General features: G+C 47.3%; 1 protein-coding gene and 1 pseudogene across 1 annotated transcript; both read left to right on the top strand.

Annotated features, from left to right (window-relative positions):
* The first annotated feature begins 12,630 nt into the window (after window positions 1–12,630).
* On the top strand, window positions 12,631–30,800 carry LOC149334045 (BTB/POZ domain-containing protein 2-like). Its single transcript, XM_089556179.1, has 5 exons — window positions 12,631–13,844; window positions 19,339–19,377; window positions 26,960–27,180; window positions 28,288–28,599; window positions 29,969–30,800. The coding sequence occupies exons 1-5, from the start codon at window positions 13,833–13,835 to the stop codon at window positions 30,252–30,254; spliced, it is 870 nt and encodes a 289-aa protein (XP_089412305.1). The 5' UTR covers window positions 12,631–13,832; the 3' UTR covers window positions 30,255–30,800.
* A 5,055-nt stretch (window positions 30,801–35,855) lies between these two features.
* LOC149334044 (uncharacterized) lies at window positions 35,856–42,208 on the top strand (annotated as a pseudogene).
* The last annotated feature ends 29,881 nt before the right edge of the window (window positions 42,209–72,089 follow it).

Here is a 72,089-nt window from a genome sequence, read left to right as displayed (position 1 = left end):
TGGATGGATGGATGGATGGATGGATGGATGGATGGATGGATGGATGGATGGATGGATGGATGGATGGATGGATGGATGGATGGATGGATGGATGGATGGATGGATGGATGGATGGATGGATGGATGGATGGATGGATGGATGGATGGATGGATGGATGGATGGATGGATGGATGGATGGATGGATGGATGGATGGATGGATGGATGGATGGATGGATGGATGGATGGATGGATGGATGGATGGATGGATGGATGGATGGATGGATGGATGGATGGATGGATGGATGGATGGATGGATGGATGGATGGATGGATGGATGGATGGATGGATGGATGGATGGATGGATGGATGGATGGATGGATGGATGGATGGATGGATGGATGGATGGATGGATGGATGGATGGATGGATGGATGGATGGATGGATGGATGGATGGATGGATGGATGGATGGATGGATGGATGGATGGATGGATGGATGGATGGATGGATGGATGGATGGATGGATGGATGGATGGATGGATGGATGGATGGATGGATGGATGGATGGATGGATGGATGGATGGATGGATGGATGGATGGATGGATGGATGGATGGATGGATGGATGGATGGATGGATGGATGGATGGATGGATGGATGGATGGATGGATGGATGGATGGATGGATGGATGGATGGATGGATGGATGGATGGATGGATGGATGGATGGATGGATGGATGGATGGATGGATGGATGGATGGATGGATGGATGGATGGATGGATGGATGGATGGATGGATGGATGGATGGATGGATGGATGGATGGATGGATGGATGGATGGATGGATGGATGGATGGATGGATGGATGGATGGATGGATGGATGGATGGATGGATGGATGGATGGATGGATGGATGGATGGATGGATGGATGGATGGATGGATGGATGGATGGATGGATGGATGGATGGATGGATGGATGGATGGATGGATGGATGGATGGATGGATGGATGGATGGATGGATGGATGGATGGATGGATGGATGGATGGATGGATGGATGGATGGATGGATGGATGGATGGATGGATGGATGGATGGATGGATGGATGGATGGATGGATGGATGGATGGATGGATGGATGGATGGATGGATGGATGGATGGATGGATGGATGGATGGATGGATGGATGGATGGATGGATGGATGGATGGATGGATGGATGGATGGATGGATGGATGGATGGATGGATGGATGGATGGATGGATGGATGGATGGATGGATGGATGGATGGATGGATGGATGGATGGATGGATGGATGGATGGATGGATGGATGGATGGATGGATGGATGGATGGATGGATGGATGGATGGATGGATGGATGGATGGATGGATGGATGGATGGATGGATGGATGGATGGATGGATGGATGGATGGATGGATGGATGGATGGATGGATGGATGGATGGATGGATGGATGGATGGATGGATGGATGGATGGATGGATGGATGGATGGATGGATGGATGGATGGATGGATGGATGGATGGATGGATGGATGGATGGATGGATGGATGGATGGATGGATGGATGGATGGATGGATGGATGGATGGATGGATGGATGGATGGATGGATGGATGGATGGATGGATGGATGGATGGATGGATGGATGGATGGATGGATGGATGGATGGATGGATGGATGGATGGATGGATGGATGGATGGATGGATGGATGGATGGATGGATGGATGGATGGATGGATGGATGGATGGATGGATGGATGGATGGATGGATGGATGGATGGATGGATGGATGGATGGATGGATGGATGGATGGATGGATGGATGGATGGATGGATGGATGGATGGATGGATGGATGGATGGATGGATGGATGGATGGATGGATGGATGGATGGATGGATGGATGGATGGATGGATGGATGGATGGATGGATGGATGGATGGATGGATGGATGGATGGATGGATGGATGGATGGATGGATGGATGGATGGATGGATGGATGGATGGATGGATGGATGGATGGATGGATGGATGGATGGATGGATGGATGGATGGATGGATGGATGGATGGATGGATGGATGGATGGATGGATGGATGGATGGATGGATGGATGGATGGATGGATGGATGGATGGATGGATGGATGGATGGATGGATGGATGGATGGATGGATGGATGGATGGATGGATGGATGGATGGATGGATGGATGGATGGATGGATGGATGGATGGATGGATGGATGGATGGATGGATGGATGGATGGATGGATGGATGGATGGATGGATGGATGGATGGATGGATGGATGGATGGATGGATGGATGGATGGATGGATGGATGGATGGATGGATGGATGGATGGATGGATGGATGGATGGATGGATGGATGGATGGATGGATGGATGGATGGATGGATGGATGGATGGATGGATGGATGGATGGATGGATGGATGGATGGATGGATGGATGGATGGATGGATGGATGGATGGATGGATGGATGGATGGATGGATGGATGGATGGATGGATGGATGGATGGATGGATGGATGGATGGATGGATGGATGGATGGATGGATGGATGGATGGATGGATGGATGGATGGATGGATGGATGGATGGATGGATGGATGGATGGATGGATGGATGGATGGATGGATGGATGGATGGATGGATGGATGGATGGATGGATGGATGGATGGATGGATGGATGGATGGATGGATGGATGGATGGATGGATGGATGGATGGATGGATGGATGGATGGATGGATGGATGGATGGATGGATGGATGGATGGATGGATGGATGGATGGATGGATGGATGGATGGATGGATGGATGGATGGATGGATGGATGGATGGATGGATGGATGGATGGATGGATGGATGGATGGATGGATGGATGGATGGATGGATGGATGGATGGATGGATGGATGGATGGATGGATGGATGGATGGATGGATGGATGGATGGATGGATGGATGGATGGATGGATGGATGGATGGATGGATGGATGGATGGATGGATGGATGGATGGATGGATGGATGGATGGATGGATGGATGGATGGATGGATGGATGGATGGATGGATGGATGGATGGATGGATGGATGGATGGATGGATGGATGGATGGATGGATGGATGGATGGATGGATGGATGGATGGATGGATGGATGGATGGATGGATGGATGGATGGATGGATGGATGGATGGATGGATGGATGGATGGATGGATGGATGGATGGATGGATGGATGGATGGATGGATGGATGGATGGATGGATGGATGGATGGATGGATGGATGGATGGATGGATGGATGGATGGATGGATGGATGGATGGATGGATGGATGGATGGATGGATGGATGGATGGATGGATGGATGGATGGATGGATGGATGGATGGATGGATGGATGGATGGATGGATGGATGGATGGATGGATGGATGGATGGATGGATGGATGGATGGATGGATGGATGGATGGATGGATGGATGGATGGATGGATGGATGGATGGATGGATGGATGGATGGATGGATGGATGGATGGATGGATGGATGGATGGATGGATGGATGGATGGATGGATGGATGGATGGATGGATGGATGGATGGATGGATGGATGGATGGATGGATGGATGGATGGATGGATGGATGGATGTTTATCTGAATGTGCCTCAACAGCCAAGTGACCTAAACGAGCGCACACTAGGTCAGATACATCAAAATGACCACTTAAAAAGATTTGAAACCAGGCATTAAAACCGCAATTAGGCAAATATGCCCGAGTCAATAAACGTGTTGTCATACAGGAGTTGTAAACGAGTCATTGGACAGATGGCTTGCAAATCGGGATAAAATGTGTCAAAACATTTTGCGGCTCTCGCATACGGCACACGAAAATTCAGCGACATCAGTAAGGTCTCACAGTTAATGAAACCGCGCACGACTTTTTGCAGAAACTGCATGTCACGTATGATTCGCCTGTCGCCAAGGGTACACATATTGAGGTCTGCCAAAAAAGAATCATAGTCGTAGAAAGGACGGCGACCAATATATCTATCATATAAGATGCGTATGAACTTGCGCTGAACATTTTCAATTTTCGTGCATTAGGCGACAGATACGCTATTCCAGGCTACTGACGCGAACTCAAGACGTGGTCTCACAAGGGCACAGTATAGAGTGCGTAGACATTCGTGCCATCGAAATTTTTTTGTTAGCCTAGAGATAAGACCAATATGCCTCAATACGCGTAACACAATTGAATTTAGATGCAATATAAAATCAAGCCTTGAATCGACAACGACACCAAGGTCTCGTACATGGGCCACACGAGAAATTTGACCCGCCAGAAGTTTACAATCAAACGTAACTGTGTCGCGTTTCCTAGTTAGAGACAGGATGGAAGTCCTCTTAATATTCAGTTTTAAGCGATTCATCAAACACCAATTCTCGACGTTCTTAATGTCATCTTGCAATTGGCGGCAGTCCTCAATATCTCCAATATAACGCAATAATTTGACATCTGCGAAGAGCAAAAGTCTCGTGTTCTTGACATGTAACGGCAAGTCATTAAGAAACACTAAAAACAACAGCGGTCCTAAGTTGGAGCCTTGAGGCACTCCCGAAGATGATAGAAATTCGTTGGACAGGCAGCCGGAAAACCGGGCTATGTTACGGCGGCTGCCAAGTTAGCTTTTGAGCCACCTGCAGTACATGGGGCAAAGTCCGTATTTTTCCATCTTCATCAGAAGTACAGTCTTTGCCAAAAGTTTAGAGCCCAGGGGGTTTACTTCTTAGGCTTGCAGTGGGACTCCTAAAGCGTTCTGGAGATCCTACCCACTGAAGCAGGCAGAACCAGAAATCTTCTTACCCAGAGGAAATTTGGAGAGCTGGAGATGCATCACGAACCACACAGTGAGGCTCAGAAGCAAACCCCCTGGGCTCCAAACTTTTGACAAAGGCTGTACTTCATGGGAAACCATATCGAAGGCTTTAGTCATGTCAAAGTAGATGCATCTACCTGACCGCGATTAAATTCATGGGTCCCAGTATAATCAAGAAAGCTGCATAAATTCGTTTCCACAGATCGACCTTTTAAAAAACCGTGCTGCAGAATGGAGGTCTTTTGTTTGAAGTATGAGTTCATGCGTTCGTACATAACCATTTCACAAACTTTCACAAAAGAACAAATCAGTGACACAGGTCGAAAGTTGTTTACATAACTAGCATCACCTGACTTGAATACAGGAACAACTACTGACAACTTCCAATGAGAAGGAAAAACACCATTTCACAACGATAAGTTGAACAAATGCGCCAAAACAGGGCCAGAAATGTCAGCGCATCCTTTGATTACCAAGCTAGGAATTTCACAACTCCTGTTGAAAGTTTTGGCATAAGCTTCTGAATCGCCGAAAGAACCTCATGCTCGGTGACAATATCATAAGCTAAACAGTCAGCGCTGTCTTCAAAAGCGATAATAGCAGTTGTGTTATCATGGCGCAAAGAACAAGAGATCAAGTGATCACCAGAAGCTTGGCACACATCTTGAGGTTTAAAACAGATACCATCGCGCGTCTGTAACACAGCAGCACTAACTTTATCTTTTCTTTGCTTGCGCACGAAATCCCAAAAACTGTTTGGTTCCTTTTTAAAGTTCTGTTCAAGAAGTTTGTGATATTAGGATTCATCACGTGCAATCAGTTTTTTTCACAATTTTTCTGCACACTGAATATCTTTGGTAGCAATATTCACTTTCTGATTTCACGTAGAGCTTGTGATACTTCTGTTTTTTCTTCAAGTAGTGTCTCAAATAGCGAGAAAACCAGCAAGAAAATCTACAGTTATTCGATTTGCGGTGAGGTATACATTTTTTCATTATACCCTGCACAATTGATGTAAGTAGCTCAACGCCTGTGTTTACATCCTCAGTCTCAAGCAATTCTGACTAGTCGTAGACCAGAAGATCATGGTAGAGCCTAAGGCAATTGCGATACGCGTATCTGAATTTTTCTGGCACCATCTCACGCACTGAACGAAAAGACAAGAAGAACGACAAGGTAAACGGGCAGTGATATTTGTCTACCAGAACATGAGGATCGCGCACCGCTTGCACGCCAAAAAGAGACACATTAGATAGCATTAGGTCTAAAATGTTTCCAGCACATGGGGCTGAAGTATTGTATGCACGTTCAGCCATCTCGTTCCGGGTTGTGTGATCAAGGTGTGACTGCGGGCGGATTCAGCTTGTATTTTTAAGCCCAAGTATATTTCGCCCACTGCCGCTCAGGCATTATTGCTGTGATTATCACGATTTCGTTTTTAGGAGGACGAGCTGAATGTGTGAGAGTTTGAGTGAAAGGTCTGCGTTCTTTACGCAGGCGTGCCAGCTCTTAGATAACCACGCACATCCATTCAAGTGACGCTGAGGCACTTTATCAGTGCTAGCGGCAGTAATATAGGGAGGGGGGGGGGTAAATTCAATAGCTGGAATAATCGTGTGTGTCAGTGTATATCAGTGCATGCATGCTTTAGCGCATTAATCTAAACCCGGCTACGAGACATTCGCATTTCACTCCATCTAAATGCGGCTGCTGCGGTCGGCATTCGATCCCACAGCTGTCATGGTGTCAGCCGAACGGCAAAGCCACTAGGTCACCAGGCGAGTTGGCTGGATCTCGAAAAGATCTGTTCCGAACATGCGGGTGAACAAGGCATTTTAGAAATGTTTTCAATAAACTTCGTGCTATAGACGTCTTCTGAGCGTTTATATTGAACTCAAAGCGTGTATATTCGTTTGTAGTTGTTCTCAGCCGTCTGAAAGACGTTTTGTGAGTTGCAAATAGGTTTATCCAACGTGCGCTGACGGCGCAGTGCATACTTGCATTTTCTTTATTTTTGCGGCCATGTAAATGCGGCCGCCGCAGCTGCAATCGAACCCGCAACCTTGAGACCAGTAGCCGAGCGCCTCAGCCACTGAGCCGTCAAGTCGGGTCTTTTTGGTACATGCTTTCTGAGACAGCGAATGGTCCCAAAATTTATTGTTGTTTAACGTGGTTGGGCCGCTGTATCTCTATTGCACAAATGATATCGTACATGAAATAACGGAAGAGGAGCTTTTATCTATGTTTTCTGGATGTTTTTTTTTTTGTTAGAGCCGGGCTAACAATTCTAGAATGGTTTTCTGGCGGGCTAGTTGGTGCTTGTCGTTCATGATTAAACTGCGCGAAGAAAACACGGACAGAGACAGAAAACATGTACACACATACAGCGCAGAGCCGGGGGTAGGAGAAATATATTCACCAACATATTCACCAAAATATATAGCACCAACTAGCCCGCCAGAAATCCCTTCTTGAATATATTTCTCCTACCCTGGGTTCTGCGCTCTATGTGTGTATGTGTTTTCTGTCTCTGTCCGTGTTTTTTTCGCGCAGTTTAATCACTAACAATTCGATTAACACAATATGCAAACGCGTGAAAGGGAGTGGCTAATAAAAATAACGATCTCACATCAGCTTGGCTGGAGTGCATTGCCAAATAATTGCCGAAAGCATATTACACAAGCGCAGGTCAGGTTTTTTAAGCATGAAATGCTTTTAGCCCCCGTTGTCGGCAGTGTGGTGACGTCACGCCGAGACCGAGATCCGCTCATCCGGGCATTGAAATCCACTCATCCGGGCATTGAAATCCACTCATCCGGGCATTGAAATCCACTCATCCGGGCACTGAATTCCAGTCATCCGGGCACTGAATTCCAGTCATCCTGGCACTGAATTCCAGTCATCCGGGCTCTGAAACGAGAACATCCGGGCACCGTACGAGACTTAACGAGAATTAACGAGACTCTGTAAGCCCTCCTACGCGACCGGCATGCAAGCGCCGGTTGGTCTCCAAAGGAGTCACAAAAAATAACTGCTGCCAGTGCCTTCTCAATGTTTATCAAGATATCAGTCGCTGTGCGTTTGATAATGCATGGAATTATAATTTCCGATTTCTAATAACGCGAGCAAAACACACATAAATGCCACGATACACTTCGTTGTCGTACGTGATCTCCTAGGGGCTTCGCGCATCGAAGCAAAGCCGCGCAGGCGGACAGGGGCCCGGGGGAGAAGCGCTGCGTTCAAAGGGCAAGGCATCGCGCCGAACGGGTGATGGCGTTCCTCCCTTCCTTTACGGTGCGGTTCGGGTGTCCACCGAGATGGCAGAGAATTACTCCGCCATTTCCTTTCCTCAAAAAAATCTCTTCCTCTCCCGTAACCGAGAGTAGAGTAAGCATGAAATGTTTACGGGCCTAATGTCATCTCGGTGGACACCCGAACCGCACCGTACAGGAAGGGAGGAACGCCACAACCCGTTCAGCGCGATGCCTTGACATTTGAACGCCAAGGTTTTTTTTGAGGAAAGGAAATGGCGCAGTAATTCTCTGCCATCTCGGTGGACACCCGAACCGCACCGTAAAGGAAGGGAGGAACGCCACCACCCGTTCGGCGCGAGGCCTTGCCTTTGGACGCAGCGCTTCTCCCCCGGGCCCCTGTGCGCCTGCGCGGCTTTGCTTCGATGCGCGAAGCCAGTAAGAGATCACGTATGACAACGAAGTGTACGTGGCATTTATGTGCTTTTTGCACGCGTTATTAGGAATCGGAAATTATAATTCCGTGCATTATCAAACGCACAGCGCGACTGATATCTTGATAAACATTGAGAAGGCACTGGCAGCAGTTATTTCTTGTGACTCGTTTGGAGACCAACCGTTGCTTGCATGCCGGTCGCGTAGGAGGGCTTAGAGAGTCTCGTTAAATCTCGTTAAGTCTCGTACGGTGCCCGGATGTTCTCGTTTCAGAGCCCGGATGACTGGAATTTAGTGCCCGGATGACTGGAATTTAGTGCCCGGATTAGTGGATTTCAATGCCCGGATGAGTGGATTTCAATGCCCGGATGAGTGGATTTCAATGCCCGGATGAGTGGATTTCAATGCCCGGATGAGTGGATTTCAGTGCCCGGATGATGGCTGTCGGTCTCGGCGTGACGTCACCACACTGCCGACAACGGGGGCTAAAAGCATTTCATGTTTAAAAATCTCTGCCTCTCCCGTAAACGAGAGTAGAGTAAGCATGAAATGTTTACGGGCCTAATGTCATCTCGGTGGACACCCGAACCGCACCGTACAGGAAGGGAGGAACGCCACCACCCGTTCAGCGCGATGCCTTGCCATTTGAACGAAAGGTTTTTTGAGGAAAGGAAATGGCGCAGTAATTCTCTGCCATCTCGGTGGACACCCGAACCGCACCGTAAAGGAAGGGAGGAACGCCACCACCCGTTCGGCGCGATGCCTTGCCCTTTGAACGCAGCGCTTCTCCCCGGATCACGTATGGCAACGAAGTGTAACATGGAATTTATGTGCTTTTTGCACGCGTTATTAGAAATCGGAAATTATAATTCCGTGCATTATCAAACCCACAGCTCCACTGATATCTTGATAAGCATTGAGAAGGCACTGGCAGCAGTTATTTTTTGTCTCGTTTGGAGACCAACCGGCGCTTGCATGCCGGTCGCGTAGGAGGGCTTAGAGAGTCTCGTTAAGTCTCGTTAAGTCTCGTACGGTGCCCGGATGTTCTCGTTTTAGAGCCCGGATGACTGGAATTCAGTGCCCGGATGAGTGGATTTCAGTGCCCGGATGACTGGAATTCAGTGCCCGGATGACTGGATTTGAGTGCCCGGATGACTGGATTTCAGTGCCCGGATGAGTGGATTTCAGTGCCCGGATGAGTGGATTTCAGTGCCCGGATGATGGCTCTCGGTCTCGGCGTGACGTCACCACGCTGCCGACAACGGGAGCTAAAAGCATTTCATGCTTAAAACCTTGCGTTCAAATGGCAAGGCATCGCGCTGAACGGGTGGTGGCGTTCCTCCCTTCCTGTACGGTGCGGTTCGGGTGTCCACCGAGATGACATTAGGCCCGTAAACATTTCATGCTTACTCTACTCTCGGTTACGGGAGAGGCAGAGATTTTTTTTGTTGTCCCGTTTGTTATCCGGTAGCCGGGTGCAATATTCACCCTGCATAGCGCAGACAGCTTTCGGTGGCTATGCATACGCGGTAGCACGTCTAATTTTGTCTGAAAAAAAAGAACAAAGATATGCCATTCTGCAAGAAAAGCGGGGCTGAACCGACTGCCGCACCGGTTCGAAACGGCTCCTGTCAATCGTTCCGGATCGTGTTCAGTTCCCGATCGGGTTCAGTTCGGTTCGGTTGCGGATTCGGGTTAAGGTTCGGTACCGGTGCGGCACCCTCAACAAAACACACTTTTGGACTTCATTCTATTGACGCGCGGCACTGTGTAATTCCAGTGGTGTATTGAATAAGTTGTTCGGTTGTACACACGTGCGGAAACCTTCTACGGAATTTACCGAATGCGACTTCAATTTTATCACTAAACAAACCGCATGCAGTTTGATTCTGATGTGGCTCTTATATTGTCACGTTGTAGTGACGGCAGTCCAGCGGTCAGGAAGTCACTAACCAGTCTTGGAAACGAAGCTCTTTATTTGGGCTGACTTACGCCCGCAAAAGAACTGAATCACTCGGCGGCGCCGTGGAAAGAGTTGTTTATTTTTTTCGAAAACAACAAAAATACAAAAAAACAGTTGAACTCAAAGGTCTGATCATTCAAGCACATGCGCAGTGCCGCTGCACTGAGCACGTCAGTAAGGCAGTAATGAGGCCGACACTCGACCGCCGCGCAGGGCGATGAAGAAAGTCGACCACTTCCGCAAAAACTCAGCCTCGCTTATAGACAGTGCGTCCACGCATGCTTGCTGAAAGAGGCGCGTGCAGAGGCGCTGCAACATCGGAAAGATCGTTCTTTGCGGACGCCCATTTAAGGAAGCCGCTCCACGCTGCCGCCAAAAAACGAACATGCCGACACACAAGAGCATATTTGTGAACAGTTCGCGTGAACTAGTGCGCGCTTCGAGGCGGGTAAAAACATCCGTGACACTAGTACCCAAAAGGTGCGCGCCACTACACAGTCGAACATAGCGTGCCGCAACGTTTCTAAAAGACCGCATTGCGGGCATCGGACGGAGGGCGCCACGCCCCACGCCGCAAGGCGGTCTCTTGTGGGCAGGACCCGCCAGCCGAAGTCCCTGACATCTGCAGGAAGCGCAGCTGAGGTCAGTTGGCGCCAGCGTGCCTGTCTCGTTTTCTGGAGTTGTTCGCGGGTCAGCTCAGCGACCATTAGTGCTTCACACATCCTGAAGGGCGGGGTTTCATCAACATCCAGATCGGGCACGCTGGCAGACAACGACGCCAGTGTGCGACGCACATTAACGAAAAGTGCCGGTGGCTGCTCAGCTGTAGGGCCAACCACGTGTTGTGTAAAAAACACGTTACGCGCTGTACCCAGAAAGTATGCGATGAGTGTTCTCCCGGGATATGGTTCTGGTTCTGTGGGGTTTAACGTCCCAAAGCGACTAAGGCTATGAGAGACGCCGTAGTGAAGGGCTCCGGAAATTTCGACCACCTGGGGTTCTTTAACGTGCACTGACATCGCACAGTACACGGGCCTCTAGAATTTCTCCTCCAAAGAAATTCCAGCCGCCGCGGCCGGGATCGAACCCGCGTCTTTTGGGTCAGCAGCCGAGCACCATAGCCACTGAGCCACCGCGGCGGCTGTTCTCCCGGGATAGTCTGGGTTGCGCACAAGATCGCGTACTCCTCGCAAGGCGAGCACATTGCACAGGGTGCGGATGCAAGGTATACCAAACCCACCCATGTAGGATGGAAGGCGCATGAGCATTCGTGACACAAGTTCGGTTTTGCCCGCCCAAACGAAAGAGCCACAGGCTGAGGTTAGCCTGCGAGCAAACGTGCGCGGTGGGTTTGCGACGCGGGCGACAAAAAAACATGTGGCTAGGATTGTAGACTTAACTATATAGCAGCGCTCTGCCATTGAAAGGCGGAAAGTTGACGCCACCGAGAGGCGTTTCTCAGCGTTCGTGCGGAGGTTAGTCCAGGTTTCGCGGGCTACTTCTCCGCTGGCGAGGAATACTACTCCCAGGACTTTCACTCCCTGCACCCATTCCACCTCGCCCGCAAGGTTCGGTGTGAAGGTGCCAAACCTTAGTGCCTTGCTTTTTCTCCTGTTCAATAGGGCCCCCGATATCTCGCTGTACTCGAGAAACAGCCGCGAAAAAGCGGCGTAGCTATCCTCGTCCTTGAGGAAAAGCGACACGTCGTCGGCGTAGGCCGAAACCTTGATTTGGCCCTGGCCAGGCAGAGGGAAGCCGCGTATGGATCGGCTGTTGTTAATGCGCCGGATGAGTGGATCCAGGCATAACACGAAGAACGTTGGGGAGAGAGGGCATCCTTGCCTTATGCCCCGGGTGACTGAGAAGGGAGCGCTCTGGTGGCCGTTTACGGAGAGACGAGCATTCAGGTCTGCGTAAAGTAAGCGCAGCCTGCTGACAATTTACGGAGGGAATCCGAAGGCTTCGAGGACTCCGAACAGATACGAGTGTTTCACCCGATCGAATGCTTTCGCCTGATCTAGCGAAACAAAGCACCCGCTGAAGCCCATCCTGCTGGCAAATGTGAACAGGTCTCTTGTGAGTGCCAATGCATCAAAGACAGAGCGGTCAGGCACGCTGCTGGTTTGAGCCCGGTGGATTAGGTGAGGCAGGATCGTCCGCATTCTTGTGTTCAGTAAAGATGCGACTATTTTGTAGTCTGCGTTTAAGAGGCTTATGGGCCGCCATGCTTGCGGTCGGAGGGGTCACCGCCCGCTTTCGGAATGAGTATGATGCGACATTCGCGGAAAGAGTTTGGACGTAACCCATCCGCGAGGAAGCCGTTGACCATCTTCAGCAGCGCTCCTTGGGTCTGGTAAAAAAAAACGTTGAATAAAAACTTGTTGGAATGCCGTCTGGACCGGGGGCAGAGGCTGCATTCATACTCTGCAGGATGGCGTGCAGCTCTTGGCTTGTGGCTGGTGCGCAAATGTTTTCATGAAACTCTTCAGCTACTCGTGGCAAGCTTTCAGGCGTGGTACAAACATCCGTGACACTAGCATCCAAAAGGTGCGCGCCACTACACAGTCGAACATTGCGTGCCGCAATGTTTCTAAGAGACCGCATTGCGGGCATCGGGCGGAGGGCGCCACGCCCCACGCCGCAAGGTGGTCTCTTGTGGGCAGGACCCGCCAGCCTCGCAACCAGCCGAAGTCCCTGATATCTGCAGGAAGTGCAGGTGAGGTCAGTTGGCGCCAGCGCGCCCGTCTCGTTTCGTCTCGTAAGCAACAAACGTGCTCGTCAGTCGTCGAACTACGAATGCCCGCCGCTCGCGGCATTGCTGAATTTGAAGCCGGCAAGGAAACTTCGAGATAACAGGTCGAGATCATCTACAGCAATCTAGAAACACGTAGATGCAGTTCTTTATGGCTGCAATCAATCGAGATTAGTCCGGTCACGAACAAAAATGATCGAGACACGAACAAAAATGATAACACCCTTTCCTGCGGCCTTGCGGGAAAGAACAGACACTACAATGATAGGTGGCAATATGCAAGAATAGTCGGTTAACCCCGTGGTAGGAGAGGCTCAACAGGATCTCCCAGCGCTATCAGCCATCGTTGGCGCGCTGCCGTATCTCGCTTTAATCACCCTGGAGCGCCACCTCTTTACCATCCTGCGAACTTGCATTGCCCCTGCTTTCTGAAGGATGAGCCGCTAAGTTTTGTTTCGTGACTGCCTTGCATGGTGCCTTGGCTCTTGGAGGACACGTTTTGGTCCATTGCGAAGGAGCTGCGCTCTTCAGATCAACCTGCAGCGATACAATGACTGAATACGTGAGTATGTGCCCCTGTGATTTTGTTCCACTGCGGTGTGTTTATGACCCATCGACGTGGCTGTCGTCAGTGTGCTTGCGCAGAAAAATATCAGCAGTTGCGCGGGTCTCACGGTGTCGTCGTGTCGGGCTGGGCGCTGCAGGTCAGGTTTCACCGCCGCTGTGGCGTGAATTGACGTTAGTCTCCACTCGTCCGGCAGTGGCATCATGTTCGTAGCATACGACGTAGACCCTGCAGTAACGGTGCAGTACACCTTTGTGCAACTGAAGGGTCAACACTGAGGCTGATACTCAGTTGAAAAGCGTAGTTTAAAGGACGTAGTTGCAGCGTCTTCGTTCGGCCCCATTTCTGATTTGCCTCGCTCGGAAGTGGCCTCGCTCGAAGTTTGGCAGCGGGCATTTTCGCTTTGAGCTTCTCACTCGCCCCTCACGTGTCGCCGAGGCTTGGAGAGCTGAGAGGTTCAGAGCCCTAGAGCGGGCAAACCTCGTGATCGCGTGGGTTCCACGCGTGGAGGAAAAGTCGCCCTTGTTCGTACACGGTCGTCCAACTCTACTTTGAACACGTCTCGCGCAGCGCCTGTCCCGGGCGCCTGCATAACTAGCAGCAGGTGTCATGGCCTCCAAGATTACCCTCGACTCGTTGCACCCGTGGGTAATCTCGGAGGCCATGCAGGCGCACAGGAAACCGCAGGCGGGCCGACATGGCTTTCGCTGCGTCAGCTGCTCCAGCGCGCCAGCACCGCCGGATTGAGCTCGCATTGCGGCGAAGTTTATTTCGCATTGAGTGCTCAAATCAGCCGGGGGATTATTGTTTCCGACACAGCAGCTTAGAAGCCTAGCCCCTCCGAATGGCTGATGGCCGCATCCACGGCCAGAAAGGTGTTTCCATATCGTTTTTTCTTGCAATCAACTCGGAATGAAAAGTTGCAAGGGGAAAAGCTTCGTTCAAGTGCCAGTTTAAGCTGTTTACTCGCAGGCCGTCACCTTTACTTAGCTGCAATATTTTATAATTTGAAGGACTTCGTGGCCAGGTAGCTTCCGTCCAAATGACCCTCCCATACCTCTCTGTTAACTGTCTTCTGCCAGCGACGGCTACATTATCTCCACAGACTTCCTAATCCCAACCGGCCGCCTGTCCTTCTGCAGCCCCCTTCAACGCTTGCCTTCTCTTGGAAACCATTCTGTTACCCTAAGGGCCTATTCCTTACTTTGCCTGTTACGTGCTCTATCAAAGCCCATTTGTCTTCGAATCTTCGACTACGAAATAATTAAATCGCGTTTGTTTCCCGACCAAGTCTGCTCGCTTCCTGGCTCTTGACATTGCGTAAATCAGTTTCCTTTGCGTAGCTCTCTTCGGTGTCCTCGGGTTTATTCCAAACCATTTCTTTAGCCTCTACCGTTCTACCCGTGTGTTTAAAGTTGAGCTCCTACACTTTCATCTTGAGGGCTGTTGGTGTTGTTCCCTTTCTGGACGATTTAACATTCGTTTAAATTTCTTCATTTTAATTCTTAGGTACACCGTTCTGCTCTCCCTGTGTAGGTCCGTCGTCGATCATTAGGTACATGTCGATCATGCTGTACATTTCGGGTTAGCGAGACAGCGTTTTCAGCAAATCAGAAACTACTGAGGTAATCCCTCCCGGGAAGCATTATGGTGCACGCAACAAATCCACAAAAAAGGCTGGACGCGGGACAGACGCTCCTCTCTCTTTCTCCCCTCGCCTCTGTGCTTGTTCTAGGCGCTAAAACGTTTCCTCAGAACGTAAACCAGCTAACCTGTCTACAAGTTCTTTTAAATTCATATTAAACTTTACCCCCAACTGTTCCCAATCAAGTCTTTCATGCAGCGCCAACAAGACAAGGATGCAGCGAAGAGACGCACACACGGACACAAAATTACAACCGACAATTTACTCGAGTAAGCCCACTTTTGTAGGCAAGCTGTTCAACAATCAAGAAAACATTGGGAAAAGGCATAAGAGAGGAGAAAAATGAGTAATTAAAGAAAACTTATCGTCATCAGGGTTTAACCTTGTAGCAGAAACATCACTGCTTTGTCGGATGAAAGCACTGATGGCGCCCTGACACGAGTGTTTTTATTTGATATGTTCGGCGCCTCAATCGCTTCCGTGGTGACCCGATCACAAGCGGATCTATGACGCCACAGTCCTAAAAATCTGGTTGGCGGCTGGCGACGCCGTTCGTAACTCCATTTTTGTGTTCGCGCAGCCGGTCATTTACGCACGTGCCTGCTTGCGCAATCTATTTTCGGCAACATTTGAGGCGAATTTCAAAAATCCCTTCTTTATCACACTGAACAAATTCCTTGTCATGATTAGTTCTTCCTTTCTTTGGACAACGGATGGCACAGTTGCGTACCTAAGAAAGCTTTTCAGGAGCCAAAAAAAAACTGCCTTCACTGTAGCACTATTCATAACCATTTTAAGATCGCGTGAGGGAGTGTGGCCGTAAGGAATGAATGCCACTTTTTGTTTCTTTTTTGTTTGCCGAGTCTGATCATACTGACCTACTTGACGTTTCTTGTGCCTTCGCAGCTTTTCGGCGTTGAAATTAGAATATATCAGTGGTAGCCTGCTCCTCACAAGCGATTAAATTGTTTTTGAAACATTATTTCCATACTGCGGCAGAGCAGTGGTGCACCGCTTAACCGCTGCACCACTGCGCCAGGATTGACTACTCTCGGCGATCTAATAATGTGAAGAAAAAAATGAGGAAATTCGCGCACAGCATACTCGCGATAATTCAGATTCGGATAATTTGTACTTTCTGTTAACTGAAACAAATTTCAGAATTTTGGCCGGCTAGCTATATTTGCAATGCATTTTGAAGCCGCTTAATTCGTACCGTGATTTCTCTTAAATTCGGTTAATTCAATTTTTTTTTCTTCTCCAACCCTCCCGGCGCGCGAAAGAGCGGCGACCGAGGTCGGATGACTCAGGTTTGCGGCGCTGCGTGAACTGAAAATCCGGCCCTTCCAAGCGATTAGCTCTCAATAGGGCCGAAAGGGGGCAGCGTCGATCGTAGTTGCTCGGTGGCGGCATAGTTTCGTTTTCTGATCTCCGCTACTAGCCCGCGACGATTGCGGCTGCCGGACGCGTGTCTGCCAACTAAGTCCAACTGAGCGCCGATTCGGAACTAATTGGCGCATCGGTGGTCTTCTTAACGCGAATGCGAATAGCGGTGAGGGGCTCATGAGGCGGAAAAGCCGGCCTCGTCATCGCCATCTTCGCCGCAGTGTAGAGCTGCCCCGCTTCGGCGGCCTCGTCGCATCAACGTGCAGAAAGGGCGCCCCCCCCCCCCCCCCTCCCGTTCTTTCCGCGTGGGGCTGCTGATCAGATGCGCCGGCCCGATAACGCGATCGCGATCCGCTGTTGAAGGGAAGCTTAAGCGTCCTCCAATGTTTTTCTTTTTCTTTTGCAACGCATCTCGCCATTCTTTGGCAAATGTGCATTCCCCTCGCGTCAGTCGGCGTGGTCCTGTGCTTCGATAATGCGCCCTGATTGCGATCTGCTGGTCGTGTGGTGAAGCCTCCTTACAAGGACATTCTTACATATTACTGACAGTGGCAATACACTACAAAATGACGGAATGGCGAAAAACCATCACCGCAGCGCAGTTTTTCACTTAAAAGCACACAACCACTGGCTGTTTTTTTCTTCAATTAAATTTGCTCCATTTTGGAACAGTGTCATGAAGTTTCCTTTTTGTAGCCATTCGAATTTTTGGCCTTTCTTTCGGAGCTTTTCTCGTCCCTTGCTGTTTTTACTCTGTTGCGAAACGAGCGCATCATTGATCGCTTTTTTCGACCAGTCTTGAACTGGCTGTCACGCATATTTGTATACACAGATATCGATACAGCAAATTGCATTTAGTCTTGGATGAAATTAAGCTGCACTTGTGACATTTTAAACTCGCAGATAATTCAAAGAAAAATCTCTGGTCCCTTGAAGTTTGACCTTGTGAGAGTCTACGGTATATGGGTATTATTCCACAATTGCAATCGCGTCATACCCTTGAGGTGGAGCTTAACTGCCCCTCCAATTTCTTTGAACCATGTGCTCATCACTGTATGTTAATTTGTGTTAGTGGAAGCCGCCGTAATAATTCTGGGCTTCGATTGTAATGCCTGTGTGACACACCTTTGTTACCGTTGTACCTGTCTCCCAATGCATTCTAGTTCTTCTGATTAATTTTGTGATAGTTTTATTGCAGTGCTCTTATTCTTCAGCATAGGCCACATTTTGTTGGTATTCAGAACATTTTTTATGTCTCTCTACCGCTAATTTCATTTGCCTTGCTTTATAATTTGCATTACTCTCGCTGCTAGTATTGTGCGTTTCTTGGCCCCAGGAGTCTGCGAAGCTGGCCGCTGCTTTTTCACTGGCTGTCCTTCACAATCTTTTGCTACAAATAAAGATGGCTGATTGATTTATTACAAACATCGACGCGGCATGGGCTTAGGATTGCGTGAGTGAAATGCGCTGTAGCCTAAAGGTTAAAGGAACGATTGATTCGAGAGCTCATTCCCAGACAGATATTTTCCAGCTAAAACAAAACAGTGAAAAAAAGTGTTCACTCTAATGGCTCCCACCACCCCCGACTTGCAAGTGCACGCGGTTACCCCGTGTCCACGCATCCATCCGTGCTCTGTCATCAGTTCGCCGCTGGGGGGCAGTGGCGCTGTTAGAAATATTTTTACACGGGGTGTTATACGCCGCCGGTAAAAAAAATAAAAAAGAGGGCCTGTGCTTAGACAGTATCTTAGTCATTTTTCTGCTTTAATCAAGCCGAAGGGTGTGTTGGTTCGTTGAATGTAATGCCTAGATAAAAATACGAGTGCACACAGGATTCTGAGGACTTGATTCGTAAAGAATATCTATTTTTTCACAAAAAAGACACTCGTACGGAAAATCGCCGCTATTTACAATATTTTCACATAATATACAACAACACACAGGCTTCTGCTCTGCAACAAAGGCAGCAACTGCAAACGAATGACATTTGTCAAAACTTCTGCCACATGCATGTGAACCTGCGCCCAGCCACAGAGGCGCTTAAAGATAGCATTTTTGGCGATAGTTTATCAATCACTTGAGGACATTACAAACTATGAAAAGGTAGGCTGACGGGTAAAGGTTTGTTCATTTGGGTTAACCGCGCCTAGAATTAAAAGGATTGCCATACGTCGTGCAATGCGAAGAGTGACTCTTTTCTGCATTAACTTCCGCTTCCTAGTAATATAGAGCCGCGACAACATACATTAGTCTTTTCGAGAATAAGCAACAGAGAACACGGGGGGGGGGGGGGGGGGGGGGAGCAGCGCTCAGAAAATTTCGGGTGGTGTTCTGACATCAAAACATCCCTTCTGGCTACGCCCCTGCTGGGGAGCACTACATATGTGGTGATTTTGATCATCAGCGGGTTCTTTAAATTGCGTTGCTTTGGTTTTCTATATGAGCGTTTTCGTTTTTCAGGTTCCCGAAGATATGGCTGCACCCGCTTTTCGGCATAATGTGAGCATGAATTCATCTGATGTTGAATACTACCCGTTTTATGAAACCAAAGCTGGTGTCGTAGCACGTGTCCAGCGTAACCTTCATAATTTGCAGTTCATCTTTGTTCTTTCACGTTACATCGGCTCTGGTTCAAACAGCGTCCATTCTTGAACCTTGTACAATCTATCCTCATGCCTTGTACAAAGAAACATCAAATTTATTTCATTTGATGTATGATATATAAAGGTTATGATGCCAAGTTTAGTGTACAGAGGGCAAAACACATGCCTAGAACAACCAAACTGTGTGTTCCGCAGCTCCCAAAACCGCTGCGACCAAGAAGGCAAAAACTGACAATGAAATTCTATAAGTTTAACTGCACATGTTTACATTCAGACCATTTTAACCAAATCTTATCGCTGGTTATCGCGTGTTCAGCCCGAAACACGCTAAGAACGTGTTCTAGACATGCATTTTGCCCTCTGCACATCACAGAAGGCATAAAAAGGGCTATATAAATGCGGCTTTGGAGTTTTATTTTGCTAAAGATTAAGGGTAGATTGCCCCAAAACAAGAATAAAGGAGGGGCAGCTGTACTAATAGGGTGTTTATGTCTGCCTCACCTGAACTGAACTTTAACGTCCTAACAATCATTCGGCTGATGAAGCTGAAACCGAAGTATCACGAGAAAACAAATTCGGTGTTCATAAATGAAATGAGCGGTTTGCATTTCTTAATGTGTTCTGCGTCATTGCAAAGCGAGAGCAACGAACAAATATTTAGGATTCTTTACGCACAAGCTTCTTGTCCCATTTGAAGCTTTAAATTTGTCATTCCGCTGCTAATGGTGCCCTACGGCCACTTTTAGTTTCAGCGCACGTTCGGCAAAATCTATAAGCGCATATGTGCATTGATGTAATTATTCGTGATCTGCAGTTCACGACCAAATCGCCACACCACGAGCGAACCCTCGTACTGTCAACGCATATCAACGCTTTGTAAATTCAGATCATCCGTCTCCTTCTTGGCGCATTTGTTCGCACACACCCCGCGCAAAAAAATGCACCCGGCGTTTGCCAGTTCGCCCCTGCACCCTTCTCCAGCCTCCCTTATCGTTTCGCACCAGTTTTTCGTTCGCCCTCTTTCGCAGCACGTTTGAGGTCAACGATAAAGAGATGCATTCTCTACGAAAAAGCAGTTCCAGACAGAGAGAACGAAAAACTTTAATGCAGCAAGTGAGCCTGGACCGTCCTTGGTCCCCAACCATCGCGCGGTGCCTCTATGTCAAAACTTTTGTGTCTCTTTTAGTCATGACGTCGCCAACCCGAATTACCGCAGCAAGCTGCGATGTCGGGTCCGGAGACGGGAGCAGGACCTCCCAGCTCAAGAGAGCGGGCTGTCCATGCGGGGGAATATCTGCAGGGTAGCCGAAAAGGATGTAGGAGAGTGTGGCGTGAGCGTCGCCGCATAGGCAGCATCCAGGGGAGGTGCCACGATAGTGGGATAACAGCTGAGGGGATGAGAGAGAGCGGCTCTGAAGGCAGTTCCAGGTGACTTCAGTCGACGTCTTCGACTTTCAAGACCTAAAGTAGGAGCGTATATGGTTGGCCCAACATACAGCCCTTATATTACATTGCTGCATGCACGTAATGCTCGCTACGTCCGACAGTGCAATCAGAGTTATGTACAGCCTGCGTTGAAGACGACACTCAGCAGGTATTGTGCAGTCGCATTAGCTTCTGTCCGAATGAGACGCAGACTATGTCCAAGCACCAGAACTCTCTCCCAGCTTTCCAGTAAAAAAAAAAACAGTAGCGAAAGATTATCTGTTTTTTATGGACACGACAGCCATTCGCGATTGGAAAGAACAGAGCAGCTTTGGAGGTGGAGGTATAATTGCAGTGCAGAAACCACGAAATGGACCAATGCCCGTTGTGGTTACCATGCATGGTCTGCCACTGCCATTGCATCTGCAGGCCGGAGGACACACCAGCTCCCGCTCTTTTATGCGAAGCATATTACTCGCACAACCGAGCTCTTCATTGCTGCGCCACGCACGGCCGCGTAGCTACCACTTGAACTTCATCGGCGCATCACGTGATATTACGTCACAACAGCTGTGAAAGCTGGGGCCTCGTGCGCTCGCTTGCGGACGCGCAGGCTCCGCCGGCGGCCTAACTCCCGCTCCTACCGCTAGGAGATACTGACGTCGCGCAAAAGGCGACGCACTCGTTGAGTCAGTTGAGCAGCGAGATGTCGGCCAGAGAGAGGGCGGCTCGCCAGGCCGGAAAACTATGCTTCGCATCCTAGGCTTCACAATAAGCTAAGCCAGGCCATTTTGTTTTTATCTGAGCGCTCTCTATTGTGGGGATGCACTCGCCTCCCCGTGGTTCGCTTTCCCGCAATGCACCCCAACTGTGGTTAGCTCCCCCGCAACGCACTCTTCTCAGTTGGGTTACTTTAACTAACAGGGGAGGGCGCTCGCGTCGCAGCGACACCAGCGCCACGGGTGGCGTTTTGCTGCAGGCGCGCGGGCGGAAATCGGCTCTCTTCTCCTTGGGATCGGAAAAGCGAGCCGACGTATCGCTCGCGTCTCCGCTCGCCAGCGGGCGACCTCGTGCGGAAACATGTTCCCCTCAGCTCGTCCCGCCCGGCCTCGGAGTTTTTCCCTTGCCCTAGCGTGGGCGAACGTTCGCTCGTAGCCGTGCTGGGCATCCTCGATTCCTCAGTGTATTTTGTTGCTAGCTGGCGTTATTGTTGTTATAGGAATAAATGCCTTGTTTGTGTCAGCCAGTGTGTTGTTCCTTTGTTCCCGCAGAGCAAGGCCCGCCGTGGTCGGCGAGTGCTCGCGACCACGGGGGGGGGGGGGGGGGGGGGTCCGCGTGGTTTTGAACTGGGTCATCCGCGGATAAACGGGGAGGACGTACGTGTTTATCTCCCCAATTAAAACCCCACACTATCCAGCGCCACCCTCTGTGATGGCATGGTGGCATATACAGGCTGACGTACTCTATGGAAACTGAATCTGGAGAACAATTGGGAGCTGAATGACCCCATGACCTTTCCTGGCTGTTAAGTTAGGTGGCAAGCAGGCTGCGGCAGATTGACATGCAAGTGGCGAGTAGTCGCTGTAGTGGCATAAGCACTTGGGTAGACTTGGCAGTAATTAAATTAGTGTGATGAAATTTCACTAAATTACTTGTAACAGTAACATATTATGTAATTCATTATTTTACTGGACTGGTAATTTAGGAATATAAAGAATTTTTTTGGAGCAGCAATTTCACGGCAGAAGTAATTCATTCCTAACGAAATTACATTTTGCTGAGTACATTACATTTACATTTACATTACATTACGAAATTACATTTTGCTGCTCCTTAAGTATCGGCCATGCTTAGGCCTCGCGTTTGCAGGGTTGAGCGTCTAGAAAGCAAGGAAAACGCGCGGCCACCAATAGCCAGCATCCCAGGGAAGCAGCGGACGAGAGGCGATGGGCGCGTGGGCGTCAGCTCCGCCTTGATGGAGTCTGTAGGGCTACGCATCTTCCAGCAGTGCGTACGGTTGTACACAGAGACGCGGCACAGGGTGGCCACCAGGAGAGCGCCATGAGCATGCATGTCGTATTGCACCTTCCCACAGACGCGCTGCGAGTGCTTCAGCGAGTGCTTCTGCCTCATTCACGTCGCCGTTCTGACAGGAAGTCTGAACTGACATATAACAATCTTGGTTGTTTGTTTTAGGGACAACTAAGTTCTCTGGCCCGGTTTTAACCCCTGTTTTTAAATCAAGGATAACATAGACGACAGCGTTACAGCGTCATGCTATTTATTTCCACCAACGAACCTCGAGAACGAGCCAATCGAACAACGGAATTGGCAGCTTGTCTGCGCCCTGCTGCATTTCTGGGACAATGAGAGTGAGCAATCAGTCTATGCACTCCCGCTGTGTACGTGTACGACAAATTATTCGAAATCAGATGAGTGAGACCATAATACTCACAGAAAGAGGCACATCTTACCGACGAGAGATGCGGGCGATTGTACAAATTTTGCGAGTAAGTTGGCGCCATCCACGTCAGCAAAGCGGCTGTTAAATGGACTGGGGCTACCTTTCTTCAAAGAGGAGCAAAATAAGCTCGGTGGCGGTGCAAACAACGAAATCTGAATGTTCTGTAGGTACTGGGACCAATGTGCAATATTTTATGCGTCGGAATTTAAAAGTAACTTTCATTACTTTTGGGAAGTTTTTGTAATTCGATTACGTTTTGAGAGCAGAAATTTGTATTGTAATTTAATTACTTATGCAAGATTTCTAGGCAAGTAATTTGTAATGGAAATAATTACTTTTGAAAAGTAATTTTGCCGCGTATGCACTTAGGATATTGTAGCGAATCGTTCTTGCAGCAGCTACGGCAGACCAACCGTGAGAGATCGTTCCCCTTGGATACTCTCCCGCCTCGTAGGGAGTGCCAGTCAAAGCATCAACGTTTAGTTGTGAGCTGTTTCGTCTCGCCATATATGATTTGAGAGCTCCGAGAGTTAAATCACTTGGTCCTTGAGTGGTTGTACGAAAACCTACAAGATCGTTTATCCATTCAGTTTGCATCTCTGGAGGAAACCAAATGTCTTCGCAACTCAGACAAATTAGGTGCAAGCCTTTGCAAAAGGCTGTGTTGAAATCTGGCTACGATAAAGTGGACCAATTTTGCTACAATAACAATGCCTCTTCGTTACAGTGATACTAGAAATGCTGTACACTACTACTGCAGTAAAGTTGATTAGAAGGTTCTTCTTTTACCACCTTTACTGCCCGTTTTCTCAAGGATTAGTGACGGTACCACCGTGAAAGCGGCCCTCAGGACATGCGGGCATGCTGTGCCGGTGGCGACCCGTTGAACTGCTCTCAGAACGGAAGCCCATATCTGCAGACAATGAGCGGCCCCACGCATTTTGCTGTCTTTCTAGGCCTGGAGGAGGGCGCAGTTCAGTCGGGACTCGAACCCTTCTGGACTGCAACAAGATAGCTGGAAACGTCTGCTTGCTCGCAAGGGTTGCGGTGGTGTAACTAACTCGATGGTCCAGAGTTCGCGCCAACAGATTAATTCACATGCGACGTGAGATAAGTCATAATCTTATTGCGACAAGTAAGTCTGTGTTATTTTTATCTTTAGAGCTCAGCTTTTAGGCAGCTCTTTTTCGGCTAAGCCGCGTCGGCGTCGAAGGCGTAAAAGAGTTAGAGGGGGAGGGGGGGGTTGAGGGGCGCGAACGGAATGAGAGAGGCGATCTCTGCTGCTGGCGCGTCCCAGCGCAGGGTCATGGCCCTCCTCTCTCTGCGACCTTGGCGAGGCGGCGCTCGTGGCCAGAAGTTCGAGAAGGTCTGAGCCTTCTCGAGGACGCAGGGGGAAGGAGACGAAGCTTAACGCGTGCTGTGGCGCCTTCACTCTCTCTTTTTCTGCACCTCCTCCCGCTCGTAGAAATTTTGGAGTTAGCTATTTAATAGCCTGCCTGCAATGGGGTGTATCGCACGAGAGACATCTCTGCCGTGTCTTGTCGCTCGACAAAGGTGTCTGTCTCAGGCTTCATCGCGCGACAGACATCTGTCGCAGCTGCTACCGTGCGACAGGCAGAGTGGTGAAGCGCAACAGAGAGCTGCGCGCCTCGACCACGGTGGCCTCGACAGAGCTCCCTGTCGTGGGTTGAGCCGCTCGACAGGAGTGCTTGTCGTGGTCTCTGTTGCGCGACAGATATCTGTCGAAGGTACTGTCGTGCTACAGAGTCGTGCCGCACGCCAGAGAGCTGCCTGACGTGGGTTCAGTCGCGCGGCAGACATCTAGCACGTCTAATTTAGCGCGACAGAAATGCCTGTCGTAAGTTCTGTCGTCCGATAGAATCCCGCTGCAGGTTCTGTCACGGCGCGTCAGATTCCTGTAGAGGGTACTGTTTTGCTGCATAATTTTCACAACGCTGTCGCTCACGCGTGACAGCTCAAATTCATGAATGATGTCTTTAAAAAAAGTTTTGTGCTATAGTAGTAAGTGCTGGTCTAAAAAAACTGATATGCATAAAAAAAGTCTAAAAATTAACACGCCAAAAGCTAAACTACTCCACAGTGTTGGAATAGAATAAAAGTTTTCAATTGGTAGGAAGACAATGCAAGTGGTAAGGGAAAACATCTACTTAGGGCAGGTAGTGATTGCACACCTGGATCATGTGAGTAAAAAACTAAGAATGGAGCATATCTTACACGTAATGTCCGAGTTAATGGCAGTGTCCAATATCGCTAAAGAGAAAAGCAAAGCTAGCTGTATCTTGATGTGGCTCAACTGCAGGCAGGAACGTGGGATCTAACCAAAAGGGTCCTGCTTCAGATGAGAACAATAATACAGTATGGAAATGAAAATAAGTGTAACTATAACAAACAGTAGGAGAGCAGAGTGCGTCGGAGAACAAACGCGCATAACTGACATCTTAATCGAAATTGAGAAGAAATGAGCTTGGGGCATGCGATGCATAGGCGAGATAACAGATGGCCATTAAGGGTAACGGACTTGGTGATAAGAGAAGGCACGTATGGCAGGGTGCGGCAGTAAGGTGCTGGGCACCTCCTTCACGTGGAACCTGCCGTTCGTGCCGCCGAATCAGACAGCGGTGCGTTCAAATTTCTCATTAGGGAGTATTGTAATCGCCCTCACATTTGTTTTCTGCAGTCATAACCTTTGCGAATGTGTGAAAATAAATCATTAAATGAACGCTTTCAGTTGATTAGTCTGCTATGTGCCTCGAAATCCCCCGTTTTAGATTCTGCAAAACATTTCCCGGAACGATGAAATATAAATTTAACAGGCAAGGGAGAAAAGATGGAAGCTGCGCAGCGTGATCAAAGATGGTAGTTTTTTGCACAACGTGGCAATATATGGTCAAATATTACCATTGCAGTTCTTGTTTGTACTCTAAGCACTGAAGTAGGAGCTGTAAGCGAGTACACTTCGCGTGAAATTTCTGAAAGGGCAAAAAAGAAAACTCGCCTTACGCTCCTTAGGAAGTGTGAAGTATATACCAAAGGCAGTACGCGCTTGCAATGTTGCAAGATTAACGTCGCCTGTAGAGATCAACCCAAATTTAGGTGACGAAATGAGCGATGTTGGAAGTCCACGTGAAATCAAACAAAGCACAGGAATACTTACATGCAGAAATTGATGCAAATGTTCAAGACAAAAGAATAACCTGTATTAAAAGTTTCGATGAAATACAGAAACATCAATAGACCCCAGAGTATCCGCAAGCAAGACCTAGCAGCAAAGTTAGAACTACCAGTAATGCACGGCGGCAAACTAAAGCCGAAGTTGAAGTATTATCACCGACTTCTGTACATTTAGTTAATCAAGACTCAGCATATATGCCTCCCGAGGCTTGATTGGGAGTTTTTCTGTCGGGCGACAGCATACGCACCACGTACTAAATCCTGAAACTTTATATTCTGCGCACCATTACTCAGCGCGGCAGCATTATCTCAATCTAACATCTGTTTCATGCCGTCCCACTGCACCCCCCCCCCCCCCCCCCCGTTCTCTTTCATATGTTCTCACATCCGGTTGCAGATCGACCTAGAGGCCTCTCTCGACAGCGGCCGCCTGACGGACGTCGAGTTCGAGGTTCGCTCGGCTGTGTTTCCCGAGGTTCCCGAACGCAAATTTCGTGCCCACAAGCGGCTTCTCGCCCTGAGTAGCGAGGTTTTCGAGGCCATGTTCTTCGGGGACCTGGCCGAAGGGGACGTCGTCAACGTAACGAATGTACACCCAAAGGGCTTCGAGATCATGCTTAGATGAGGAGCACTGAAGCACAACTCTCTTTTTGCAGGCAGCCGCCATCTTGTGTTGCGCACGTGCCAGAGAGCTAGATTAGACCTAAAGTGGCCAGAGATTCAATTGTAGACGACAGGGGCAGGGGGAATCATAAGTATACAGGCACTATCCTACCTTATTTCAGAGGTTATTCGCATACTCAAAACATTGACGGGAAGAAACGAAACGCGTTCTAGAGCTGTTTGTTAGCGAACGATGGACACCACAAAGGAACATTCCTTTCAGGCGCTTTATACACAGTTGTGTACGCAGCAAACTCGCAGCGTGTTCTCAGATACTGGCGAACCTAGACGTGATTTCATTGTTTCACTCGAACTGAGCACGCTTCCCATCGAAAATAAGTTGGTCTTTTGTGCCATGTAAATCACACGCAGCAAATAATATCTCACATAACAGTGAGGTGTAGCAATTTGTTCGCCATTTGTGTGTAGACAGATTTTGCCGCGAGAAAAAACATCGATTGTTTTTCTTAATTTAGAGCATAATGTGCATCGTCGAAACAGAAAATGATTCCACGATCCTTAGAGCCCTTACATGACACACGAGAACATTTCGATGTTACTATTTCCAACAAATTTGACAGTTTGTATGGAGGTCTGCACATTGCTCTAAAAACTTACCTGCTGGTTTTTCACGCTCAAAAACTAACAAATTCCCTTTCCCGAGGCCTGAATATACTACTCAGGTAGAAAATTACTTGATTTCGGTCAAAACAAAGAAAGGAGCTTGAAAGGTCTAAAAATGGCGGAATTTCTGTGTTTGTCCCGGGCTGTTAGCTGTCAAGAGAAATACGTCATTTCAAGCGCAGGCGACGGGGGGGTTTCAACTGCTTTTCCTCCAGTGCCTGGCCAACGAGTGCAGTCAAGAAAATTGGGAGAGGTATTGACCTTGGTTATCTTTTTTGGGCGGATTGGTGTGGTGGGGGGAAAGGAGGAGGCGTTGCATATGTGGCTCTTCCAGGTAGTTTTCTGAAGTTTGAAAAAAAACCTGACGCTGTTGGCGTCTGTCACCACCCCGCTACAGAGGTGATGCTCTTATCTTTTCATCTATCCATGCATACGGTGCAGGTACCTCTACTCTGGCTGTGCCCGCATCAGCACTGTACTGGACGCACTGCATGCCCGAGAAGCCTCTAGGAAGTACCACATAGCGTCGCTAAGCAGCGGATGCACCGACTACATACGCAGAAACCTGGGTCCTTCAAACCTCTTCGCCTACCTTTACTACTATAGCCTGACCGGCGAACCGGACTGGCTTTCCTACGTACCAGGAGTACTGCAGTCCTTGTCGGAGTCGCCTGCACTTGCAGTGTTGTCTCTCAAAAACCTCGCCGAAGCAGAAGAGCACATATTCCACTTCGTAATTGACAATATTAGGTTAGTGCTGCCCCCTCAAGGTTTATAAAGATGCAGCGCTATACAAATCTCTGCTAAGGCCTCACTCAGAATATGCATCCCCTGTGTGGCATCAGCACTCGCAACACCTGACAGATGAGAAATCTGAAACCGGACAGTCAGGTTTATATCAAGGCTGTATTGTAGACATGCAATCATAAGCGAAATAAGGATGGTTTGGTTTGGTTTATGGGGTTTAACGTCCCAAAGCGACTAAGGCTATGAGAGACGCCGCAGTGGAGGGCTCCGGAAATTTCGACCACCTGGGGCTCTTTAACGTACACTGACATCGCACAGTACACGGGCCTCTAGAATTTCTCCTCCAAAGAAATTCTAGCCGCCGCGGCCGGGATCGAACCCGCGTCTTTTGGGCCTGCAGCCGAGCACCATAACCGCTCAGCCACCGCGGCGGCCGAAATAAGGAAAGAATATTGGAATGGAACCTTTGCGTGCAAGGCTTCAGAAGCAAAAGCTGGAACAGAACGCAGTAATTCGAAAGGCATTGACAAGAGAAATTACTTCAAACCGCATACACTGACTCGAACAAAAGAGACCACAGTTTTGAAACACGTGAAATGAATTTTGGACTAAATCAATGAAGTACTCTTTTTATGAGTCCAGCTGATGTGGTGTATGTAAGTCAGCATTCTTTTATCACACTATGGACGAATTATAAAAGTGCTATTCTTTCATATTAATCACTGCAATGAGGAAGTGCAGTTGTTCCTATATTTTTGCTTATTTGTTCATCGTTCTTGTTCCATTGCTTCCTTTGTCCCCCTGCCGTTTTTTTCTCTTCTTCGTAGCTATCTGCGTTTTTTGGTGATTATCGTTAATAGTATCCGGTACTCACTTTCACGCTATAATATTCCTGGGCTGCAGGGTGTTCTCGAAGTTTGTAAATGTATCTCAGGGTTCTAAGTGTCAAGCCTCCAGCAGATTCTGGTGGCTCACCAGAGCTTTTAATAACCCACGTTAACCTCGTCGTACTCGCTACATTGTTTCTCAAGTAAGCTTCGTCGGCAGAATATACGAAATAATCCGTTAACTGTTTCGCAATCCAGTTGCCCGCCTAGCGGTCGTTCATCGTCTGTTGCGTAGACAGCAGAGAGCTCTCGGCAGCTGGAGCAATCAAAAGAGTGCGGTACTAAAGCGGCTTTTCGAATTCCTGGAGAGCTGTGGCCTTCTAGGTCCATGCTATGGCAGTTATATTTCGTCTACACTGTGAGACGCAGGTGCATCAATGTTTACATGTTCACTGTAAGGCTAATCGTCCTAAAGTCTTCTCGTCTGCACAATGCGCTCTATAATACTTTAACAGACCTCTTTCACTGCTTTTCATGCCTTTCAGGCACGTCCGGGAGATCTCGGTCGCCACAGCCGTCATGCGCTGGTCCAAGGAGCAGTGCGCCAAAAGCGTCGGCACGGATACCCCGCTCCAGCTGAAAGATGTGATGCGTCCATTCTTTGCAAAGCTGCGCTTCCTGACGATGACCGCCGGGGAGTTCCTGACAGGGCCGGTCGCCTGGGGCGTCGTAGACAACGACGAGGCCGTGTGCGTTCTGCGGAACATCGTGTCCAACGGGGCGGTGCCGCTTCCTCCGGGATTCTGCGCCTGCACGCTGAGCCGCTTTTAGTGTTTGGAGAACACATACTTCAGGTTTCCAGAAAGGACGCGCTTAAGGTGTGAGGATGCGCGTTGTAGCCTAAAGCCAGCGTTCACCCTGAGTGCTTTCAGAGGTTCGTCGCCACATGGAACGATAAAGAAGAATCTTGAAAATCAACAAACATTAAAAAGAATGTTAAACTTAAAACAGTTTCAAATCAAAATGCAATGATGTTTTTTTTTATTCCCTGACCATTGGGGATCGTTTTCCTCTTTTATGTGTCAAAGGTTAATCCATGCAAGCAGCAAGAAATTTTTTTTTACATGTGTATTGCTTATAGTGTTCATTTTCGAAAAGGTGCATGGGTTTGTAAGCACTGCTTCATACCACTTTCTGTATTTTGTGCAAGTGTAAGCTTGAACGATTTTCAAATGTTCCTCGCCACATGGAGCGCGGAAGAAGTGTTTTGAGAATCAGTAAAAATTAAAATAAAAAGTTTATCATATTAGACTGCGAAATCAAAATGCAGTGAGTTTTTTTTATGCTTTGAATATTGAGGAAGACTTTCCCTTACATGCGTCACAAGTTATTTCATGCAAGTTGCAAAGTATATTTTAGCATGCGTATTGCCCATAGTGTGTTTTTTCGTAAAGGTATACGTATTTCTAATACAGCTTCGTACTTTGTTTTGTATTTTCTGCAACTTTAGGTTCGAACAGTTTTCATTGACCTTTCGAAAAACAACTCGAAGCATCTTTTTTATTCTAATCGCGCAACAAGCCTCGCTGATAGAGGCTGTGTACACCTCCCTGATAGTCCATCGAGACAAGCATCTTGTACTGGAGCCGCAAACCAGGCGTACTCTTCATCTGAATGAGCGAGCGGTTGGCTTTTTTGCGAGTATTGTTCGCTTTCCTTTTCTTTGCCGAGCAGCCGCGGGAGCGAGGGAAATCGGCGATGTTTAACCCAGCAATACTCATTTACGAATCACGCTGCTTCCGTAAAACTTTTTGAAGCGTATGCTTCACTACGGGACCTCGGGCTTCAATCGCGGATTGTGTAAACTTTAGCTTCAGGTGAGTTGGAGCGGAAGTCATGGAAAAGAGAAAAGGAAATTGAATCCATATCCATGACTTGGAATCGAACCCGCGGCTGCGAACAGATCTCCTTTTAGGGCCTCTCAGCGAGACCACCATAGGCTTAGCCAGATAATGAGGTTTCGTTTGAAGTTGACTCTGACTCGGCGTCCTGGGCGGCGGAACGAAAAAAAAGGCAAAGAAACAAGTGCACAAATGTCAAGGATGCACTTGCACACAAAAGAGACACATGCGCACGCAACAAACAAGACCACAGTGGTCCTCGAATGCCTTGCAATCGATTATCAAACCAAATGACTCAGTTTCAGGTACTGAGCTATGGAGCGCCAGCAGTCAACAATAAGTGCATCGAACTGCATGCTGCCATCGCCAGCCTCGCAAAGAACCGCCGCGCGCATAACACCAGCATAGATCATGTAGTTGTTGTGCAGATAGCACCATGCCTTCTTCACGTCCAGGGACACCTGTAGCTCGGATTTTCCAGACAGCGACACCAGGTGTTCCTGCACCGTTGTGGTACCACAGAATTCATCGAAGGCAGATGCGCAGTGTTGTTTGCAGAAATTACTGGCCCTGCGTCAAGGCTCATCGCGATTTTCGCTGAACTGTTGACCGGGCCCTGGTTCTGCCCTTTAGCATCGTCTATCGCTGCACGAACAGGCCCACACCACGTCTTTCCAGGCGGAGCACCTTACACTAACCCTCGACAGGAAGACATTCTTGGTGGTCATCTCTTGAACCATGACATCCTCGATGTAGCTGCTTGGCTCTCACTTGCAGGCGCTGTTCGGCGCGCAACTTGCGTGCTGCAGGGCGTCCAAAGATATCGGAAAAGGCGTGTTTAATGGCAGACCAGGTGCTAACGTCTGCTTCGTGGGCTCTGTGCTCTAGGCTGGCCACGTAGACAAGTAAAACACTACGTTTGTTTATTTATTTATTTACAATACCCCTAAGGTCCCTCGTGCGAAGGTATTAAATGGGGGTGGGGGATACAAGCATAACAATATGACACAGGCACTTGAAACAAAATACACGTAATGAATTAAAGCTAGTAAAGTACACAAATAACACAACAAACAACGCAGAATAAAATACTCACTAAATGCACATAATACAAGAAAAATACCAAATTTGTTAGTCCATGGTTTCCTTTAACAAATGCTGAAACGATTGTAGGTTAACGTCAGTAGCTATGTGTGATGGCAAGTTATTCCAATCTATTATAGTGCGAAAAATGAATGATTTCACGTAGAGCAATGAACGGCAAGTGATGCGTTTTATTTTGTTATCGTGGTCGCGGCGAGGAAAGACTGCAGGGTGTGGCAAAAAGAAGTCTTTGTGGAGGGTGGGATGGTGATACAGTTTGTGAACTAAGGTTAGGCGAGCGAAATGGCGTCGATATGATAGCGATTGCAACTCGGCACGTTGTTTTAATGCTGTGACACTGGTGAAGCGTCAATAATCTGAAAAGATGAAGTGAACAGCACAGTTTTGCAGGGATTGAATATGGTTTATGATGTATCCTTGTTGAGGGTCCCATATGGCAGAAGCATACTCAACTTTCGGGCGGATTAGCGTGATGCAAGCATTTTTTTTTAGTGTGAAGGCGCGTGCTTGAGATTACGCCAAAAAAGAAGGCCGAGTGCGCGATTTCGCTGATGCTAAGATTGTGTTAATATGGTAATGCCAAGTTAGGTCAGACTGAAAGTGAACTCCTAGTTACTTGTAATTTGTTGTAAGTTCTACTCTATCGTTATTGTGGAAGTAGGCTGTAGGAATTCGAGTGAAACGGTTAGTAAACGACATTAACTTTGTTTTAGATGCATTTAGAGAAATTAGCCAAGAGGAACACCAAGCCGTTACAAAGTCAAGATAAGTTTGAAGTTAATGGCGGTCGGTTTCATTAGTAATATTACGATATATTACACAATCATCCGCGAATAACCTAATTTGAGACGATACACACTTGGGTAGATCGTTAATAAAAATTAAAAAAAGCAAAGGGCCAAGTACACTTCCCTGGGGGACTCCAGATGTTACGGGGACAGAAGACGAGTTAAGCCGTTGACTGAGGTGAATTGTTTTCTGTTATAGAGGAATTGTTTTATCCATGAAATAACGTTGGGATGGAGATTTGAGTTTGTCAATTTGGTTAGGAGTCTGTGATGGGGAACACGATCAAAAGCTTTAGAATAGTCTAAAAATACTGCGTCTACCTGTAAGCAAGCGTCTACTGCGGAAAATATGTCGTTAGTAAATCCGGCGAGTTGTGTGTCGCATGAATAACCCCTGCGAAAACCGTGCTGGTATTTGAAAATGATATCGTGCTCCTGTAGATATATATTTACTTGAGTATGAATTATGTGTTCCAGGAGTTTACAGATGTTGCTGGTTAATGAGGTAGGCCGATAGTTAAGTGGAATGGTGGGGTCTCCGGATTTGAAAATGGGTATTACTTTCGCTGTACGCCAGTCATCAGGAATTGTACCAGATCATAATGATTGTGAAAAAAGTGATGTCAATACTTGATAGAGGTTTAGAGAGGCATTCTTTAGTATTTTGTTATTAAATCCAAGGTGATCAGAGCTAGTAGTAACTTTGAGGTTATTCAAAAGGGCAAGAATGCCTGATTCACTAATGACAATTTCTGGCATGGAAGTGACGGAAGATGGCTGTAACATGGGCGAGGAAGTTATGTCTTCATGGCTGAACACTGAAATGAATGCGTCATTAAGAAGCTGTGCACACTCAGTTTCAGTTACTGGATCACCGTCAGGATTAATTAGTACGATTTCGGGGTGGGAACTCGGATTGATGACGCGCGAGAATCTACGAGAGTTATTGGTTAACATGGTGGACAGGTCGTGACTGAAGAAATGATGACGAGTTGTTTTAAGCAGTGTCTGATATTCGTGATCGCAATGCCTGTACTTTGTCCATGACGATTGAAGACCTGTTTTGACTGCTTGGCGGTACAAGCGTTTTTTTCTTGTTATTAAGACGACGAAGGTGATTTGTGAACTATGGTGCATTTTTATGATATCGGATAGTGACGACTGGCGCAAACTTGTCAACAAGATTAGTCAATGTGTCTTTAAGCGATTTCCAATAAGTTTCGACTGATCGAGATGAATAGTGAGCTAGGAAGTCCTCCGAAAATGATTGCAGTGCAGAATTAATCCCATCGAAATTAGCGCGGTTGTAGCAATGAATTCGCTTAGTGGATGTTTCCTTTCTACCGAATGGACGAGTGATGTACCCGGTGATGATGTCATGATCGGAAAGGCCTTGTAAATGCAAGATATCGGAGCAAACCTCAGGGTTATTTGTTAGGACGAGATCAAGAATATTTGCCGTTGTGGCAGAGCGGCGGATCAGTGATAGGTTGAACAAGCAAAAAATTCTAAGCAGGTATGAAGGAACATGTGGGATTCCTGGTCACTGGGGTTAACCGTAAGATTAGGCCAATCAATGTTTGGGAAGTTAAAATCACCATTACAAGGAAAATTGAGTTAGGAAAACGCACATATAAGTCACTCAATAATCTACGAAATTCACCTGAAAATGTGGCAGTCATATCTGGTGGTTGGTAGAAGGCAGCAATAACAACATCAGCAATACCGATTTTGCACCGTATCCAAACACATTCAAGAAAAGCAGTGACAGTGATGGGGACAGTAGATATTTGTTTCTTTGTAGCAATAAGGACGCCACCCCCTTTTCTATTTTTCCTATCACAACGAAAAAAGCAATATTCGGATTCACCAAGAAGAATGTTAGCATCCGGAATAGAATCGTCCAACCAAGTTTCAGTTAATATCAGAAGTGAAGTGCACGTTGAATCGACGAGGGAAGAAAGGGCAACAGGTTTTGAAAGTACACTTCGGATATTAGTGAAAAGAAAACTACTGCAATTCTCTGAATTAAGACGAGTGTTCAACGAGGATGATGAAGACGCTGGAAAAGATGAGGTGGCTGTTGGAACCGGTAAGTCGGTCGTGGAAGGACTAACTGGCACCGCTCGGCCACTGGCGACATCCCACAGATACGCATCCTTATTGATATGCAATTTATCGAAAGCCAAGCGCACGCGGTCACCATCTTTTTTAATCGTTTTCTAGAACTGCAGCAGCTGGCGGCGTTTGTTACGGACAGCAAGCGAATAATCTCGTCCGATGGTAAAATCTGTTTCCTTTAGCTTGCGGCCGTTACTAAGAATGGCTTGAATTCCTTATTCAGCTTCATAGCTTCGTCCAACCGGTTGTGGCCGCTTACCCGCTGGTAGGAGTAAAGACAACTCTCCACGCCGTGGTAATCCGACCTGCTATATACGGCTGGGTCCCGTTGTCGGAGAGCGCCAGGGAAAACGACGGGCGTAGGCGAAGGGGAAGATGACTGACTTGCGTCGGCGGACATAGTTGACGCAATGGTTCTGTTGCGAACCTCCAGTATGTAGCCGAAAGGCTGTACCCAGCGCAGCTCCACAAAACTTTAACAGTATTTTCAGGGAAGAGCCTAAGGCCAGCTAGCCAAAATGGCGGTCCAAGCTCCGGTCGGGTACTCAACCCAACGATCTCGCACCGTGCGCTGGCGGTGCGGTTGCCGCCGCTGCCCATCTTCTTCTTTACAAAAGAAACAGTTAAGTTGCATTACATTCAGTTAGGTGACCAAATTGGTTAATTAACTTGGTAAATAAATTATTGACCAAAACAATTAGCCAAATTAGTAAATTCTTACACTCATCGGCAATTTGATCGACTGCTGATTAAATTAATGGATTCATTAAATATCTAAATCAACGAATTAATTATTAGTACTTTGGTGTGCTTACCAGACGCTCTAGCAACCAGCTTGTAAGGGAAGTGCAACGAATTCCTGTATTCGCAAACTTCAAAGCTTGCAATAGAGGGTTCTTTGCTACGCCCTACTCGGTCACTTTGAGTCACCCAGCAACGTCCTCTTTCTTGAAGCCCGTATGATCCCAATATATTGAGTTATATTAATACCGTTTAAACACTTGTTTCAATATATAAATTAAATGTGTATGATATATATTCATTGTTTGCCAAATTTGCAAGAGAAAAGAAGTTAATCTCTCAGATAATCTCAAAACGGGATGATGCCAACAGGGCGCCTTAACTCCGGGCAACAATTCTTGGAATGCACACTCCCTTTCCTTCTGAACGCTTCCACATGCATAAATATTGACTTTTTCAACGGCGACCATTAAATACTGCGTAGCATGTGTATAGAAGGCAGCGCCAAACTACTTTCAAGTTCTCTTGATGCATGAAAGTTCATTTGATGCATGAAAGTGTGAAACTTGTAACAATACTTGTTTTGCAGTTTCTCCTCAGTTTCTCTTCCAGTTTCTCATTTTGGCGGCGGCAACGCCAAGATGAGTGTAACAAACCCGTTCACCTTATTCGCACAGGTTTTTCTTGGATTGCTGCTGTTACCAGAGGCGCAGCCATCGGCATGTCAAGCGTCGGTGACCCTTCTTCGGACTACTGGAGGCGGTGAAAGGATCCAAGCGTTTCGACCCGCCTCCTTTCACCAGCGCGACTATCATACTCGTATAGCACCACGCGGCTATCAGCGGAAACCACAAACGCATCGACACGGACATCACGACCATCCAGTATAAAATTCGGCTTCGCCGGATCCTTCCGCACTGGGCGCGGCGGCAACGCCAAGATGAGCGTCACAAACCCGTTCGCGTTGTTCCCACAGCTGAGCAAACGTTACGGGAAATCATTTAGAAGTAACAACGTCTGCTTACTGTTGCTGCCGTGCACACAGCGGCTTTGTGAATTTCTCTTGAATCTGATTGTGTCGTTCCGGTATCTGCTTTTGCTTGGCGGTGATATTGAAGAAAATCCCGGCCCCATTGAGCAACCGATTGCTGAACAGCTGAAGGCATTCAGGAAATTAAGAAAGGCAAAACTGTAACCAACCAGAAGCTTATTGCAATCGAAAAGAAGCTCGAAAAAATTAATGGGCTTGAAAAACAAGTCACGCAGTGCGCCAGCGAACTTACGTAATTAGAACGTAACCTTGCTACCATGACCAGAAAAATCGATGAGCTTGATAACAGAAGCCATCGCTCTAATCTAATCATTTATGGTGTTAAGGAGCAGGAGGATGAAACTTCAGACACTTTGTGTTACGTTCTACCGGCCAAAGGCCGGCACCCACGTGATGAAAACAGGCCGATTCGCAGAGTAGGAAAGACGCCCCTTTATTCCCAGCTCGCAAATATATAGAGAAAAAAAAGAGAAAGAAGGAAAGAAGGACCATCGACGCATGCGCGGAGAGGCGCATGTGGTCCCGATTGTGTTATCTGCAGCATTCCTTTCTCCTAGTAGCCGTAGCGCTCCACTGGTTTTCTGGTTCTTGTGGACCGATGTAGCTAAGGACCAGACCCCTCGGGAAGGTCTTGAGCCTCGTAATTAGGTGTTCCTAAGGTCGTAGGAGGAGATTCTTGAAGACTCGACGTTTCCCTGCTTCCGTCTGTGTCTGATGAGCGATTTCGGATCTGGTCGACATGGCGTCGAACGACTGCGTCCTCAGTTGCTACAGTCACTAGACGGGCACCGCTCGTAGATTTCACTTTTCCTGGTGTCCACTTTTCTCCGACGCCGTAGTTGCGCACATAAACGGCCTCGCCCGGGAGGGACGAAGTACCAACTGGCGGAATCAGCCGCTGGATTCTTGGGCCTTTCGTGGCTCCGAGGAGGAAAACACATGTCTAGTCTTGTACGCAAACGGTACCCAAGAAGAAGTTCGGACGGTGCAAACCCTGAAGCCTGTGGCGAATTCCTGTAGTTACAAAGAATTCTCGCCAGAGCAGTTGCCAACTCCACACCAGGCATTCTCTTCAAACCCTCCTTGACAGTTCACACGGCCCGTTCTGCGAGACCATTGCTTTGAGGGTGATACGGTGGGGTCCGGATATGCTCGATTCCATTTTTCTGCAGAAATACAGCAAACTCGGACCCGGTGCGGGGCAATCCAAACCTGCTCAACAAGGTTCGCATGCAATCGGCAGTGGCAGCAGCCGTTGCTCTAGATACTGCAATGGCTTCTATCCAATTGCTGTGAGCGTCGACGATTACCAACAGCATCTTGTTACCAATAGGCCCTGCGTAGTCGGCATGCAGCCGTGACCACCTCTCGCGCGAAATCGGCCAGCTGACGGGGTTCCGTGCAGGTGGCATGGGCTGCGCCTGCGCACAGGTTCGACACTCTGAGACCATCCTACAAATGTCTTGATCTAGACCGGGCCACCAAGAACTAGCCCTCGCCTTTCTATTCATGGTAGACGCACCCTGATGAGACTCGTGTAGCATCTTCAACAGTTTTCCACGCGCCGCACTTGGTATCACGACACGATGACCTCAGTACAACAGCCCCTTCTCCACAGACAACTCATGTCGCCTTTTCCGGAACTCTACCATTTCCCTGTTGTCACCTTCCACGGCGGAGGGCCATCCTTCTGTCACGTACCTGCATATCGCTTGCAAAAACCCGTCAGCTGCTGCAAGTGCCTGAATCTCTTGGTGGGAAACGGCTGGCTGGTCCCATTCGTCCATGATAAGCACCATTTCTGACAGATCTTCGGTTTCCGCTTGCGGCTCCTGCAGCGATTGAGGCAAACGGCTTAAAGCGTCAGAAATTAGCATCTGTTTGCCAGGTTTGCAGACGAGCTTGTACTTGTATGCCCCGAGCAAAAGCGCCCAGCGCTGAATTCGGGCGGCAGCCTTGACAGAAGTTTGGCGATCCTGTCTGAGAAGACCCAACAAAGGGCGGTTGTCCGTTACAAGCGTGAACTCACGTCCCAAAAGGTAATCGCGTAAAACGTGTCTCGCCAAACACCAGGGCTAAAGCTTCTCGCTCAATTTGGGAGTATTTTCTCTCAGCTGAGGTAAGCGTCCGTGATCGGAAACCAATTGGCCTGTCTTCTCCATTTACTCGGCGGAAAAGGGCAGCTCCGACACCGTAAGGCGAAGCGTCGCATTCCAACATCAAATCCAGCTGCGGATTAAAGTACGTTAGCACTGGGGCTGAATACAAAGCTTCCTTGGCCATCTGAAACGCCGAGTCTTCTTTTTCTTGCCAAACCCATTTTGCACCTTTTTCAAGACGGCTTTACAACTGTGCCAACATAGTGGAAAGATTTGGTAAAAACTTGTTGTAAAATGTAACCAGTCCCCAAAAGGACCGCAACTCGGCAAAATTTCGCGGTAAAGGGGCTAGCCTGATTGCATCCACGTGCTTCTCGAGCGGGTGTAATCCTTCAGCATCAATAAGATGGCCAAGATACGTCACTGATTTTTGGCCGAACTTGCACTTGTCGCAACGAAGTTTGATACCGTTCTCGCGGAAATGCTGTAGGACCGCTTGTAGGTTTATGTTTTCAGCCTCGCTGCTCTCGGCTATCAGGACATCGTCTAGATAAGCCTGGGCCCCTTTTAGTCCTTGCAGAACAGATTTAATTTTCCGTTGGAATATCGCTGGCGCTGATGCGATGCCAAACGGTAACCTGTTGTAGCAAAAGAGCCCCTTTTGTGTGCTTATCACCGCTAATTTCCGCGAGTCTTCATTAGCTCGACCCAACTGTAAGCATCGCGAAGATCTAGCACACTGAATTTTTTTTCCTCCACATAAGTTTGCAAAAATGTCGTCGATGACAGGCAGGGGGTATTGCTCAACATCGCACACAGGGTTTAGTGTCACCTTGAAGTCCCCACAAATACGCACTGTTCCGTCCTTCAAAACTGGCACGATGGGCGTTGCCCATTCAGAATGAGGGACTGGCGATATTATTCCTGCTGAGGCTAATCTGTCAAGCTCCTTAGACACTTTATCACGCAGTGCAAAAGGAACTTTCCTTGCCTTGAAGAACTTTGGGTTTGCTCCAGCCTTGATGTGCAGTCGGGCTGGCGGGCCTTTCATGAGACCAACGCCCTCAGTGAAGAGGTCGTAGTGTTGCTGGAGTAGCGTCGGCACGTCCTCCAAGGTTTGTTTTGCCACGGGAGCCTTCGAATAGACGCTCAGCACCTGAATGCTTTCGTCTGTTAATTTTTTCAGCAGGTCCCGACCGCGAAGACTGGGGCCATTGCAGTCCAAAACAGTCAGACTGCACTGCACTGTTCTACCTTCATATGAAACTGGGATTGTCAATGCACCGAGGAGCGGCAACTTTCCCAGATTGCATGAAAGCTGTACTTCAGACTTCTGTAGCTTCGCCATCGCTGAGAGCGCAATTTGTAAATGCTCTTGGGAATGACGCAAACAGGGGAGCCGGTATAGATGTCCATCATTATTTCGATGCCATTCCACGTAAACGGTTTCCTGATGGGGGGTATGAGAGAGCGCGGAGTGGTCAAGGACCAAATTTGTGACGCGCTGCTATCACACTCTTCGGTTTCTGTCGTCTGTGCCGTTAATGCTAGCATTCTACTTCGCTCATTTGCCGGACACATTTTAGCTAAATGGCCTGGCCGTGCACACTTGTAACATTTACGCTTGATTAGTCGACAAGCCTTGGTCTTATGACCATGCTTACCGCAACATTTGCATTGTTGCACGCCCTGCGACTTCGCGCGCGACTCGTATTGACCAAAGAGCTTTAGCAATCTCGCTTCTTCTTGGTCCGGAACAATACCTTGCGAATCGCGCTCCGCGCTCTCTGCGGCAAGGACAATAGCCTCGGCTTCTTCAAGGTTAAGATTTTTCGTCGCTAGCAGCTGCTTCTGCACATTCTTGGACCGGACGCCGCAGACAATACGATCCCTTATCATTCTGTCCAGCGCAGTTCCAAAATTGGAATTTTGTGCCAACTGCCATATTGCCACTATGAATCCAGGAACAGATTCTCCTTCTTGCTGGCAGCGATGGAAGAACTTGAAACTTTCAGAAATTTCATTGGGTACCGGGTCGTAGTAACTGTTTAGGGCCTGCACAACTTCTTTGTAGGTCAGGGCGCTAGGCTTTCGCGGTGCTACCTTCCCGTACAAAATTTCTATCGTTCTTGTTGCAAGCGAAGCTACCAGCAAGGCTCTTTTCCTAGCATCGTCCTTCACATCATTCGCTTCGAAATAGGCTTCCACCTTGACGAGGTACGCCTGCCACTTATCTTTTTCGTCTTCATATTCCGGTAGCCTGTGTGCCATGGCTGGTGGTGGGCTCCTTCTGCTTCGCTGTCATGCTTGGGCGTATATGCTGGCTTCCTTGCTGCAGAAAAATCCTCGTCGCCACTGTTACGTTCTACCGGCCAAAGGCCGGCAGCAACGTGATGCAAACAGGCCGATTCGCAGAGCAGAAAAGACGCCCCTTTATTTCCAGCTCGGAAATATATAGAGAAAAGACAAGAGAGAAAGAAGAGAAGAAGGACCATCGACGCATGCGCGGAGAGGCGCATGGGGTCCCGATTGTGTTATCTGCAGCACTTTGCATGAAACTGTCACGAAAACCGCCTTTGAGGATTTACTTGGAATTGCAAAGACAGACATTGCAAGAATTCATCGCGTGGGCAGACCAAGTAAAGACAACGAAACTAGACCTAGGCCGATAATCATGAAGTTTCTTGACTACCGAGACAAACTTAGCATTCTTAAACAATGTTCTAAACTAAAAAATTCCGGTCACTCCATTGGAGAAGATTTTTCGCTTGCTCTCAGGAATGTTAAGGAAAAAATTATGGGACCGCACAAAAAACACCGTGATTGAAAAGAAAAGGTCTCTCTGGCATATGACAAAGTAAATATAAATGGTCAGCTCTTCACATGGGATAGTGAGTGCAGTGATATTGTTGCAGTTGAGCCAAAGAACGAAGACCAAAGCAACACTGGAAAGCGATTCACCAGGAGTCAATGTCATTAACTGTACTCAACTTGAAGCAATTGTGCTGGCTTTCAAACCTGATATTGTCGCAGTTACAGAGACATGGTTACACAAAAACATTTCAGACCGTGAAATTGTACCGCCCCGCTGCACAATTGTAAGAAAAGACAGTGAATTCAAAGGAGGGGGCGTCTCTCTGCTTATTAAAGGTGAGATAAAATATTCAGTCATGCCGGACGTTCCAACTGTTGAAGCAGTTTGGTGTAAGATTTATCTGACAAATGGTATCGCGCACGTTGGCGCTATTTATCGGCCACCAAACACAGAAAACTCCTACGTAGATTCCTTGTTTGATTACATGTTAAAGCCCATGTCTGGCAGCAGGATACTAATGGCAGGAAATTTGAACTTTCCGGAAATTGACTGGAGCTCTCTGGGTTCGGGAAGTGTGGCAAGCTCCATAATGCTTAATTTTTTATTCACATTTAATCTAGGTCAGCATGTTTCCACGCCCACTCGCATCCATGGAGCGTCCAGAAGAATTCTCGACCTAATATTTGTTACAGACCACTTCCTCCGAGGAACAATTGATATTCATACACATGAAGGCTTTTCTGACCATGAACTGGTTGTGTGCACCTTGCCCTTACCGAATATCATCCGCTCTCATCGTCCATTTAAAAGTGTACTTGTCTTCAATAGAACAGATGACGCAGCCATACTTACATACCTTGCTCACGAATTTCCAGATTTCTATGATATCTGCACCAATGAACAATGTAGCATAGATGAGGCCTGACTTCAATTCAAAACTCTTTTTGGGCATTGCATTGGCAGTTTATTACCCTCAACAAAAAACGTCATCCGTAAGCAAAATCATTGGATCACGCGTGATATAATACATACGAAGCGCAAAAAAAGGGTTACGCAAATCTGACAAGTTACGAGCTGCCCCAGCTTACCAACCGCGGATCCGGGAAATAACAAAGTCACTTAGGAATAAAAAAATGCTCGCAAAAAATTTCTGCCGCAGCACTTTAAACAATTTTATCAAAACCGCCCCAAATAAGTTTTGGCATTATATAAATCAACGTCCAAACCCTCATCCGCCGGTATCTCCCCAAGAAGGCAGAGAAAAGGCAAATTCATTCAACCGGTACTTTCAGCCAGTTCTTTCGCCAGACGACCGCCAGCTTCCTGAATGCAGGTCCAGCACCACCGACCCCGTCAAACTGTCTGGCGTTCCTCTTATATCTGACAGCGGACTGTTATCGCTTCTGCTGAGTCTAGACGAGAGGAAAAGCAACGGACCGGACGGAATCCCAAGTGCTTTTCTAAGACGGTATGCGGAACTAGTCAGTCAATTTCCTTATCTTATATATTCAAAATCACTCCGAGACGGCCGTTACCATCAGAATGAAAAATAGCTAAAGTAGTCCCCATGCACAAGTCAGGCATTAATCTTCACCGACTAATTATCGGCCCATTTCACTCACCTGCACATGTTGTAAATTACAGGAGCATATCATACTTAGATACATGACCCAGATTGTAGAAGAACAGAATCGACTTAATCCAAACCAACATGGGTTTCGATCCGGCTTGTCTACCGTCACCCAGCTAATTGAAACCCGCCATGACTATGCATTAGGCATAAGCGACCAGTCACAAATAGATGTTATTTTTTTAGATTTATCAAAAGGCTTTGATCGGGTGTCCCATATGAAATTGTTATTTAAACTACCGAACTTATTTGGAGACGGCCGGATTCTTCGCTGGATTATTGAATACCTTACAGATCGCTACCAGTTTGTACAGCTTGGTGAATGCGTTTCAGACACGGTTCCTGTTCTTTCCGGCGTTCCACAGGGCTCAGTACTTGCTCCGCTTCTATTTCTACTCTACATTAACGACGTAACCAGGGATATAAATGTCAAAGTTCGCCTATTCGCAGATGATTCCGTGATTTATCAAGACATAAAAAATTCCAATGGCCAAGTAAACCTTAACAACGCCCTGAATCGTGTCGCGCAATGGTGCAATCAATGGCAGATGATTATGAATACAGACAGAACAGTTTCCATGAGAATTAGCAAGAAAAGGACATCGTTAAATTTTGAACATCGCCTGAACAACGTCCCACTACGAAAAGTGCAGGAGTATCGGTACTTGGGCGTCTCGATAACATCAGATCTTAGCTGTTCATCGCACGTTCGAAACGTCACAAGAAAAGCTACGAACAAACTGTTTTTTCTCAAACGTATGCTGCGTCATTCTGCTCCCTGCACTAAGCAACTCGCATACGTCACCCTTATTCATTCAGTTGTTGAATACGCGTACACAGCTTGGTTTCCGTACGTGAAAAACGATGTGACCATGTTAGAAAGCGTGCAGCGCAAGGCTGTTTGGTTCATATTCAATAGTTACCGCCGCACCGATTCCCTAACTGACCCACTGCATCGCGCCGGCCTTCCAACGCTGCCTAACCGAGCAAAGGTACACCACTTGAAGTTCCTATTTCATGTGCTTAACAATTCCTTTAAGTTTGATCCCTTAGCCTTTGTTAATATCAACCGTTCTAGAAACAAACGCCGAAAACATCCTCTCGCGCTTCAGGAATTCTCGTGTAAAAACAACGCCTTTCTCTGCTCCTTTTTTCCTCTCGCAGTGCGCGAGTGGAACAAACTTGATTCAGTAATTGCACAACAGAGCTCGCCTATGAGTTTACTCAGCGCGACTGTGGCCAAACGGAGAGTAAATCTATTTTATGATATCTGTGTTGTTATTACATTGATCATTTTGCTTCAGTGTTTGGTGTTTCATATATTGCAGGTATTTTATGATCCTGATTTTAAAAATTGTGTACTTGCCATTGTTGTATATGTATTTTGAAACACAGTAAGTATTCTGTGTTGCCTCCTCAATTCCTTGTACATATCCTTAGACACGTCCTGTAATAATGTGACCAGTCGATTGTGCTGCTGTGCCTCTAGTATAATTCTTTGTTACCAATACTGTAAATTTTTTTCTTGTGTACCCACCGCTGTTACAATCCCTCTTGGGATTGTCAGTATATTTAAATCAATAAATCTTGCCATTTACTTCCTTATAATTTGTTCATTTCTTATTACTTAGGTTTTCTATTTTTTCATTTGCATAACCCTACAAGCCAATTGATGGTTTGGGTTGGTTTATGGTGCTTTAACGTCTCCAAATGACCAATGCGATGTGAGACACCGTATAATGGAGGGCTCTGGATAATTTAGACCGGTCTTTCAGGTCAGCAGCATAGCGCAATAACATAACACCGCAGCGGCTGACAAGCCGATTGCGTCGTTGCCTGTCTGCTGCTGCTACTTTGTAAAATGGGGGCCACGGCCTTGTCAAGGTGGTTCGGCAGTTCTTGTGTAGCTCCTGGTCCATGTACTTTCGGGGCAGAAATAGATTTAGTACTATATTAGGTAACAAAGAAACATAAAAATGACTCATTACTTTTGCTAAGAAAACATGTTCAAGAACTATAAAGCTTATGCTTGCAATTTAACACTGGGCGATAATTAGACTGCTGCGGGGACCCGACTCGTGCACCAGCTCGACATGCGCAAGTTACGAGTGGTTTGGGAGAACATATTTGTAGCAGCTGGCGCGATGTCGCAGTGCTTATGGAGCTCGGCTGCTGACTCAAAAGACGAGAGTTCAGTCTTGCCAAGGCGGTCCAATTTCAAAGCACGCGATATGCTAGACGCCCGTGTAATGTGCCATTCCAGTATACGTTACAGAAATGCAGGTGGTCGAAATTATCCGGAGCCCTCCACTACGATGTGCATCATAGCGTACGTCGGTTTGGAAAGTTAAACCTCATAAATCTGAACCTAAACCTAAAATTCATGCACGGACTTTGTCAAACTAACACAAAAGTATTTCGATATTTGGCGCGCGCATTAAGAAAGTATAATGCAAATGGTAAGCCGGCCGGCTGCGTAGCTTTTGAAGCATTCGGTTTCTCAGCACTGCTAAGATTTCTCGCTCATGGAAAACGATATCTACTATGTGTTCACCGCCCGCATTGAGTATCGGCGCTTCATAGTCGCGTCTGCTTAGGAGACTAGCTAACACCCAGCTCAAGTGTCGGTTAAATATTTTGCCTTTGGAAAGGCATTCCCTACTGAAGAAAAGTTCTATGATGCAATAACCTCATAGATCATTCATCATAGAATATCATACAAACTGTATGACATATCATACAATCTGTATGATATATCATATAATCTGTATGATATATCATACAGATTGCATGATATGTCATACAGATTGTATGAAATTCTATGATGAATGATCTATGAGGTTATTGCATCATAGAACTTTTTTTCAGCAGGGTTGTGTATCAAGTTCCCATGACAGTCGAGCAGGGGTATGACGGCTGCATCTTTGCCGTTCAATTCGCTAAGCTTCTTGATTTGCTAAGGTCGTCTCTCAATGTTTGAATGGAAAAATAAACAGAATTTGTATTTCTCTACTTCGAGACTCTTTTCACGAATCAGTAGTTGTTTGGGGGGGGGGGGGGGGCAATAACTTTATATGAGACCTTACGGATCGATGATTACACAAATAGTAATAAACTTTTTATTTTTGAGTTAGGGGCAAGCTTTTGCTTAGAAATTGAGGGATATCAACATCAAACGCGTGTCCTGTTTTTCAACATTTTTTTTACGCGGATATAACGTCAAAAATACGTATTTCGAAGCTTGCTGAGTTACATCTGCCTCATTTCCTAGATATAAATCGCGCTTTTGCACTTTCTGTCGTTACCGAAATGAAATTAACTTTTTGTGCAGCATCGAATGAACCGACTGCGCCTGTATTTTAAGCACAAGACGTGCGATAGACTCCAATCTTTACTTTGAGATGCCGGAAAGAAAACTGTACTAACTTTTGAACGTGTATATTTGGTGTTCGACATTTTGGACCACTTTGCTGAAGGGCAGAGTTGAAAACACACCTTACCTTCGAAGTTAGCGGCCATTAACTTCACAGATAACATTTACTCAGAATATCAAGACTAAAAAGTGTATTACTTAATTTTACTTAAGTATTTGATCAATTATTGATTAATACGAAGTTTATAATGTGCGCCTTGGTCTAAAATTCAGCCCCACAGACTACACCAACGTATCTCTCATATGTTTTGAAACTGAAATTGGTATTTTTAAGAAACCGAGGTTTTCAAATAAATTTCCTTCCCCAGGTGAGCTGCCGCGGTGGCTCAGTGGTTATGGCTCTCGGCTGCTGGCCCGAAAGGCGGATTCGATCCCTGCCACGGCGGTCCAATTTCGATGGAAGCGAAATTCTAGAGGTCCATATACTGTCCACGTCAATGAACCGCGGGTGGTAGAAATTTCCGGAGCCCTCCACTACGGCATCCTTTCATAGCCTTAGTCACTCTGGGACGGTAACCCCACAGAAACCATCAACAAACTTTCCACATGTTTAATTTCAGTTGCCGAAAAGTGGTTATGGCATATTAAGGAGCTGTTGCCGTTATTGGCTATTTTTTGGAATAAAATTATTAAAAATACAAGGAACACAAGTTGCTAGCCGCGGCATCTGCCACCGAAACCTGAAGCACCTGAGATGAGGCTGGCGGGAATAAAATGGCAGGGAGATGATAAAGAGAGGGAAAGAAAGGGGGGCGATAGACAAAAAGATAAGGGTATGGTGTCAATTACAGGATATTGAAATCGATATTAAGCAGGTATGCAAGTAAGCAGTTATTAAGCAGATATGCAAGAACCACAATTTAATTCCTGCAGAACAGCCGAAATCTGAGCCTCTTCATATATAAGTTTGATGAAAACCAGTCAAAACTGCAATCGATTATTTGGTAGGAAGAAAGATAAACAAAAGAAGGACAAAAAAAGAATTGATATTTGCCTTTTATTTAGCCGTTGCCTGTCCTGTGGTGTTGGTTGTGCTGCGCATGCCGTGTCAGCCTTGCTGGGAAGCTGCTCTCTTCAATAAAGCACAGTTTGAATCCATTCGTCCTGGTGTGTCTTTCTTTTCTCGCCCTTCGTCTTTTTGACGGGGTTTCCTCGAAAATTAATTATTGATTTATCGTTTAATTTTGCAGCTAGTTCCACAAAAGCGTCCTCCAGAAAACCCACGTGAGCTCTCATGTGATCTTGTACGTATGACACGGCAACTGCATTTAGACTCATGAAACTGAAAAACACCTTGGAGAAAAATTGAAACCTAATTTATTTTCCTAGCGTTGTGGTGACCTATTCCGAGTAAAATATCTCAGGCATTGTTACTGAGTGAACACACACTACGAAAAAGTTTTTCTCTGTGTTTTATATTTACTCTATGATGTCCAGCCTTGCTTGACATAAGAGAAGGGAAACGAAGAGGTTGTTAGAACGTACATAACGATGAAGACAACGGTCATAAATTCAAAGCAGCCTCAGTAGGCATAAACGAAAGCGTTGGAAAATTCACCCGCCTTTCGTTATACCGTCCTTTTCTACGAGCGTGGTAATATAACTCGGGACGTGGCCGGTGTCTTTTGCTGAACCGTGTAAATGCGGTGCCTTCCAACATGTGCATTACATGCTTCTTTAACATGCAATTGCATACATACTAGTTCATTTCCTTGTAATCTTAGCGCTTTTTCCACCACTGCGTGCTTCATATCGCACTGTGCTACGTTAGCATTTCGCCACGTGGCATTGCTTTGAATATTTTTTAATCTCTAGAAATTCTAAGCAACCGGGAGGAAGCCAGCCTGGAGGGATTCGCTGGCAGCGACAGGCACATGTATTCGTGATGCTGGGCATGGATTTGTACGATGATGAGTACATTCCGCCATGCACTCACGGCGGCGGCGAGGAATGCTACATCTTCCGTCATCTGCACGTAATCAACAGCTGGTTGCTGCAAATCGAGCTCGAGCTGCGGGAGACGGCCCCAGCTCAGCTGACACTCATGCCGGCGTCCGTCCCACGCCCGGCGGTGATCTCGCTGAATCCCGCAGTGTGGCGCCTTTTGGACGTTGTTTTGGAGCGGCACCGTTGCGTCGTGTCCGTGGAAATCAACGGCGATGACTTCGGTGTTGCACCCACTGGTCCCCTGATCGACATCGTGGTCCGCAAAGTACCGTCGCTCGTGACACTGCGGCTGCGCACCGTGCTGAACGCGGAAGAACAGCTCCAAACCGCAACCGCGTCCTTGCTCTTGGCACATCGCCTCCAGGCCTTGAGCCTGGAGGGAACCGGCCGCCTGGGAGTCATGAGCGCGCTGCTGCTGACTAGTTTCCTCGAGAGGACCACGACTCTGACGACCCTGTCCTTGGCTGCCACTCACATAGAGCCCCGCTACGCGCCGCTCTTGCTTAACAGACTTTCGCACAACAGGACCATCACGACGATGACGTTGAGTACTTGCACCTGCTACCGTGGCTACGCTTGCCATGGTGGCTCGATCGTTCGCTGCCTCGTCAAGTGCAGCGCACTGCGGACGCTGACGCTAGACCGGTGCTGCTTCGAATGCACGCCTGGGCTGCGTCTCATCATGAAAGCGCTTGTCAACACGCGCGTGTCGGCACTGTCGCTGCGTGGCTTCGCCGGCAGCGCAGCCTACGTCAAATTCATGCCGCAGGTTCTGGCCCTGAACAGCAACCTACGTAGCTTGACGGTGCTGCCGTCTGCAACTGAAGACGAAACTGAATGCAGGTGCGTGGAGAGCCAAGGCTGCGACCATTGCTACATGGAGTACATTGACAGCGATTTAGGCGGCGTGGGCACTCTCGCGGCCGGGCTGCCTTACAACATGTGGCTGCAGGAGCTAACCGTTGACCTGTCCTGGTCGCCTGGCGAACACTGTCGGCTGTTCTTTGACGCGCTTCGCGCCAACTGCACCCTGCGCAGGGTCGTCTTGCTGGGCATACGCAATGAAGACTTTCAGCAGGTGTGCCGGGGCATACGGGAGTGTGGCGGCGCTGGGAGGGTATCCTTGCATTGCTTGGTGGCCGTCGAAGAGCATGTGGAGCAGCTGACCGCCTGCAGGGAGATTTCGCAGATCTACTTGGATGCTACAAGGCCCGGACGTTGTGAACTGCTGCGAAGAACACTCGCCCTACTGCCGTTCTGGAACCATCTGTCCAAGCTCATTCTGCAAATGACTGCCGAGCGGCTGGTGTCGTCGTGCGCTTTACTGGTGTCCTACGTGGAACGGGCAGCAGGGCTAAAACAGCTCAACCTCTTCGTCCGAGGGCCAGTCCTAGACGCCGACGTCCGTCAACGGCTACTTGCGGCCCTACTCCGCAACCGTAGTCTGCGGGAGCTCGAGCTCTACGGTGATCTGGTGACTTGTGCCACAGAGGCGCGGGACGTAGCTGGCGACCTTTGCGCCAACAACACGCTTTGCGAGTTCTCTTTGTTCCGCGGAGCCGATGCTTCTGCCGAAGACACGGTCATGAACGAGCTACTGCGCAACCTGATGCCGGGTCTGATGCGTAACCGTACACTGTGCTCGCTGCTCCTAATTGTGGATGCCTACTCGGCGCCTTACCACGCCGTCCAGAGCGTGGTGTGCCGCAATCGCGCCGTAGCCATGTGCGCGGCGCACTTCGTTCTTGGCACCGACCGCAGCGAGCGAAGCGCCGCCGCTCTGAGCCGCGTGCAGTACAGCCCGGCACTTCTGCGGCAGGTCATGCAGATGACGTCGCTCGATGAGGTCGAGGCGCGCTTCGCTATCTGGAGAGCCCTGTGTGAACATCACGGCGACGCCGCTGCGTCTTAATTCATGACTGGAAAATTCTGTACTGGCAACGGGTACCAAAGGGACTACTGTGACGCCACCATGTCAGGAAATTTTATTCCGCATGAATTGGGACTCGACATTTGCGAGCTACAGTCCGTCTCATTCGTCGCTTCAGGTGCTGTTATCTTACGGCACGAAAAGGCACGTGTATTGTTCAGTAATGTGCAACACCATTCACCTCTAGATTGCACATTGAAATCAAAAGGAAGTGTACAGGCACTGGATATTTTGAAGAGTCACACTGAACTGGACACTGAAGCAAAAGTAACATCACGCACCTTCAAACCTGTAAGTCTCCAATAGAGGCATTAGCAGCAATGGTCATTTATTACAGATAGGTTTCACCAGCGACCGAGCGCGAATTGAGTGTTTTTAATCGCGGGCTTCTACGCCTAAATTGTTGTTTTTTGCTGCTGATGTTCTCTTCACTTCCTTTGCCCATGTAAGAAGACGCCATCTAAACGTATCGTCATTTCCTTGAAAAGGAACCGCGTGTGTATCCTGCCAATAAAAATAAGGAAACTTCGGAACTCCCGGAAGATGTGCCTGTAACAGATCCGTAACAGATCTTTGGAGGGCGGAGCATTTTAGAGCTCTGCCCTTGTCCGGTCTATGGAGGTCAGAGACGAGCACGTAACTGATAGAGACCCCACAATTCCACTGGGGCGCAGCATCACTTGTCGGTGAGTACTTCGAGGCGAGGCCAGATCACTATGCGAATGCCCAGCATTTAACCGTCAAAGCTCACCCCGTATTAACACTGAAAAGGTGGTTGTGAAGGAGGAGAACATGGATTACCTATGGCTCCGTTAAGCAGTTCAGAAGGGAGGCAGAGAGATTTGGCTCGAGTTCGAAGTTATTTAGGCTACACCGAGAATGAAAAAAAAACAATCTTAGCTGCAGCTGCGATAGCAGGAAGAGCACTGGGCAATGGTCGACGATTATAATCGCCGTCGTTGTCAGCCATGGCAAATTTAAAGCGGAGCTTCGAGAGAAGCTGCGGGAGGCACCGAAATTTGTTTCAAGCATTGAAGAAGCTGTTGCACGCGGTTATATCGAGTCGAAGAAATCGTCTCACGTCTCGCGCACAAACAAAAATGATAATTCGACATACTTGCGTGAAAACTCTGCTTAAACGGAGATCATGCTTAAAACGCTCACTCTGGCAACCATTTTTAGAGAACTAATTGCTGTGCGTCATGGCCCATTGGTTTCCCACCAGTGCGCCACTGGCGGAGTGAGCTTTTTTATTCATTTATCCTTTACCGGCAGTCTATATAGCATTAGAGTAAGGGGTGGTGATACATATAACATAAGACAAAAATGCAGGCAGATGACAAAAACAATACAAAGAAGCAGCGCTGAAGCCTACAAAATTCAAAGAATAACAAACATAGACACAGTACACATGTATATGCAGAACTATTGGTAAGTAAAGTTTTATCTGTCCAAATCATCCAAAAATGCACTCCCAAGCAAATACAAAACACCAAAGCGAATGAAGTTGACGCTGCATATAACTTCAAATATGTGCTTCACGCAAGTATACTGTGCAAAGTTAAGAACAAAGTGGAATACACTGAGAAGACGCAAAGCGTTGCAACGCCGCACTGATAGCCGTTCCGGTTGTAACGGTGAAGTGACGGGCGGTGGCTTAAAGCGGAATAGAGCGATTCGTTTGATGAGGTAGCCGCAACAATTAACGGCTTGCAAATGGTTAGAGTGAAAAATGTTTTTTTACGGAAAAGAAAGAGTTGCAGTGCGATGCCTTCCTGCAGTTATTTTACTGCGGTAGAGTTGAGGCTTCCGCTATGCGGAAAATCCGGCGTCGACGGCGTTGTGCGCGAAAAATCTCCCTATAACGAACCTAGGTCACATGACCCTGTGGCGTCATCACAACCTGCACACCGGATTGTAACCAAACTGACCACCGTGGCAGATGGAAGTTGAATTATTCATTGGGCACGCGAAGTTGCCAGGATGAGCAACCTGGGTCACACAATCATCTCCGATGGTAACACCTGTCACCGCAGGGGCATCGCTTAAAAGCTTGTACCACTGCACCACGAGTGGTATGAGGACTGACAGGGATCGAAGAGTGTGAAGTCGAGAATGGCGATTTCTGTTTATATGGGTGTCAACCCATTAAAGCTACCACATCATGCCTTTGAGCCAGAGCTTAAGTTTTTCCTCCAATATACGCATACCTTTCAATCATTTTTGAGGCGTGCGGATACGCAATATGGTTTGAAAATGTATGCTTCGCGCGGTATGTCAATGTAAGAGTAGTATGTGGAATGGAAAAGTTTCAGCACTAGCTTGCTTATGTGGTGATCTGATGATTTCCAGTGTAAAACTATTTGAGCTATTGTTGCACTGAAGTTGGTTTCCGAGTACCGTCTTTGTAAAAAGTTACCGGGCAGGAGCGAATGTCCCTGGAGAGAGGCGTAGCCGTGAGGTGGCACTGCGCTCACCGGCGCTTGACGACGAGCGCTTGCTGCGCGATTACGGCTGATAACGTTGCTTTGTGCCCTCAATCTCGCTGTGTTAATGATAAATACCACGCAACATCGACGCAAAGAGCATGAAAGCAACGTCCTTAACGACAATGTTCCCGAGCTCCCCGGCCGTTCGCTCTTGCCTGGTTACGTTAGACAAAGAGGGCGCATATCGAACAGCCAATATCTGAACTTCATTAAGTTCTTCTTTATCAGCTATGGCACGAAGACCCAATGCCATATTAGTATACTGCAATGGTTCGATCCCGGCCGCGGCGGCCGAATTTCGATGAAGGCGAAATTCTAGAGGGCCGTGTACTGTGCGATGTCAGTGCACGTTAAAGGACCCCAGGTGGTCGAAATTTCCGGAGCCCTTCACTACGGCGTCCCTCATAGCCTGAGTCGCTTTCGGACGTTAAATCCCAACCAATCCTCGCAATACTCACCGTACATAATTCTTGTACAAGGGTTCTCGTGTTGTTTGTGGAAAGGAATGCGTAACACGGCAGTGAAATCCCAAGAATTTAAGGCCTTAATTTCCAAAAGAAAAACTTATACATGGCGATTCCAGCAGACCGATGACGTGAAAGACGCTTAAATACTTCTATTTTGGAACTGTTTTCAGATATATATTATTTAATGTGTATGTTTAAGGTGTAGTGTTGAGTGTATTTAAAGTGTATACCAAAGGCCAAAAAGAAAAAAATCCAGCAGACAAGGCGTATCCAGCACCGAAATTACTAGATCGCACTGTATCGTTATCACAATATTAGAGTACATGCACTATAATCCTTGAGCCAAGCATATAACCGGTTATAATCAAGCACTCCGAGTAAAATAGCGCAAATTGCTGAGGAAACGAAGGCTAAAAAAATTCGTCACTTATTACAGTAGCCGCTCAAAATGGGACAAATAATTCTGTTCTAATATAAGATCAGCAAAACTCTTCCATTTATAGGAAAATAGGAATATTTGTAGCAGTTCGTCCTTGTTCCTTACAGAACGAAAATGTCGCAGGTGTATAGCGTAACTGTAGATAGACGGCCGATTGGGCGAGCTGGAGTTCCATGGTGACGAGAAAATTTAAACAGCTGTAGACAACTGGACCAGAAAGAGGAAGAGACAAACATTGCTCAGAACTAACAACTTATTTATTTGAAGAAAGATGTCAGTTTATCCCTACAATATGGGCACACATGCGTGCTGTCATACATCGATGTTCAAATAGAAACTATAAAATGCCACAAAATTCGCTTTAGTTGTACATGCTTTCCAACACTTTGTGCAGCAATGTCATTTCTTTCGCTGACAAAACTTAAGTTTTGCTCAAGCAACCATTAGATTTTCTGTTGACATGGAATACTTCGGCGGCTTCTCTGGTAGCCTCGTCAATAAGAAAAAATAACAATTCCGTGTCGTCAAAGAACGGTACGCATTTGCACACACTGCAATGTTTTGCAAGGTTCGTGTCTTTTTTATCCAACGACTTGGCATGCTCCATACGTCTAATATTGACGCAACAGCCTGTCTGGCCTATGTAAGTATGACCACGTGATAATGGAATTTGGTACAAGCGTCCATTTTGCAATTAATGAACTTATTCACATTGTTCACCTTGCAGGCAGTCTTCTGTTTGAATCCTTCCTGCTTTCTATGAACTGCTGCGCCTAACTTAACCAGCTTATTAGGAGCAGAAAAAATAACCATCACGCCATATTTGGCTCCTACCCTCTTAAAACGACTGGACAGCGCATGCACATCAGCCATGACAGCAATTTTTTTCTTGTCAATATTTTCATTCGGCTGCCCCGAACATTTCAGTGCTCTTATAATCATATTTGTACCAGCCACAAGTACGGAATCTGGAAAACCGGCCTCACTGCACCTCTCGGCTTGGACTGCAAGACTACAAAGCATTTGGTGAATACAAGATTTTTTTGACGCTCATACCACTACATCCTGTAAAATTCCGAATTTCACAAGCTTGGAATGGACAGACACGTAATATATAAGAGGTTTTTCGCTCCTCGGAGCGTATCGCCTGCATACATGGTTCGTCAAGAAGGTCATATTATTATCTAAGAGCTGCGAGACGTTCCTCTGAGGGATCGCATGTGTAAACCTCAGTCCAGACCCATGACGTGAAAAACATCAAGTAACTCAGGCACGCATTCAGTACCCAAGACCTAACTAGACCCCGGAAGTCATCCACATACCGAAAAATTCGAATATACCTTCCATTTAAGTCACTGTTTAATGTCCTGTGAATTGACCTTTCTTGTCCAGTTGTCTGGATCTGTTTGCATTTTCTTCTCACCGTGTAGAATAACCACTAGAGTAACAAGTTTCGTGATGTCAGTGCTGTAATGCCATTTAATTAACTAGAAAAGAATTTCAAGCGGCAAATACGATTTCTATCACTAACGGATGATAAGCTACTTTTATTAAGAGCATTAGTGATAGAGGTGCGGCCATAGGAAATATAGAAATATCTTACTGCTTTCTTTTGAGCCCTTTCAAATATTGACTTGCAATTTTGCAAATATTGACTTTGGTATATGGGTCCCAGATCATTACGGCAAGTTATATGATTGGCCGCACAATAGTGTTATACGCAACGAAACATGCCTTTTCCCATGTGTACAAATCCCAAGCTTTGAGCCAGCGAACATCCCGCTCTAATTTCTCCGTGTTCACACCCTCTCCCGAGTGGTCTTATTCGGGAGCAGCTTCTTCAGGTAGGTGAGCCTGAGGTGGAACCGCGTATGTGACTACGAAGAGTAGAACATAGATAATCCCTGGACGGGAACCTACGCGGCTAACTGAACAAAATTTATGTTGCCTAATTCTTTCTAATTTTCTCCTACACTGGCTTCCCCCTCTCTCATTCTGTCGATTGACGTACTTCGCCAACAAAAAAAAGGCAAAATGAGGCTGGAATACGAGAGATGACATACCTGGATATCACTGCATACTGAAAAATTTCCGCGAAAATGTGAGGTCTAAGCCGAGACAAACACAAGGACGACTGCTCCTCCTTGTGTTTGTCTCGGCTGAGTCCTCGCGTTGCTGCGCAAGTTTTTTAGCATACGTATCAACCACAGACCAACTTCCTCCTCTGGTATGGATAGCAATGCCTGTAAGATTTCTCTGTGGGCATTATTTCACAGGATCACCGGAAAACTACACTAACCGGACGTTTGTTTCTAGTTCGCATTCTTAGCGCAGCGAGACTTCAGCCACAAGCTATTGCATAGCGTGTCAAACGAAGGAGGATAAGCTCCGTCTGGCATCGTAGTTAATATTTCGGTAAAATATGAATTCGATTTGCGTAGTTCGGATGTAATAGGGTGCGCCGTACTCTTTTTTTTTTGCTTTCCTCACAATAGCATCAGGACCCTAACATTGCTCCTTCTAGAGATGTTAGTAGAACTGTTGCATACTTAAAGAAACAAACGCACACATAGTAATACGGGCTCTTTGTGAGCAGCTACCATTTTTTTAATAATCTGGCTCTAAATATCGCCATGTATGAGAGACATTGTGCAGGAAACTGGAACAAAAATCTCAATATAATTTAATGTTCTAAATTTTCATCCCCCTCTTTAATCATATCAGTAACGGCAAAGTCCCCTCATTAAAAAAGAAATATTCCGCTCGTGTCGCTACAGCACGTGGAGGCGTCCGATAGGAAGATGAGAAAGCGAAAGACAGAACCTGTCATGGCGAACCAAGCTGCTACACCGGAGCCCCCCAGTTTGTCCTACCAGACTGTGCGGACCATACTTCTCCCGAGACTTAGCACCCTTTTAACGACCAAGGACTCCAGGCGGCGACTCCTGTTTCTGAGCTGCCTGCTTGTGATCTCAGCCGCAGTCTTCGAAGCCATCGCATCACTGGGCGTCTACTTCGGCAGACGCTGGAGCACACAACGCGGTTCCGCGACGCCGAAGGTAATTCCTTCTGTTGCCCAGATGACGCTCAGGATATGACTCGGTTGGTGAAAGCCACCATAAATCTTTGCCGGAATTTCTACGCCCACGTGTGCTAAGACGTCATCAAGCACAGCCTCTGGAGGCACCTCGAGAGACGGGAAGAACTTGCGAAGATCATAGTCACAGGTTTCTTGCCGAAGGCATTGCAGAATGTCGAGGCCACAAAGTTCATGATTGCTGACTACCAGTCATGCCTGAAGGCCATACCGAGCCGCCACGTTTTCCTGTAGTCATTAGCCACTATGCTGGCGGCGAACAGCAGGGATCTTCTTGGGCGACCTAACACCACAAACGCTTTAATTTACGCCGTTACATCATCGGTGAAGCTAAAGGTTCCTTCTTTCCTTAGCTCAATTTACTACCCGGTCATCCCCCGTGTTTTCATGGAGATACAAGATAGATGCCGCAATGACACATTCTCTTCGCATACCATGCCTTATAGTATGAATGCCTTAAAGAATGAATTTGACGCTAACATCAGCTTGGAAGAACTTTCAGAAATGCACTAAAAATATGCAGAAAATTTTGCGCTCTTGGAGACGCGGAGACAAGATACTTGACCTCCGATGAAAGCTCCGCCTTCAACCGTGATGTCTGGGAATTAAACGACTTGCAAGCCGCTCTTGCTGCGATTGGTTTCTCTACTAGCAAAAAAATGGAAATAAATCTTGTAGGTGGCACCAAGATCCCGGTCATGCACGACTTGTTCTCCACGGACTATTAGGGTGGCACAGCCGCCGTCAAGGCTGCTTACTTGCTCTGGCAGAGCCTTGCAAGCTTCGCGGAAGAGTTCTACGCTTCCTGTGATGGTTATGCAAAAAAACAGCGCGAAGGTTTTCCAAATCTGCAACGACAGCGTGGGGACGATCAACCAAATTTGGGACCTCTTTACGGCGGAAATTCTGACGACGCCAGAGAAAGACGAGCAGGCAATTCGACATCCGCCGCTGTGAAGGAAGCTGTTTTCTGGGATTGTCGTCGCAGCTGGTTACTCGAAGGCGAGGACAATGCAAAGCTGGAGAAGTATTTTAAGGATTTTACTCTTCTTACTCCTACAGCGTCAAGTACAATTGCAGTCGCGCTTCCAAAGCCTACTCCCGATTTCGCTGAAAACTTTCTGCGAGGCCGAGCGTTTAACTTCGAGGCCTTCAGGGCGCGTCTGTGGGGCCTGCAAGCTTCACATGTGCTCGACACCGGTGTCATCGTTATCCTCGGCGGCCGATATTTCCTGCTGCCGGCTTCCTTCTACGATGCCATCCGTCCCAGTTCACCAACCTCGGAGCTGGCGAACATGGCTGCCCTAGGCTGGCTGCTGGCGGAAAGCATGTGGTCTGCTGTATTCCACAGCATCGCGTGAAATCCCAAAACTAGATCCAACCTCGAAAAGCTACGCGCTTGTTTCGTCAGGACCTACTTGGGCAGTGATAGAAATCCCTCGTTGACGAACGCCACGATGGCCGCGTCTCTTGGCTTGTCCTCGCTTCTTAGTGCTTTTCATCGTCCCGGTTGGAACATTACAAGAACTGTGTTCAGCGCACTTCAAATTCCACATGGACAGCTTTTTTACACTCTCGCTACCTACCTGCGTTGCCCTACAGTAGAGTATGCAGAACTTCTGGGCTATGTCAACGTGCCATTGATGAATGTTAGTGACTTCGCAAACGTGTTCGATTGTTCACTAAAATCAACCATGGCAAAGCCTGAGCTTTGTTCTATTCGTGGAAAGTTAACATAATGATGGAGGTATTCACGTGAGCGCTTCTCACGTTTGCGAACTTAACGCGCGAAGCCTGTGAGATGTTCTGTTGCACTCTTTCACTGCAACGTTCTTCAGTTCAACTCAGAACTTGATGCGTTTTTCATTTTCTCTTTGTGTCAGTTGTTATTGCTTCCTTAGTTATCTCAATCAACTAACCTGCTCAGTTTCTCTCTGGTGTGGCATGTTTTATGCTACAAAGCACTTTTGTGATAACGCATACAGAGATTGTATATCCCTAGATTCCTGGCATGAAGCAGCATGTTTTTCCTTTTAATTCTTGACTTGTAACTAAAGAGCTTTAATCACAAAAGAGGCTAAAGGTAACCGTCAAAGCATAGCGCAACGTTTCGCGCGCTACGTTTTCACTCGCGAAATATTGTTCCCTTTATTCTACCCGCCTTGAGTACGAATACTCTTATCTGGGCCAACCGGATCTACCTTCTATATTTTTATTTCTGGAAGCTGCATCACCTGCAGCAGGTTGCATCAGAGCTGGTATGCTGAAAACTTTAGTGCAAGACTATACTGCGTTGCGCCGATTATCAAAATTTTCTGGAAATAGATATGTAATGATGCTTAACAAAGCTTGTCTTGTTGGTGAATGAAGCTCGCATACGTTTTCACAAATACAGGTATAATACTCGGTTCCGAAGTCGAGCATCAAAATTCGGAAAACACTCCATGCTGCTACCTCATACTAGGTCAGGGTGCACGGCCTTATGTGATGTATGGATTGGCTTCCGGTTCGTGTTGCTCTTATTGGACTTTAGGAAGAAAGAGTAGAATTTCATTTGCAAAGGAAAAGAAAGAATTTAAGCACTTGCCATACACATTAAAATTCTTCTTTTCAAACTAGGCGAAATATGACCAGCTTTTCCTGCTTTTTGCCGGGACACAGAAGACGGAGGTAATTCTAGAAGCGGATCGTTTTATTTTTACATAGAAATTCAGTCTAGACGAGGGCAGCAAGGTTCAGTCCGATCAATATACCTATTTAATATGTCGATTATTGATAAAGTAGTTTTTCAGGATTTCAGTGTCGAAGCGTAGGCTCAAAAGTTTCCATTTTCTTTCTTTGCTGGAGACGTCATTGCGCATTGCCAATTGATAACTGCACTTCAGCGCTCTTGAAGTCTGCCTGGTAAGTATAAATTAAGTCCTAAACATGAGCAAACTGCCGCTCCAATTTTTCTTCGTTGCGCGCCTATTACATTCCGGCTCTTTTGTCGAATGTCGATGACCTACTTGGATGTCACGTAAGACCAGGACAGGTGGCCTGATATCCGGAGTATCCTCTACAACTTTCTGTGAGAAAGAACTTGAATATTTAAAAACTGTACGGAGCAGTTATAGAATTATTGGGGGGGTAGTAGTCTATTGTTGCCATGTGTAGCATCTTTTTTGGTTTTTCATCTCTTCCATCGAGCAATAAAATCTGCCATTAAAACGAAGGAGAGCGCTTTTGACAGTACCAAACTCGCTGATAGCAAAACACCAAGCCTATCGACGGGAGGTCTGTGGATACCAGAATCGCTATACTCAAATCTTACAATATGAAAAAATTGCGTTCATAAACTTTTTCCCGCTCATGAACGCTTTTTTCCGGAGTTGTTGCGCATGAGCGTGGGAGGGAATTAACTTCGTCCGAGTCTAAAAATGATTAGCAACAGAAAATCAATCACGCATGTGCACTGACAGGCTAGTGTACGTGATACCCATATTGTAACTTAGTCGTCTTGTCCGAGCGTGTTCAAAAGAACGGGGGCGGGTGGCCTATAAGAGGTCACGAAACACTTGCCAAATGCAAACATGAGGTGTTCGCGCAAACAATCAAGCTAGTGCCATTATGAATATGAATTAGATAGTTAAAGCAGCTGAAGAATCGTATAAAGCTTTCTACAGGAGCGAAAACCTCAGAATAATAATGATATAGCCAATGGAGTCGAGATGTCCAAAAGCAGCAGGTAGTGATCAGGTAACTGCAGGCCTGGTGAAGGACGATAGGAAGATTGTGAAAAGAATAACTTTCCACACAGTATACCCAGCTCATTTTGACCTCAGACCTCCTCGAAATTTGGAGTGGAATAGGCGTTCAAGTTTAAATCACCCGTCATTCCCTCAGTCCGCACAAGACCCTGACTAAAGAACAACTGGTTACGTGGCGCCGTCTACAGACGAGACCGATACGCTGCCCATCACTCCTCGCGCACATTTATCCTAATCTATACAACCCGAACTTTAAACACTGCTGCCAGCCAGCCAACTACGATCATATCCTATGCGATTGCAAAATACAGCCACCTCCGGGTGATCTCGTTGCCTCTCCTTGTCTCGAACGGTGTGGACCATGCTGGCTAGCTCTGACCCCAGAACGCAAGTTCCGGCGGAGGAGTGGGCTGACAAAGTCGTCGAGGGCTATGTACACTCTACCACTTAACGCCGCCTCTTAGCACCAAGTTCTTTCCGACAAATAAAATGTTTTACAATCAATTGCACAGCCACAGCGGCGAGGGTAATCGCGTTTTCGAAAGTCTAAAAAAAACTCCAATGGCTATTTATAATGGGACCTCTCTATCTCGAAATTCCCACTTTCTATTATCAGTGGCGGCTTCCTTGATGCACCTTGTGTATGTGTGCGTGCATGCGTACGTGCGCGCGCGCCCGTGACGTGGGTCCTTGGCGATGCTATGCGAACAGTTGTTTATTCCCGTTCTGGTTCACCCATGTCCAACGTTCTCGGGGCAAAAAGTTTTGAAAATTGTGAAGTTGTAATACTGCGATGTAAATATTGAATGTAATGGTCTATTCTACTCACATGTAGCAAAATCTTTCTTTCAAAGTGCACTAGAATATGAATTATAAGTAAGTTGAATACAGTTGAGCTAGAATGGCTTATTATGTCATTATTATGGCTTTTTACGTCATAGCGACTTCACCGATAAGTCTGGGTTGAAAGTGCAATCACGTTCTTCCACGAGAGATTCCTCCACTAACGGCGTGACAGACTCATCTTCATCAACATCACCATCAGCCTGACTGCGCCCACTGCAGGGCAAATGCCTCTCCCATGTCTCTCCAATTAACCCTCTTCTTCGCATTTGCGGCCACCGTATTCCCGCCAATTTCTTAATCTCATCCGCCCACCTGACTTTCTGCCGCCCCCTGCTACGCTTGTTTTCTCTTGGATTCCACTCCCTTACCCTTAAAAATCAGCGGTTATCTTGCCTTCGCATTACATGCCCTGCCCAAGCCCACTTCTTCCTCTTGATTCCAACCAGGATGACATTAAAGGGACACTGAGGAGAAATTGAAGTTGACTTGCATCGACAGAATACCAGCTCCTGATTACAAAAACGCCATTCATACTGACAACAAAGCTCCTGTAACATAGAAAAGAGTAAGAACCAAAATACAGGTATCGCCGCCACAGGCCAAACTCGCAAGTACAAGCTTCATGGCGTCATAGAACAAAACAGTGTTGCTAGAACCAATAGTTCTAGCAACACTAGGACACGAGAAGCTACGAATCACTGAGGCGCAGCAAATGCATGCGCAAATCTCCTTGACGTCGCCAGATGGCGCCACGTACCCGATAGCTACGCGCGCTCCTGCAGCGCCGGGACCAATCAGCGCTTGCTCTCAGCGGTATGGGGGCTCCCGGTATTCCGCTAACGGTAACAAGGTACACGTACGGTATGCTAAAGGCGTCTATTTGCGAGAACTTCGTTGACGACTTCGAGATCGGGATCCATTATAACGCTGGCAAAACGCCGGTGCAAATGTAAACGAAGCGACGGCCGCAATAGCCGATAGATGCCTTCAACGTGCGGCCGGCGGTAGCTTTCTTTTCGGCTGCTGCTGGGCCGCACTGCTGGCCGCAAGAAATCACGGAGTCTGCGTTACGTCATGTGAATGTCATGTTTCACGTCACTTAGTTCTGTGTCGTCATAGCAGAATCCCAAGTTTGAATCAGAGCGGCGCGAAAAACTATTTCAACTTCGAATCCAAATTTCTTAGAAATAAATGCATCTTTCGCTGCCGGCCAAGTGGCAACAAAGCCATGAAATGCCGAACTATCGGATTTTGCTATAAAAAAAATATTAATAGTGCTCTCCTCAGTGTCCCTTTAACCCGCGTTTGTTCTCTCACCCACTACGTCCGCTTCCGATATCTTGACGTTACACCTATAATTTTTCTCTCCATAGCTCGCTGCGGTGTCCTTCCCTAAGCAGCACAAGTAATTGGCCCAATATTGGAAATGAATGGTTTCACTGTGGTCCTTTATATGGCCAGCCTTTGCCAATATATTTCCAATATTGGGCCAATTTCCTGTGTTGCTTGGGTATAATTTAAGCTGAACCCTCTTTGTTAGCTTCCACGTGACAGACTACAGTACAATTACTAGGTGCAGTGGTAGCGCCTCCTGTGCCAACAAATTCGCCGCACGCACCCGCCTCAACCGAGTACACCGCTCTGATTTTTCCGTCCACCTTGAGACAGGCATTAGGCGCAGTGCAGACAACGTGCACTGCAGGCGCGACACACACGATTCGTCCCGCATGTGGGCTCTGGCTAGACGGAGCCAGCTCTCATTTAACTGTGCCCTAAAGCAAGCCCGAGAGGAGGCTGAAAAGGAACTGATAATTTTCACTCTACCTTACAATCTTTTTTCCGCGGAGCAAAACTCTACTTGTGGTTCATTCCAGACATTCACCTCCGTCGGATTTCGTTTTGGGGGGTTCGGAGGTTGCCACTTCAGAAATGGGAAGAGCTTTGTTTCTCCCGTTTGTGGTATTCGAAGCCCTACAACCCTCGTTGCGTTCCTTTCCAGTACTTCACATTACAATGGTGCTGCATTAAAGCGCAACAAGCTATTTATGGCCGGCAAGGAAATTAGGCACAGTTGCTTGAATTCTTCAACGGACAGTATCACTTCCACAGTCTACTTAAGACAATTTCAACTCAAGAGGGGACACAAAGATTTATCGAGTTTTGAGAGTCCGAAATAACGAGGTTTCACGGTGTTCAGTGTTTGAGTGTTCCGTCTTATTCAAGCTCTTCCCTAGGTCAATATTACCTACACAGCTCAGTATTGGCAGACAATTCTCTCAACTGCGCCGGACTAATTATCTCACTTAGGTGTCATGAACTGGAAGGAGACAGTGCACTCGAAAATTAAGGAAAGATATTAACAGCGCTGAAGGTCCAGCAAGTTGAAAACAGGCTTCAGCTGAAAAGAAAGCGTGCAGTGTTAAAAAAGAAGAGCGCTGACAGATGGAAGGCAAACATGGAATGTCTCCAAAGTGCATCCAATGTAGAAAACTTCCGAAGGCACATATGAAAGTCACGAACGGCACACCCCCTTCTTTCATGTCGCAAACGTAACGCTGCTTCATATCCATCTCACACTGTTGTTTAGCACAAACTAAGATCGGATCACTCGAAAAGCGATTCAAGCATTCTACATCGCTAATGTCGTAACTGACTAAGTAAACCCTCGATACGTTTCGGATAAAGATCCTTCTCCTCTGGGCGCTCTTTTATGGCTTAGTGCATTTTTTGTGGTTATTTTGCTTGATGAACTGTCATGAATCATCACTTTCTTGTTTTTTTTTCGTGCTTAAAAGCCGGGTATATCTAATCCAGCTTAATCGAGAGTCAGCGCCTGTGCCTGTACCCCTTTTCCTATATTTCGTCATCTGCGCCATATCAACCATGGGTCGTAACAAACTAAGCCAAAGACTTACTGCACTGCTAAGCACATAGCAGAGCTTTGCCAGTTCAGAAAATAACCAAATGGCTTCAGCGTGAATTTTGTGAGGGCCAACCTGACAGTAGTGCATAGCACTTGGCTAGCTGATAACCCAACAGCTAGCATCATTTCCGGAAACAAGCTGCCCAGATTTGACCTTGACAGCATGATATTGAGGTAAACCGGACATAGGCAAAAGAGGTAATAATAAAAAGCGCGATATGCACGAAATAGGTACGGACACAAAGTCGCGGGGAAATGAAGTTTTCTTTTTCGCGAGGTGACTTTGAACACATTCAACTTAAAACCAGTCGTTTGAAATACCCAGTAAAATGAACTTAGGCAAGGTAAGATTCCCAAAATTTTACTGCACCTTCATTCATGCATGAGGTCAAGGCATTTTCCTAAGGCACTTTGTCGTGATTTTTTTTTCAGATCAGCACAAAATGTCTTTGGAAAATTACAGGCATACATTGGAGCCTGGTAGAAAATTTATTTCTAATCGATGGGTCCTCAGACGTCTGCTAAAAACAGCAATGCATTCCCTCGGTTCGGAAATTGCCAGAACCTATCTACATGTCAATTACAAAATTTGACCTCAAAACGAGGAATACTTTTTTCATCAACAAAGCAAATGAAAACCAGTGAGCTGTCGAAAAGATATGTGGGCAAATAATGTAATGTCTTCTCCAATGCAATGCTTAAAAACAGGTGCTAATAGAACTTCGGCCGATGCACAAATCCTTGAAAGCAGCTTGTTTGCCGAAGTTGGGGCTCACTTATACTAAAATTGCTATGTCCGCTATGACCCCTTGTTCAATATCATCCGACAAGCAGACACTACTATGGATTGCAATGTACATCCTGCTTTTATTGTTATTTCATGACCCCTAGTTAAAAGAGGTTTCCTATCAAAAAAATATTCTCCTAATTCTTGAGGTGCAAGTAGGCAGTTGGGGGCTCGGAAACAAAGAAATTTCATTAGTCCACTACGCAATAAACCATTGTTTTCCAGGTCCTCGAGTCACCTACCTGGTCACTAAGGCTTCCAAGACAATGAATCCCAAAACCTTGCAGTGAAGATCACCCAGTAGGTAGCACGTCGCGAGAACACCCGTCCTGGGTTATTAACTTCTCATGAGGACCCCTTTGAGGAATAAATTCAAAGACAAGGGCAAACCATAGATGTTTGTTTTAAAGGCTCCCTTTGTTCGCTTTTAGATGCGGAAAAAAAATATAGGTACAGAAAAGGTCGGCGCTTTAGCCCATTAATCAGTGAGAGCTGACGCCTAGCATTAGCGGCTTAGGTGTCTGGAGTACAGATGGTTTCGGTACGGCTGTCTCATAGTTGTCTGCAGCCATGCCTAGAAAGCAGTGGCTTTGCTTTCTCACGTGCTGTCTTCGGCGAAGAACGCTCACAGCAACCAAGTGGCGCTCTCGGTAAAGCCGTAGGCGTCCGCAGCGCGATCTCGCGCCAAAGCGGCTCATTTGGTTACGGGCTCCGTTGATGCATTCCAGGCCTCCGGTGCGATTAACTGCCGCCCTTCTCCGATCCACATAGGGGAGTGCAAGACATCACCGCCAATAATGGCTGCTTGTGTTCACAGGTGGCACTTCGGCCTAGATACAGCCAGGAAGGCAGAGGCTTTCGCTGCTGCGGAAATCACTCACACCTGGATGCAATCTCGTCACCGTTCATGCGCGGGCCGAACACCCCATGGTGTGTACCACTGCCTCAGCCGAAAGAAAAAAACTTTCGTGGCAGTGGCTGACCAGCCCACTCCCTCGTTCTTGTCAAACAGCTGGCCGGAGCCTGGAGCTTTGTGGAGAGCGCAGGGGGATCTGGTCATGCGCAGTAGCTCCCCGCGGAAGCGGTTCACGTTAGCTAAATCACAAATCGGAGGACGTGCGGCTTTCTTAACGTCCGCCGAACGAGTCCGAACTGATTGCAGTTGCCGAAGCTACTCTCCTCAGCGCAATATTCGCTAAAGAAGTGCTGTGCGATGTCAGTGCACGGTAAAGATCCCAGGTGGTCGAACTTACTCCGCAGCCCTCCACTACGGCAACTCTTCTTTCCTTTGTTCTCTCAGTCCCTCCTTTATGCCTTCCCTTACGGCGCAGTTATGATGTCCACCGAGGTATGTGAGACAGATACTGCACCGTTTCCTTTCCCAGCAGACAAATTCAATTCAAGGGGATGGCGCGACTACGGTAGGGAAAAGGGAGGTTCGTGCCCCTTTCCGATGAGTGATGCAGGGTGTCTCTGAGAGCTGAGCACGCCTAGCATGTGTAATGTATTCACCGCTTAACAGCAACAGATGCGCAAAGGCGCAGTTGCCTATAAGGACAGCCATTGGGGGCCCCACATATACTTCTCACGCCCCACAGACACGGCGGCACCGCATGTAGGTCGGCTCCAGCAATTTCTGATCGCCATTTTCAGAAACGCATCTTTAAAGGCCCCGTCAGGCAGTAAATCCGTTGTCGGCGTTGTCGGCTTCGGTGTTGCGACCGAAAAATCACGGGCATGGCTCTGCCAGACCGTTCCCAAGGTTCAACCTAGAAGAAGAGTTCGGCCACCTAGGTCACGTGATCTTTTGGCGTCCTCACCACCTGCCCACCTCGGAGGCTAGCTGCTAAGTTATCGATTGGTCGCTCGTTAAGAGCAACCTCGGCCGCAGAAGGCCCACCGCCTGGACCACCCTCCATCGCAGGGCCATCGGAGAAACTATCGTCTGAGGTGTACACTTTATTGTTAACATGGTCTTTTCGGAGATTTCGTAGGCGGCCAGTGGTTAGGGGCAGAACTCTTTGTAAGTTATAGCCAGTGAAGCTCTATGCGGCCGGCATTGTACCTCTCAGTCACTTGACACATCTTGGGCAGAGTTGCACCTAATTGATTGCTTGAAATCGATTAGTTGTAATAATTACATTGTTGTGCAATTTATTATTAATTGATCACTTTTTGAAATGTTAACTTTTGGGCAATTTAGTTGCTTTTTTTCTGCAATCGATTACCGGTAATCAATTACTTCTTTGCAAAAAAGGCTGCCGGGGCGAAGCGTCCCTGACGATAGGATGGCATCAAATACTTCGGCCACGCAGGGAGGTGCGCATGGCTGCCTGACGTGTGGCGCTTTCTGCGGTGTTCGTTCCTGCTATAGCTGGCGCCATCTATGAATGCTTCGTCCAGGAGATCATGCCCAGCTAACGTGTTGTAATTAAAAAAAAACTTTTTTTCTTGAACTGTTAGAAATACCGCCAACTTGGCGTGGACGATGAGAAGGAATACTGTGCTGACTATCAACTGATATATTTAGGTTCAAACCGACATATTTCATATGTGCAACCATCACCAGTGCAAAATACTATCACAAGATAATCCTCATTTTTGAGTACAGTAACTGCTTATAAACAGCCCACGACACAGTTATAACAGCAAAGGAACAAGAAAATCTATATAAAGCCGGCTTATAACCTGGAACAAACAGTAAATAACTTGTGTTTATCGACAAAGAATTGTATATCTCTTAGCCAGGCTTTTTCACAAGAGAAAAGGGGAAAACGCGAAAGCAATGAACTAGTGTAGACAGGTAAAACCATTCGTAGCAAAGCAGTGTCAAAAAGAAAAAGAAGGCAATTCCATTCAAAAGGTAATAAAACCATAGGAAAATCTTATAAAACATGGCAAGAATCATCTTCTACAAAAGAAAGAAATTACAAGAACGCTTAAGGTTTGCCTTAAGAGTAGACGCGATAGCGCCTTCTCCTCCTTTTTTCTCTTCTTATTCCTTTTCTTTCCTACTTGTCACCTAAACTCAAGTTGCAGTCGTTCGTCGGCACATCGTTCTCGACTAACCCGATGCCACGAACGCCAGCATAGCTTCCGCGGCGGCAACCGCCACTGGGGTCCCATACTAGGGACCTCCACCTAGTGCTTGTAAGGATCAGTCCCTTGCACGCTGATCCAAACATACATCCTGTCCCTTCTTAATAAATGTTTTCACCACCATCGCCGAAGGAAGGGCAGCAAGCCGGAAGCTTCGTGGTGAACGCGCCTTGGATGTGCGCTGCATTGTTCGCCGTTCACTGCGTGATTCCTGCGTCCGCACACGGCCCCACTGCGCTCGAACGAGGCGAGCGGGGGGCGCTGCCGTCGCGCGCTACCTGTTGGGGCAGTGGCGTACATTGCGAGGCGGAGGAGGAGGGAGCAGTTTCAGTGGGCGCGGCTTGATCGCGCTACGTGCGTGCTAAGCGGAGAGGAAAAGTAGCGGAAACATTGCTACACGCTTAACTGCGACTTCTGTAATTTTCATGCTCATAATTACTAATGAACACCACAGTATGTGTCTCTAAAGCACCCTTTTAAGAGAACACCGTATTCACTACGCGCTTTGGTTCATTCCAAACAATCAATCTGGCGTGGCGGAGTGGTTAGCGCGCTCATTTCGCACTCCCAGATGCCCTGGTTCGATTCCCTAACTCGAACAATTTCCTACTCGGTTTTGCCTATTAATTCTTCTAGGAGTTATGACACACTACAATGCCCGGCCGGAAGATCTAGCTGTGTACGACCGGGCGTTGCATCGAGCACAACCAGCGTTCTGTTCAACGCATCAATGTGCATCGGTGTTTCCATGCAAGACCCACTTTCATGCCCTGCGAGCGGTGTAGGTGCACGATAAAGATCCCCAAGTGGTTTAAATTATACCGGAGACCTCCACTACGCCACCTCTTTCCCTCTTTCTTCTTTCACTTTAACTAACCTTTCCTTTCCGGCGTGGTTCGGGTGTCTACCGAGATGTGAGACAGCACTTCGTCGTTCCCTTTAAAACCAATTTTGATTTGCATGCGTCGCGGCGGCCGCGTATCGATGAATGGGAAACGCAAAATGGTGCGGCTCAACTCAGCAGAGCAAGGTTGTACGGAGCGAAATGCAACCGAACCAGCGGCCGACGTCGACGCGGAGACGTTGGCAGCCTCTGCTGCCCTTCGCCGCTTGAGATACGCTTAATGCCTATGCCGCTGATTCTGCAGACATACCTCCCTTTCTTCATCAGCTTCCTATCCTAGACGAGCCCGCTTTCGCGATTTACCAGGTCAACGCGTATTACTGGCGCTATCTGTCGTAGGGATAGCTAGAAGCAGCCCGGCGCCTCCAATGCTCAGCCGAACAACTCGTCCCGGTCACCAGTTCTGGCTCCAAATGTCTGCGGTTGTTTTTGCGGGTGAAGGAAGGAAGAAAAGGAAAGTGCAAGGGCATGCCCACAAGCTCGAGCTGAGCCACAATCACTGCCACGTGCAGATAGAGAAGAGTTGAAAAATGTGAGAGGAAAGGTAGCGGCGAGCGCTGGCCTTTATTCAGCGAGAGCGAATAACATTATTAGTCACGTTACACAACTGGCAAGAGCGAGCGGTCGGAGCGGCGGTCAGCACAGAGGTGGAATGAGCGCTAACAGCTCCAACAAGTCCCGTGATATGACGTCACAGCGACTCCTCCGGTGAGCCTCTAATAGGGGGTCAAATCCAGGTCTGCTTTGACCTCCAGCTTTGCCTGCGAGAAGTGGAGCTTTTCGCTCAAAAAAGAAACAGCCTAGACGTGTCCGTCCTGAAATCGCGCCTCTTGAACAAGGAGTGAAACCGAGGGTGTGCCTACACACTTCTCTTCCGCTTTAGAAATAGAAAAAAAGCATGGATCATCTCTCGGTCCAGTTTGTGTTTGGCGCATGCAAGAATCATGGTTTGCTTAGAGAGTGGTTTACAGTCGCAGCTCCTACAATGCTACGGCAAGAAACCGCCTGATTTATTTTTTTACGTTCAAGTTGTGTTCTCTGCCCCTCTGATAGAATTTTACCGTTTGTCCAATTTAAACACTAATGCAGGAGAATGGGATGTTTTAGATAAGTTCGCTCCTGCATTTTGTGTACATTGGGACGCCCTTCTTAGAGTATAATTCCTGCCTTCGTTCACCATGCACTGCATAGACCTTGTTAACCTTGTACGGAGCATAGCGGACCTCGTAGATATAACTGTTTTCCATCTTCTTAACCTTCAGTGAAACACTGTGGAAATACGGAGTCACCTCGCTGCTCGCTTCATGCTTCGCCTTTCTTTTCCTGTCTGTTGTTTTCCAGACCACGCTTGCATGAAAGCTGGAAATAAATGCACTTGGATAACCAGCACTAATTAGGTGAGCCACTTGGTCTCGGAGCTTTGGCTCAAAAAGGGCGGCCAAGATTTATTGAGAGCTGCCTGATGATTAATATTAGCTGCAGCCCTTTTGCCAGCTTAAAATGAGAGCTATCGAAAGAGTGCGCTTCATTTGGACATGGGGCCTTACATCCGGCACACATATGACTCAGAAAACTTCAGGAGGGCCTCTAAAAACTCATCGTGGGTGGTACAGCGCGAAACAGACGAAAGCACAAAAGAAAGAGACACCACAGATGTTTCGTCTCCCGCGATTTTCTCTGTTTCGCGCTGTACCACACAACTCGCCCAGCCATCCATCCATCTAAAAACTGCATCGCGTAGTCAACAGGAAACGCACAGGTGAACATGTGCTCACCTGGCAATGTCCTGTAGATTCATAGGAATGCAATAGTTGTAGTGACCATCCTGTCAGGCTGGACCACTTGTCGTAAGGCAAAGTAATCGCCTATGCAGCGGTACACCTACCCCGCATGTAGGCCAATAAGGTTTCCTTGAATCCATCGCACACAGGCATATCTAGCACAGCAGAGCAGCAACTCAGGAACCTGCACATATTCCGATCTTCTGCCCATAAAACTAGTCACCGAAGCTGATCGCAGCAGATTCTAGATAGAATTAAAGTATAGTGATAAACTGACCGGACCGAAGCGTGGCGCTTCATAGAGGACGTAAAATAGGCATTTCTACTGTGGTTTTACGGCTTAACACCGCGTTACCCTCCAGCGCTTGCATCTAAAATGTTCAGTGTATCGGCTGATGTCATCACGAGGAAACGTTGCCAAATCAGCGATGACAATTTTAAAACACAACTCCCGTTCAAACACAACAATGTGTAAAAAATTATCAAATAAATAAGCCGCACTAGTTTATTGTAGATTGCGACAGA

Source organism: Amblyomma mixtum, chromosome 8 (genome assembly GCF_055824585.1).
Source record: "Amblyomma mixtum isolate Tamu chromosome 8, ASM5582458v1, whole genome shotgun sequence".
NCBI lineage: Eukaryota > Metazoa > Arthropoda > Arachnida > Ixodida > Ixodidae > Amblyomma > Amblyomma mixtum.
The sequence above is the reverse complement of the archived record's forward strand: the minus strand, read 5'-3'. Positions and strand labels throughout refer to the sequence as shown.

What these genes read in the sequence shown, in the direction of transcription:
- LOC149334045 (XM_089556179.1), top strand. An exon ending in AAGGGCTTCGAGATCATGCT is followed by an intron (nt 27,181 to 28,287) that starts TAGATGAGGAGC and finishes ATGCATACGGTG; the next exon opens with CAGGTACCTCTACTCTGGCT. An exon ending in TTCGTAATTGACAATATTAG is followed by an intron (nt 28,600 to 29,968) that starts GTTAGTGCTGCC and finishes CATGCCTTTCAG; the next exon opens with GCACGTCCGGGAGATCTCGG.